The sequence below is a fragment of the Hetaerina americana genome, unplaced genomic scaffold, assembly GCF_022747635.1.
Source record: "Hetaerina americana unplaced genomic scaffold, ioHetAmer1.1.p SCAF_111, whole genome shotgun sequence".
In the NCBI taxonomy this organism is placed as follows: domain Eukaryota; kingdom Metazoa; phylum Arthropoda; class Insecta; order Odonata; family Calopterygidae; genus Hetaerina; species Hetaerina americana.
The window spans coordinates 407,249-468,196 of NW_027286193.1; the positions used below are offsets into that span (position 1 = coordinate 407,249).

The following is a 60,948-nucleotide window of genomic DNA, read 5'->3' on the forward strand; positions in this document are numbered from 1 at the left end:
TTCCGTGACCGGCCAGCTTACCCCTCTCAGGGTGTCTCTTCTTGGCAAGGAGGGGGTAGCTCCCAATGAGGGCGAACGCAGGATTCGAGCGAGGTAGAGGAGGGACATTTGGCCAGCGAGGTCAGCTCCAGGAGGAGGTTGAGTGGGGAGGCAGAGTGCAGGGGACAGAAAAAGGCTCCAGCCTGCATTTGTGACAAGAGGCTGGAGGCAGGGATGGCCCCTTCCATCTCCACATGCCAAGAAATAGACTCATTCTTCTCCACCAGGGTATGGACCTTCGGAGTAATAGGTATCATTTCGATGCTCAGTTTGCTGTTGTCTTCATCATATTTGTTCTTCCTCACCTCTCCTCATCTTTATCTCCTCCTTGTCTTCATCATCATCCATATATTCCTTTTCTTCGAGCTCAATTGTCCCGCTCACATCAGAAAATGGGGATTTTGGTGATAGTTGAGGTAAAAACATTGGAAACACAAAGTTGGGTGGTGAAACAGGGTTTCCTAGCAAAATTGCCTTGGTGGAAATACTACAACAATCACTGCTGGGACCGGAGAATGCCATCATAGAGCCAATCATAGGTGAAGACATGTCCGACTGCCCAGAGTAGGATGCAATAATCTTACTGCTCTGATTAATTTTCCACTTCAGCACTTCATTCTCCAGGACAAGCTATTCATTTTAATGGCATTCCCTTTCCTAATTCTCAGACTAATACTTCACTCTCTCTTGTGGTTTCCTTTCTGTGGCCACCTTCCTCAGGACTTGAGCCTCTAGGTCCTCCACTCGGGCATGCAAAGCTGCATTGCATGCAAAGGCATTGTTAAAAGCCTCCAATTTCTGTCGATATTCTTCCATTTTCTTCCAGTGGTCATGCAATTTCACCCTCCATTTCTAATAAAAGAAAAAATAGGTATTGATTTTGCGAATAGTTCTGTCAAGGGAATATAGTCTACCCCTAATGTTTATATTTCTTCTTCCTTAATTACATTTCTATGCCTTTGTACTTATACTTGGACCTAACCATGTTTGGCATTAGTCCTTCACCAAACAGTGCCCTTATATATTACTTCCATCTCCCTTTGATTTTTTCTGTTGCAACAGTTATGTTGCCTCTCCTAACTTATATCTAACCGTTTATGCAGATAATCCCTTTTCACTTCCCCATAGGGTTTCTACCTTACTGTGCAGTGTACCTATTTCACCCTTCTTCTGCAAACTTTTCATATCCTATCACTATATGTTCCACAATGCTTCTTTTGCTTTATTTATTGTCCTTCTCCATTGATTATTTAACTCTTTGTTCTTCATTTTGCCAAACTCTGTGATTTCATTCTTCCTCTCTTCCATTCTCCATCTTTTTAATCATCTCATCCCTGGTCCATTGTTTTTCTGTACTTTTTTCACACCAAAGGCTCCCATAGTATCTTTTTGCCTTTTGATATCCCTTTCATGATACATTGCCATTTTTCTTTGATATTAATCAGGTCATTATTGTATTCCATGATTTTTCTCTACAGCATGCCAGCTCCTCTGCTTGTAAATCCATGTAATACTTTTACATTCCATTTTTTAACCTACCCACTTACCTTATATTTTTGAAATGGATGCTACATTTCAAACTAAATTGTATGGTGAGTCCCATTAGCTCCCATGAAGGTATGTGCATTTATCACACTCTTCCTAAAGTTTTACCTAACCGGTATATTATTTTAATGATACATTTCTGAGTCAGTTGGCAATTTCTGTGCATATTTTTGTCTTTTGCTGAGGCTATACCAAGTGTAGGTGATAATAAACTCCATTTTTCAGTGGAATTCCCTTGTTTTCTCCCCACTGTCATGTGTTTCACCTAAATAATAGTCTGTCATCCACTATTCTTATTTTTCTATATTTATAGCCCATCTAAGTTTATTATTTAACTCCCTTTGTGCCTGCTTCTGGAAAACTTGATACAAACTTATATTCTGCAATTTTCTTCTATGATTTATTTTTCTTGTCATCTAATCTGCAATTCATTCTTTCGTTGTCATTTTCTGTACTAACAGATCCTGTATATTATATCTTTCAGCTGTCAATGTCACTTTTTTAGAAATCTATTGTCATCTATTTATTTCTTGATAATTCTTAGTGCCTATCTCTAATTCATATGATTTTCTCCACAGTCTTCTGATATTCCTTCATTTATATTCCATTTCTTAACCCAATGAACTCTGACTTATTTATTAGAATCAAATGCTATTGGCTTAATATTTACTAAACTGATCAGAGTAAGCAACCATTCCCAGTAAACTAAGTAAATTGATCACACTCTTCCTAAATTTATGCCTAAACAAAAATTGATATCTTGAACTTCCTAAATCTATGCCTAAACACATGTTCAATAGCCTCTAATTGATACCTTTCTATCAGTCACCTGGTATTTTCCTTACAGAACTACTTGTACTTTTTGGAGTTTAAACCAAGTATTGGTGATGAATAATCCCTTGCTTCTGTATAATTTAATTTTATTTTTCCCACTGTCATTCCTTTTATCAACACTGTAGTTCCTCACCTCATCACCATCTCTTCCTTAGCATTTCACTTCATTCCAATCCCCCATTACTATCAAATGTGCTATACATGCCTTATTATGTCCTCTTTTCAACTGACACTATACCCTTCCAATTTCTTTCTCCCAATAACTGCCTGTTGGCATATACACCTGAAAAAAGATCAATGAACCAAATTGATGTGCCAGAAATGGTTTCTATAGAGGACATGTGGTACCCCAGAACATTATAAACTAAGATGAAAGGCAGAGGCTGCCCAGAGCGGCATGCCAGGGAATCTAACATAGATCTCAAACCCTAAAAATATTTTAAATTATATATGAATACCATGCTCATTATGAGAACATATATGAGCACCAGGTCAGCATGGAAAATAATTAAGAAAATAAGAAAAAGCACCTCTCTGAACAGAACTATTTTTTATTGTGACCAGCTACCAGGAGGTTCATTTGACTGAATGACATACTCAGGCCTCCTATATATCTACTTGACTTCCAAATCCAAGGCCGAGTGGGCATAGGGAGGCAGGATGGTCCAAGAAGGACGGTTGGCTGGATTTTGGGAATGTATCTCCAGGTCACATTCCATGACCGTTCTTTTATTAAGCTCATATATAGAAACAAGATATAATGACGCATAAATATAACACCTTTTACCCTAGTAAGGGATGTAATTATAGCTTGATTATCACAATAATTTATTATATTTGTATCAGGGTCCAGAATGCTGATTGCATGATGGGCCACCATTAAGGCCGTCAATGCCTCTGTCTCTATAATTGGTCTCTGATGCTCTATGGCCCATATTTCAGTAGTTGAAAGCATCAGGATCACCCATGTCACCTGGAATGGGATGGCATCACTGAACACGTCTAAAATGTACTTATAATTGGAAAACACTCTGGTTCCCTGCTATTAATTGTCATCCAATAGGCGCTCTATCCACGTGATGTCATGCCTTGCCATGTCCTGGACTAAGAATAGGAGGAATATAAAGTGTAGGTTATCCAGGTTATATATCCTGCTGCCTTGGGTATATTCCTTTGTCATAATCTCTTGACCTCATCAATAATATATCTGATCCACTTTAATGTATACTTTGTCAAGCTGAGCTGCTTTAAAGCAGTGTTTATAAATACCCCTAGATCGTTTATTCTCACTGATGGAATTAATAAGCTCTATTCCAGATTGTGTGTTATTCCTAGGTCTATTTGTATGAACTGAACTATTTTTTACACCAACGTTGTTTGGTCACTATTCAACCGGAATAGCCAATCGTCCAGATATGCTATTATGACTACCTGGAATTTCTCCTACAGTTCACTACTAATTGCCTACACCTACCGTTGCATAATGGGGGGTGCCAATTTAAGGCCCATTAGGAGTCTCATCCAAATGTAATGGGTTCCCTGGTGATAAATCATAAAACCACCGCTGGCTAATAGGTATCTGCCAAAAGGTATCTTTTGGATCCAATTTTATGAATTGGGAATTAATGGGGATTGCCTCCAGCACCATTGTGTCTGAGCGGAGGGTGAACTTTGGAGTTCGGATATACTTGATGGACAGTGACAGGTCTTCTGTGATCTTCTTGCCGCCTCCCGCTTTCAAGACTGCTACAAAGGGAAAGGCGCAGGTCGCCTTTTCCATTATCAGGATCCACCTGTTATCAGCGTAGTCAAATATGCATCAATCACTAGTGTCGACTGTGTGGGATGACGATAAAGGGTTCTCCTTCTGGTCTTGGTCTGTCGTGGAATTTCTTTTTCCAACAAACCATCGCATCACATTTAGTTTTCATTCAATGAAAAATGATGCAAAGGTTGAAATTTCTTCACTGAAGTGATATAATTAGACATTTTTTGATACAATATTGCAATATGATGCTTAAACAATATTTTAATGATCATTCTGCTATCTTTGGTGGAGATGAATCTGAAATATCACTGAAATGGGTGATACGATATGATATTTTATGATTCAGTTTTACAATACCATAAATTGTTTTTTAATATTTTTTTGCTATTCTGGAATGAGTCGTATCAAAAAACCAAGCATCATGAAAATTGGTTCAGCCTTTTTCAGGTTATAGAGGTATAACCACAATTTATGACTTAAAGATATATATATATATATATATATATATATATATATATATATATATATATATATATATATATATATATATATCCATTCAGGGTTATGTACATGGTTTTTTTAATCTCTTCCCAAAGAGAGGTATCTAAAAACTGAGACTGTAAAAGGTGGTGAGGCCTTTTGCCCTCTCAACTGTTATGACAAAACAAATAGAAAGAAAGATATAGCCATAGTCCCAGAGAAATTAGATGAGGAGATCTTATGAATCAATTAAGATGAATGGTATGCATGAACAAAGTGTAACTGCAAAAACTAGCTTATTGCATTAGGAGATTTGATAGATTTATCTTCCTTATTGAGTGCCTTTTTAATTAGCCAAAACAACGATTCAGAAGACTCATTATATAAGAGGCAAAAGGTAACCTTTAATATTAAAAAAAATATGGTGCAGCAGAAAAATATTCTTAAACAAAAGTGCTGAAAGCGACATCTGGCATACAGTCATCCTAAAATGAAGCCCATCAACAGTACCATACCATGTACAGATAACCATACTAAGGGGTTACAAAGAACATGTAGTTAAAACGTTAAGAGATAGTTCAAGTGTATGATATGTTCTAAAATATTCATTTGCAAACACAGAAATTCCTCACTCATGTCCATCTCCAAAAAATGCTGATAAAACGTATATTTGAAGTGCATTAGAATTCCTTTAGAATGCTGAGGATACTGAGTTACTCAAAAAGCGTTCTTTCTAACAATTCCCCCACATGAAATGAAACCAAAAAAATTATTTGTTACATCTTTTTGTAAAAAACTTAAATTATTCACATTAATTATTATCCCATTTTTGTAATTTTTAAAAATAAAAACGTTTTTTGTGAAATATCTCAAAAGTTAAGTATATTATGATAAAATTAATTTCAACAGAAAATATTTCATCCCTTGAAATCAAAATTTGATAAAGAGTCAAGTGACAATATTTTAAATCTTAGACATTTGCTCTGGTGATTTTTTCTAGTAATGCTACCCTTTCTGGATATGTACATGTTTGAACTGTCAATTACTGGTTTACATTCACGTGATGTTATTAATAAACTCATGCTGCTGCTGGGAATTGCCATTTGGTAGGTAACTTGATGGAAATCAACTCACTTATGGAATGGTAATTCCTGGAAGCAGCATGAATACATCAATTAGGCATTCCAGAAACTAAAGGATTAATATTAATAATAAACTCAATACTATGATGTTAAATGAACATTGTTGCCTAGTTCGGTGTTGTCCATAGAGGTACATGACAGATATCTTTTTAATTATGTCATGTTAAAAATTTTCCTTAAAATACTTGTTAAGATTTCACCAAGGCAAGGCAAATTGAAAATATACATAAATTAAACAGCAATTTTTTATTACAAAATATGTAAAAACATTAAATTGCAAAATTTTAATGTAAACATAGGATATCACTTTATATTGATGAGTATGAAATTTATATTTGTGTCTATGTATTTAGCATTTTTGAACAATAAATTTTAGAAATAATTTCAGTTTCTGCAGTAACACTTAGGTGTAGGCTGGGAAAATGTTTCTCTAGCGTACACAACTACTACAAGGGGGATGTCAATTATTTCTCATCAAATATGACTTTCACTTCAAAACTGAGGAATGCACAAACAAAATTACCGGGAGAAATTTTTCTTCCTCTGTTTAAAACGACATATCTGGCATGAATAAGCCCTCAGGCAAACCATAAAATACCTTTAAAGTTAAATTAAACTGGAAAGATGTCTCATTGTTTGCTAACAAATCGTAATGGTATGGTGAGACTACCTGATCCCTACAAGGTTAGAGGACACCTTATTAGGAAGCTCTTTACGGGTAGGAAAGCTATGAAATTCTAATTAGGTTGTTTATGAGAATTTTCCAGGTTTTGCATTTTCCAAATCCCACCTGTATTCTGAAGGTCCAAGAAGATTTCTCTGAATAGGGCCTTATTCTAATCTTTATAAGCAGATGGATTACTATATTGAGGTTAGGTTATTCCTACTCAATTTATGCTGCTTAATTTTCCTCATGGGATATTTATTGCCATTATATACTTTTGATTTACTACCACCCCATTGGGTGAAGAAAAGTTTGTCCTACAAAATCCAGATTCAGAAAGCAACTCTGATAGAATAATCTATCATGTTGATCCAGAATAGGGTTTCTTAGAGTTTTTTATCCCGGGTGAAATTATTTAATTTGTCTAATTTCTGAAGATACGAGGCACTATGAACCAATATGATCATGATTCTCTGCATGTAAGGAGAAATGGCATTGAAGATATTGGAAGGAGATTCAAGGATTTACCTTGAATACCTTGGGATCATTGAATTTCTACATTACCTGCTGTAATGTTTTAATGTTTTTCTTCAGGCTATTTGTTTGCAACCATAGAATTTTAACTTAAAATAAATAATTAATGTAACTGAAGTTCCAAGTCTTAGGTAATGATTGGTACTGAACATTTTTGCAAAGAAATTATGATTATAATACCTATTGTCAAACTAAGCATTGTTTAGGGCAATTTAGATGAAGTAGGCATTTATTCTGCAAGAAACACCATGGTTCACTCTAAGTCAACGGGGGATCCAAAGCAAATAGGTTTATCATAGAATAACAAACAATACAAAACTCTCAAAACGGTTATCCACTTTTGGCATCTTACTCATTATTTACTTATTATTTACACCATATGCATTCCAGAAACAAATGATGGAATCCATTAAATAAAATTTTCGTGTAGTTCACTATAAACTAAATGCATTACTTTATGAGGAAAACTTGAACAAATATTTTGTATCAATATGGTATCAAGAAAATGGTATCAAGAAAATGGCCCCTTTTATTAACATCGTACCAATGTGTTGATTTATGCTTGCCATTGAGCTTAATACTAGGTCCTAATATTCTCTCTCACATAGTGTGAAACAGATCATCCTTTCTAAAGACATACCCTCAGCAATTAACTCTCCAAAACATCCTTATCCATTTGAATAATCTCTAAACTGAAATTCTTCATTCTCTACTTTATCTCACTATTTTCTTCAACTCTTGTTAGAATCAACAACTTACCCATTTCTTCAAATGAAGATATGAAGGAAGCATTAAAAAAATTCAATCTATAAATGCCGTAAGCATTTATAGATTGAAGCAAGTAAGTAGGTTGGCTAAGTAATTAAGGTTAGAGTTAAACCAATACCAAACCTTACACAGTGTGGAAGTGCTGGAAATTATTTTATTACAGGTAGTGCTAAGAAATACTAATAGAGCACATATAAAGAGTTTGGATGAACAGCAGATTTAATTGGAGTTCTTTGGATAAAAGACCAAAGTCAGCATGGTAAAATGCATCCTATGGGTGCAATGTGCACAAGAGGGATGAATGCTTAGCTGGGGTTGAGATGTGACTAGGTCCGTGTGGGTCAAAGTGCCTCCTCGTGGATTGGGCCTAGGGTGACACCTCGTGGCACACCAAAGAATTGCATAAACAAATGAACCACCACATCACCTCCCTTGGTAAATGCAAAGGATACTCTTAGGAAGGAGAAATTCTAATTTCCACTTCTCAAGGTAATTGTAAAACACACAAAAAAAAATTATTTAACAAATGTCAGGTACGTAATACCACACAAAAAAAAACAAAAACTGTTATGCAATAACACAGCAGTAACTACAAAGTAACATCAGATCACATACAGGAGAGGGAATGAAATTGAAATGCCTCTTAGTCTCAAAGTTAGCTAAATGCTTGGGAAAAGGCACTCTTATCTGTGATTGTCTAGGTTGTGGTAATACGGGATGCTGCTGTGGACTGATAGAATTGGTCGCCCTAGGTATGGTAACAGCAGGGCAATATGGCAGTAATCATGGAGTTGAATTAATCTGGGCACAAGAAACATCATCATTAAAGACATATTCTGGTTTGACATGGTCAATTGCTGCAGATACCTCTCTGCCCTGGATTTTCTGCTTGAATGTCTTGGGATCACGCTGGATTACTCAAGAAAGCCCATCATAAGGAGGAACCAACAATGGATGGAGCCTATCATTTCTCAAAAATACATGAGAAGCAGTTTTCATGTCTATACACCTGAAAATGTTATAGGCTCAATGCCAAGAGACTTGCTGTGGCTGGAGTTGGCGGAGGCCCTACCACAGGATGGTGACAAAATCTACAATAACAGTATTGGCACTATTTGGAAGGGGAAAAGAATTCTCCAGGAAGCCAAAGTGATTGGCTATAAATGACCTCTGCAGTCATTGCCTGAATATCTTCTTTAAATGTGGACCTCACACCCATGAGAATCACGGGTAGGACATTGGTCCATTGGTTACCCCCATGGCAATGGATAGCTGCCTACAACTTGTGGTGAAGGAATTCCATCATCTTATTGGCTGCAGGGTGATGTCTGCTGGTGCTTTGCTCCCATTAACTGAATCAGCTGCCAGAAAAAGTTACTCTGAAATTACTGCCCCTGGTTAGTGATGATGCAAATGGGAGATCTAAAACATAAAATCCTCTCCTGGAAAAGGGTCCTTATGGCAGTTTCTGCAGTGATGTCTTGAATTGGGAAAGCTTCAGGCGATTGGCTGAAGCGGTCAATACATGTCATTATGTAGCAAAAACCATGGCTACATGGAAGAGGCCCAACAAAATCCATGTGAATATGCATAAATTTGGCACTGGCAATGAGAAAAGCACCAATGGGGGATGAAACATGTCTGGTGATTTTAGTCCTCCAGAGCATTAGGGAGTAGCAGCCAACTGCATGGGCTCTAGTCCTGCAGACAATTTCAGGCCTTATCAGGGAATTATCAGTGTATAGGGGCTGGTTCCTTTCTCTGTTCTGGTTTCCTAGGAACACCTGGTACCAAAAAATCATTTTAGCTTTACTGGAGCTGCTGGTGTCCAGAGTGCCTTGCCTTGGAATTGAGCCAGGGACCCTCTAGTCAGCAATCCAATGCTCTACCCACTGGACTACAGCAACCCACATATGCATACATATGCATATATACACACACACACACACACACACACATATATATATATATACACACGAGGGTCATCCGGAAAGTAGTACCCGTTCGTGCCGCATGAAATGCTGACGACGCGAGTAGCCGCTGGACGAGGTCAGATAGCTTCAGTGGCTTGTCTGCCTTCTCTGAGCCAAGTTGCGTGACGCTAGCATTGCCTGTGTTGTTTCTGTGATTGTTTACAATGTTTAAAAAAATTGAGAACGCCGCCAGTTGTGAAGTGAGGGCAGTGATTAAATTCCTCAATGCAAGAAACGTTCGCCCATGTGATATTCATCGCCAATTAAAGGAGGTGTATGGAGACAATGTAATGGACGAGTCGTCTGTTCGGCGGTGGTGTCGCAACTTCAACATGGGGAGGGGGAACACACACGACGATGAGCGTTCGGGGAGACCATCTGTCATTACAGACCAACTGGTGAGCTCGGTTGACGAATTCGTGAGGATCGATCAGCGCGTCACAATTGATGACATCTGTGAGCATTTTCCCAATGTTTCTCGAACAATTGTTCATGAAATTGTTAAACACCATCTGCATTATGCAAAAATTTGTGCAAGATGGGTCCCTCGCGTATCTCAATGAGCTGGCGGCAAAAGACTATGCAGCAGGAATACAGAAACTTGTCACACGTTATGACAAATGCCTTAATTTGCTTGGAGATTATGTTGAGAAGTAGTTTAAAGTATCCTCTTTCAAATAAAATTTTTTATGTTTGTTAATATTTACTTTTGTCTTTTTATTTTACGAACGGGTACTACTTTCCGGATGATCCTCGTGTGTATATATATATATATATATATATATATATATATATATATATATATATATATATATATATATATATATATATATATATATATATATATATATGTATATAATAATGTGTATTTTCATATATATATACTTATATAATTATCTTTGAAACACAATGCTCTTTTACCATGCATAAATGTATAAAAATATGGATCAAGATATTACAAGATTAAAGAAAAGACACTTGTAAGTAGATTAGATGGTCACCATCACAAAGTAGTTATTGGGAGAAGAATGAAGACAGTTTGGGTAGAGACATGGTGAGGGTAGAAGATCTGTTTGTCAAATAGGAAATTGAGAAGGTGGTTGGGGGGGATTAATAAGTGGTGAATTTTGCACAAAACTTGTCAATTTCTATTAATTCAATTGAAAATTTTATGTAGGCTTTCTTTAAGGATCCTATCTACACTTACCTCATTTAATCAAGACTTCACTGTTAATGAGAATAAGTATCCTAAATTCATGCCTGGCTGGTATTACAGCTGATCTGAAACAATTACTTGCCAAAACAAACTTAAATCCATATTTTAATGACTAATGGTGTTGACATAACATAAATGGTAATATAATTAAAGTAAATTGAGCATATTAAATCACAATTGCCTTTTTTGAGAGTGAAATTGTGAACAAACTTCATCATTTTCCTATTTATATAACATCAAAATTTTAGGCATACTCCCTATAGGGCTCCTAAATCGCGGTTGCCATGTTTGATCAAGACCTCATTCTTAATAACCAGTATAATGGAAATTGGAGACCCCTATCATATAAATTTTATCAGTGTATGGTTATCAAAAGAAATTTCATTTAAAGCTGGTTACAATTGTCAACTCGAATCAATGCTATTAATCTATGAAAGCAGCAATGCATTTTGAATTATATTGCTCTCAAATATATAATTTGAACATTCCAAAAATATTTATGATATATTTCAAGTGCCCACTACTCCTGCAAAGATTTATTGTATCATAAGTTAGCCAAATTTAAAACTATTTAATGGGTCACATTTTTAAGTTTTTCTGCTCATTAGTTTCTGTTGAGATGTATGTGTAATTAGATAAAAAAGAGTAGGCTGATAACTAAGGTATATATACTTCTAGAACAAAAAAATTAATCTTCAAAAACACTCCAGGTGACATACCTCCTCATCATCCATTTGCAGGTTTGTGGACATTTAATTTATTCAGTATATTTTAAGAAATGGAAGTATGTGAGCCTGTTCAATTGCTTTAGCAACAGAAGTTAAAGAGGGTGCTGTTATGGAATTTAAGTGATGTATATGATTTCTTTATTAGGGCTGAGTTATTATTTCAATGAGGTTGTAGGAATACAGCTGCTTTAATGAGGAAAAACCTCATTATGAAAAAGAAATTCCTAAGAGTATTAAATGGAATGATATTAGTGGGTAAGGTGAAATGTTCTGTACCTGTCCAATAGTTAATATTCCTAAACAAGAAAAATTTAGGATTTCTGTCTGGATATATGTCCTTAGACAAGTTTCAACTTGATGTCTCAAGTAGTTTGTTTACACTTATTCTTGAATTACATGGGTTATGTTTCTTGTTGAATTGAATAAACATAAATTTCTTGCAGCCCTGGAATTCCTCAATATGGATGCATCATTCTCCGAGGAAATTAATCCAAAGTTAACTAAATGCACAGGGACTCTAATTCTTCAATATCAACTATTAAACATTAGGAAGCATAATTAAAACATTATTTTATATCCCTTGGAAATGATCCACCTGAATGATGGCCATAAAGTGAAGTACACATTACACATCAAATGGCCATGAGTTTATTATATGAAAAGGTGCAAAATGACTTCTACAAGGAATTCAAGATGGGCAATCTCTGGACAAGGTGAGTGCTGCATTTGCTGAAGGCCATTTACCAGCAAATGTCCGAACAAATTTTCAGCAATGTTTCAACCAATTCAAGAGGAAACTGACCCATTTTTTGCTATGAATTATCACAATATATGAGACATGGCTCCTAACACTACAAGCAAGAAACGAAACATCCATCAAAGCATTGCATGGAAGCCAGTTTTAGTGCCGAAGATACCAAAGTAGAAACATCTGGTTTGGCAGTGTCTTTATATCCAAACCCATCCAGAAACCAAGGTTTTAAATGTCTAGATAAGTGAACCTTCTAGGTAGTCCCCCCTATTGCCCCTTCTTCCATCAGGAGATGATACTCCTGACTGAAATTCTTCAATGCCACTTTATCCTGAAGGCAGCTTCCACCTTGTAACACAGTTCAAATACCTATTTTTGCGCAGAGCCTGATCCTTTTAACTGTTAACATCCCAAACCCATTTCTTTAAGATGAAGGCAGCAATACAATCCCCAGAGTTGTACAGAGAACCGAGGAATCGAATTGCAGTATTCTAAATGATTTGTCTGGAAAATAAGTGTACTGAGCTCAGGAAATAAATATATAGTACACTTTTATATATCTTAAGCTTATGTTCCTCAAAATAGGACCCTTGTGAGTCGATACACTTGTTCCAGCAGCGTTCTCATTCCTGTAACGCTCCCGCGAAGGCATCATCGGGAACCTCTCAAAGACAAGTTGTCACAGCCTCTTTGACGGCATCCAAAGTCCTGTATCGCGTTCCTTTCAAACTCCTCTCAAAGATCCACGTCTTTTCACCCGAAACAACGTTCTCTAAAAAATGTGGATCATTTTTGCAGTGATCCGCAAGTTGTGTCGCGATTTCCAAACAATTGAGTCTATGATCATCACTGAGCACTTTTGGCACGAACTATGCACAAATTTTTTGCATCTGTAATTGCTCCCTAATAATCTTGTGCACTATTGTTTTTGGCACATTACACTGCTCTGATATCATCCGAACACTAAGACAACTATCAGAGTTCAGTACATTGCGAACTTATTGCACATTTTCGTTGGTGAGTGTCGTTGATAGGCATCCAGGCCGTGGTTCGAAGTCGCCATCTTCTCTGCCACCAAAAGATCAGGTATCTGGACTTGGCTGACTCACTGTAAGCCTGGTTAATCATACTGACAGTTTTGGTAGACGATTTCACAAGCTTTACCACAAATTTGATGGAATAATGCTGCTTCAAAAACTTTGGCATCGCATTCCGTGACGTGGGTCGAGCGTGGAGGTACGCGTTAACAGAGCTCCTTACTACACCACAGCTCATAGCGAACTGCCTTTTTCAGCGTCACTTGCCAACCTACCCCCCTCCAATTGCAGCCCATCAGAGTGGTGCTGGGCACGCTTGAAGCGGCGGGAAAAAATCAGTACACTTATTTTCCGGAAAAAACCTGTATTCTTGACATACAAAATAACATGTGTATATACCTTAAGTTCTTCCAAACTAAATGCAGTGTGATTAAAGATGGATTCCAGCTAAGTGCAAAACATTTTTGCAGGAATATTTCAACTGATTCAAGAGGAAGCCAATCTATTTTGTGCTATAATTTAACATCATGAATGAGGTATTGGTCCACCACAAAATGCATTGAAACAGCAGATAAAGCAGGTTTTAGGAGCCTGTGATTCAGCTTCCAAGAAATCAGTCAAATGCTTCTAGCTTTGCAAAGGGACTTTATATCCCAACCCACTCATTCAAACCCTTATAATGAACAACTCTCATAATATTCTCCACTAAGCAACAAAAGTTTCAGTAGAAAAGTTACACTAGCTCAAAATGTCTACATTAGTAAAATTTTACCATAGCCCCCCCTTTTTCCAGGTCTTCCATAAACAGAGTGTGTTGCAGACTGAAATAGCTCAATGTCTCATTATCCTGAATGAAACTTCAGCAGAATGTTACAGAGTTCCAATCACTATTTTTGTGCATAACGACATGCTCCAAACTCTTAACATTCCAGTCCACTTTCCCAAAGATGACGTCTGCAATGTAATCCCCAGGATTATCCATCAAGAACCATAGAATACCTACTCAGCATTCCAGTATTAACATAGGGGCACCTATGTAAATATACCTTTACTTCTTCAAAACCAAATGCTGTGTGATATAGACAGATGCCTTGTTTTGTCTTACTTTCATAGGCATCATGCAACAATTCTTTCTTCATCAATTAACATTTGTCAACAAACTGCCAAACCATTTTTTTCTACAAACCATATTTTTTCTTCAGTAACATCCTTGGCATCAAAACCCTGCCCACCTTAAGCTTTCTACACTTACTGACAAGCCAAAGAGAAAACATACAGGATCTCACCTAAAAGTGGTAGGGCTGATTTTTTTGCAAGAATTTTATTGATACTTACATTGACTTAATAATCTTCAAAGTATGCTCCTTGAGCTGCTACACACTTAGTATAATGTTGCTCCCATTCCCCGTACACTTGCTGGAAATTTTCTTTAGGGATGCCATTGATGACCCTCGTCAAAGCCTTTCAATGTTTTTCCTTACCCAACTTCACAGAATAATGTTGCTCTAAATTCAGATTCATTTTGTTATCTGACGTGGACAAAAAACTTGCTTCACTAAAAACGGTGTCCTTACTCAATGACAGCCCACATGCGACTGAGGTTGGTGTCAGTCTGTTGCTAAAAACCCCCTCCACTTTACCCTGCCAGACAGACCCCCCTCCAGCACTCTGTTTGCACCAGAGAAAATCAGTCCTACCACTTTTAGGTACGACCCTGTACACTCCAAATATCCTGTGAACAAAACAGTTTATATCTTTGTCTTGCATAACCAACTTCGTATCACATCATCTTAATTCTCAAGGAATTTGAAAGCAGGCAAATTTCCAGGCAAAAGGCACAAGACATGAATGTTTTGCCTGGTACAAACTGAATTAGTAGATAGTACAGAAATGAACTTATTAATAACAATCCTAGCATGAATAATGGACAAATGGGTGAAATAGTTTACTCATGGCCATGGAAGCCTTATAATTGATTAATTTCTAGGATAAGCAAAATTTCAAAAATTATAATAATTAAAAAATATATAATAATATATTATAATATTATATAATAATAAATATAATTATTATATTTAAATAATAATAAAAAAAAGTGATCATTGTTTGAGTTAATGCTGTAATATTAATTCTAACGGGATGAAATATTTTATTTTGATTAATGTTATCATTATATACATAATTATGTAGAGATTTTACACTATCAATTATTTTTTATTTAAAGAAAATAAATAAAACAGGAAAATAATGTCACTTTGTTACAAAGTTGTAATTAATGTTTTACAATGGTTTCCTAAGAGTGTAAGGGAATATTTGGGAAGAGTTAAGGAATAACAAATAATCTTCATCATTCTAATGCACTTCAATGCAATTTTTGTTGCCTTTGCACTCTTCTGTTAATAATGCTCCAGGTAATAAATGATATATCTTACATTTTTATCATCATGTTGCAATGTCTTGTTATGTGCTTCTTTAATTGACCTCTCGTAGCAAATGCTTTCAAACAAAGGTCACACTTGTGTGGCTTTTCACCAGTGTGTGTCATTATGTGACTTTAGATTACTACTTTGATAGAATGCTTTTGAACAGATGTTGCACTTGTGCCGCTTTTCACCAGAGTGTGTCATCAAATGTGCCTTCATATAACAACTCAGGCTGAATGCTTTTGAACAGATGTTGCACTTGTGAGGCCTTTCATCAGTGTGTGTCACCAGGTGTGCGATTAGATGACTGTGCCGTTTGAATGCTTTTGAACATACCCGGCACTTGTATGGTGTTTCGTCAGTGTGGGCAATCATGTGTGACTTAAGATTACTACTTTGAGTAAATGATTTTGAACAGATGTTGCACTTGTATGGCTTTTCACCAGTGTGTCCTCAAATGTGACTTTAGATTACAACTAACAGTGAATGCCTTTGAACAGATGTTGCACTTGTGGGGCTTTTCACCAGAGTGCGTCATCAAATGTGCCTTCAGATTACAACTAAGAGTGAATGCTTTTGAACAGATGTCACACTTGTACAACCTTTCACTAGTGTGTGTCAACAAATGATCCTTTAGAACATTTTTATAAGCAAATGCTTTCAAACATAATGCGCATTGAAATGGCCTTTCCGCAGTATGTGTTGACATATGAATTTTGAGTTTACTTAAATGTAGAAAGTTTTTGGAGTAAAATTCACATTGGTGCTTCATTTTAAGAGCATGCATGAATTTGATATGGCTTGCAACATCATTTTTTCTCTTAAATACCTCCAAACAAACATCACATTTGAATTGCATCACCTTGTTAAGGTGGACATGCATTACATGATCCTTGAGAAGGTCCCTTTGTTCAAATACCTTGTAGCAAATTTCACACACATACTGTTGAGAGGCTGAAGCATCTTCCCTAACATCATCTTGTGTTTGGTGATTATCTGAAAAATTTGAAGAATAAGGTAAAGTAGATATTTATTAAAAAGTTAATACCTCTGATGAAAGAATTATTTTCACCAGTTTGGATTAACTCATTGATGTAAATAAATAATTTTATATTTGCATGTTCACATTCAATTATGTGTGTGCATGAATGTATACAATCACAAGGAACAAAGTATCTGTCATCACCTAATGCTGACCTGAATTAAGCCTTCTAGCAGTTTTTGTTTAACCTTTATCAATGTATAAGTGCTTTTCTCTCAAGTCTTTTTGAGTCTTAGAAATCTAAAGAAGTTACAGGGGGCTACATCCAGTGAGTGCAGGGGGGTGGAAAATTGATGTCATGCTGTTATTTTAAAAAAAACTACATCACAAGGAGAAGGGTATGAGCCTAATTTGGCCGCGATAAGGTATGCAAATCTTTCTTTTCATATGCAAATCTTCAGAAAAAATCCTCTGAAAAGAAACTCAAGAACACTCCTGACATCTCACAGAGTTGATCAATGGTTCTGTGATGATCTTCAACAATGAGTGCATCAATTTTGTCAAAAGCTGTTGATGTTGAAGGGTGGCCTGAATGGGGTTGGTCTTTAATTGAATTGGTATTCAAAAGTATAAACCACTCATAGACTCTGGTTTTCGTTAAAACAGCTTTAGCATAACAGGTCTTGAGCAATACAAATGTTTCCGCTGCAAATTCATCCAACAGGAAATAAAATTATACTGCAGTGTTTTTCTCTGAATAATCCACCATCATGTTTTGTTGCCAATATGAAAAAAATGATCCATTGAAACAGCTTTAATTGACTACTGCAGCCCAATTTCTGTTACTTTCGTGTCCTCCTTTGTGTATCTGCAAAATTTTACCCTTTTTGTTATTATGTCAATTGCTTATTTCACCCGTATGCTTAATCAATGAGCACCTTATCTTTTGTAAGTACATTAAGTATGTACCAAAAGTCACTCACAGCATCTTCAATATATGCCCAATAAACGAGGGATACAAAGTATTTTATTTTGCTAGGTTATATTCTATTGTTTGGAGTAAAACCGCTTTTGTTGTGCAAACAAAAAGGAATATAACATAGACTTGCAGTAAAATGAACTCAGTTTTTTATTGCAAATAAACAAACGATAAAGGAAATTATCTAAAAAAAGGGTTTATAATTGTCTTACATGACTGTTCCACATGGGTTTACTTAGTGTTACCCTAGCAATACAAGTATTTTTAAATAATGACTTCAAGAAGGAACAAGAACATTTCTTAAGCATTTAAAATAAAATTAGCATACAGGGAGGGATATATATCATTTAAGGAATGATATATTTTTTTCCACGAAAAGATTGTTAATCATCAGGGAAATTTTATACTGCTGCTTTTAACATAATGCGTAGGTTTGGGACTAGGAAAGTGAGAGTATACAGCAATAAACATTAAGTTGTGCAATTAATTTGTTATAATTTTTAGACATTTTTTTGGGTTTCCAGATGATTTTATTATTTCAATAATTGTGTTGATAACAAATTGTACATTTTTCTTGGCTAAATTATATGAATAACTGAATTATTTTATAGCAAATTATTTTTGCAGCTCATTTTAATGTATTATAATTTACTCTTTATGCATTTTTTAAAGAATTTTATAAATGAAAATTCTTTTTAGTTTCATTGAAGAAAATAATCAAATTTTAACACCAAATTTTTGCAGCATAAAAAGGTGCTGAATATGACTTAACTTATCTTGATAACTTATTGACAAGATCAATTGTGAGGCAGTGCTTTGAAATGACCTTGTTAAATTCAATTATTCCAAAAAATCCATTTTCTTAACTTTTGATTTGGTTACATTAAATGACTTTTTTACACTTTTAACGACTGAAAATAAAAAAAATATCAACTTTTTGCAAAATTTTATCAAGTTTACCAAGCCAATTAGGTATTTTGCCATACCAACATATCCCAGGAGAACCTTAGGGTAAATGTAAAATTAGAAGGCATTGACCTAACTCTCATCTTGGGACTAGGTTTTGGTCGCATTCAGATGGCAAACTTTCATTCTCAGGATGTCATCATGTACGTTATTTTTCTGACAACAGTTTTGTCCGTGTCAACAAGGGTCTTCAGGTCGAAGTTAACCAGTTCAGGGCACTTACCATGTAGATGCTTGTTGAAACACAGGCAAAACTGTTCTCAGAAAACCACCTACATATGGTATCCCCAGAATGAAGGATATAACTCTCATCTTAATGTTTCATTAAATCCATTGTGTAGATATCAAAATTAGTACATAATATTTGGCCTGTTAATTTGTCAAAAAGGTACATACATCTAACAAGTGCTTTGATAAGCAATTCGAGGTTTATTCCCACGGAAACTGAATGAATTAGTACAGCAGGAAACTAATATTAGGAACGAAAGTATGGGGAAATTAGAAAAAAACAAATAAATCCTTTCCTGTTGCTTCAAACAAAAGCAGTTAATACATAAATAAAAAATAATAAACATGGAAAATGAAAGAAAATAGTCTAACTGTAAATAATGGACATGTAAAAAAATAAATGAATGGCATTGATACTTTTCACATGATGTTTAGATCCTACTTTGGATAAAAAAAGATATTGAAAGGGAACATGGTTGTTTTTAGTAATTTCATTTATAGTTCGTCACTGATATAGCCTAAAATCAGCATAAAAAATCAGCATAATCGAGTAAAACAAAAGAAGAGACTTGAAAACACAGCATGATTAATATAAGATCTAGTCTGAGTAGCTAAATAAATAATATTAAATATATTAATAAATAATTGCAAAAAAGGATGATAATATTATCATATTTTTTGGCAATAAATCATACTATTTTAAATGGCCATTCAGTTATTTTTAAAACAATTTTAAAAAGTTAACTTAGTTTTTCAACAAAAAATTAGAAGTACTGCAAGGGTTAATCACCAATAGTTGTATTACACCAGAAAGTAGCAAAAGTGAAGTGTCAGCACAGCCATTAGCTGTCCTTACCTTGTTCCTGCAACACCTCCTCTTCCAGTCTTACTTGCATCTGAGGAATATCAGCATCACACTCTTCCTTAATGTCAACTTCTTCCTGACAGGGCATATTTATTTCTGCATCTTCCAAATTATCCTGCAAGATCAAAAAAAAAAACAGATTTTTAGGATACCCATGAAAAATGTTTTTAAAACATGTTATTTTTAAATAAAGATAAAAAATTGTTAACTTGTACGCATTATATCAATATAATAAATAATATTTTAGCTGATAGCTCTTGAAAAAAAAAATTTTTTTCTTCAAACAATTTACTTGCATTGGTTAGGATAAAAGGATTGATGTATGCAGAGAGTATGAAATACTTGTTGTGAAGTTGTCAGCCTGTTCAGTTGAGAAACACACTGCAAATGACTCTACACAGTGAAAAACACTACAAACCTCTAGCTTTAAAAAAAAAAAATGTGATGAACAGAAATGCCTCTTGAGACTTGGCCTCAGCCATATTGAAGAGATATTAAGAACCCATCAACTAAGGCTGTACACTTTGCGAACTAGTGCTAACTTCATATGCATTATAATTATGTTTAGGTAATTACCAGTTAAGGTAGGTTATGGATGGACATAACTACCAAAAAAATCTTTTGTGACTGCTAAGAAAAAAAAATCCACCGGCACACTTCACATTAAGTCCCCGTTCATCTCTGAGTACTTCTTCTCATTTACCCAATCCAAAATTCTTTTCTTGTTCATGCCCTATCCTAATTTAACTAACATTCTCTCCTCTATTCGTTTTTAGCCTCCCACTGCCAGACAATATGGTTTTCCTCCAATTTTTCCTGCCTTCATAGGATTTCTCGCACAAACCCATACCCTTGCCCAAAATGCCTAGCACTTCCTGATTCGTTTTCTTTCTGGTCAACTGCCTTTTCTCTATTCTTCTACATACCCTCATTTCAAAGCCACCAATACTTTTCTGTTAATGTCTCATATCAAATTTGAACAAGTCTTTTCTTTATATCTTTACTCCATGTCCCTGTCATCTAAACCTACCTTTTTAATGCTTCATTCCTTAGTGCAGGTTTTCTTCTTACCTCACTGCTGCATTGACAGTATTGTTGCTGAAAACCTCGATGTGAAATTGCTTTAGTTTTTGCCCTCCTTTTCCAATGCCTTGCATTTACCTTTCTTGAAAATTGCACAATATATTTCATTATTATTGATTCTTATTCCATATCTATCACATAATGGACAACCCAGCCTTACATCTCTTCTGAGCACTGCCCACCAGACCATCTGTCCTTAACTTACAACTTCCTAGTCTAAGATATGTACAGGTTAATGATTAGCCTCCTGTCCATCCTATCAATTCTTATATTCCGCATTTAACTCACTAGTTCAACCCAATTCATTATATCAAATGAGCTTTTGAAATCATCAAAACTGATAGGTACATAGTGATTGTAATCTAAATTCCTCTTGATTAATGTTCTGATTACTTCAGAAGCATTATGCATGCCTCTCCCATTCCTGAACCCAGACTAAAAATACCCTAAGTAATTATTTGCTCGACACTATCTTTTTATCGACAATACAAAGAACCACTTCAGATGTGCACTATTTCAAACTTATTGTTCTGTAGTTTTCACATAATGTGACCTTTACCTTATTTGGAAAGGAAATAAAACTTAATACATAACGTTTTCCTGCCAGATTCCTTCCGCAAAGCTTCTATGAATTAGTCCATATACTTTTCCTCCCATATTTTCCAAACCTTTTGGTAATTCTGCAAACATATTCTTTACCCATACTGCCTTATTAACTTAATCTGCTTTAAAGCCCTTTCTATGTCATCATCGGATATACCTGGACCTAACCTATATTCCTCACTGTAAGCTTACTTTTTTATGTATAAACTTGTTTACCTAAGTTCTTAACTGTTCAGTTTTTTGATATTCTCTCCATGTTTCTTGGATATTTTCTTTGTCCTAGCTTTCTTTATCTGAGTCAAGTTCTAACACTGTGTTACCATGTTGGCCTAAGTGCTTTAACAGACAGTTTTTCACATTATTTCTTTCAATTCTCTTGGATCTGTCCTATGTCAGTTATAAACTTACTCAACATATCTATAATTGTTATAATAGATCTTTTCTACTTACGTTCTGATAATGATTTAACCTTGCTAAATCATACTCTAATTTTGCCCTTCTTCTACAGACTTACCATATCCTTAATCCTGAGAACCCTAATTTTATATGCTAACAAAAATTTAGAGAACCAATAACATCCAAATATAATGGAAAGAGTCAACCCCAGCCGTACTCTTATTAATGGGCAAAGGATGGGTAAGGGAAATTGGGGAAGATATTTTTAACAGATAATATCATAAAAAATGAATTGTATTAGGTTACCATTTCATATATATATATATATATATATATATATATATGAAGTGAAAATATAAATCTCAGACATTCCACAATGACAGAATGAGAATTCTTCTTTAATATGGAATCATTCACAATTGTAGGTGTTGAACAATTAAAACCAATACTTTAAATAAATAAGAAAAGATGCTCGTCATTCTATGGATAAATTTGTTTCCAAAATGAATGGAAAAAATAACATAAGTTCAATGTTTACATGAATGTCAGCATACAAGTAAATCTTAAAAAACTAATACATTATAAAATCTGACAGAGTGGAAAATATGCCAAAATACAGCGGAATTACTTTGGCAAGGCATTGGAAATATTTGTGTACAAGGTACAAAATTGAATGCTAAGAGATAATGATGGAAAACACCATAATTATAATTTTGATTCTGGCCTTTAGTCATTTAAGAATACCTGTACGGATAACAATGCCACGTGATTGCTGATCATGATTCAATTATCATACATCAGTTACCTCGGTCCCAATTCTATTGAAAACAAAAGATATAACCTGAATTCATCATAATGCTTCCCAAAGATAAATGCGTCACTTCTGGCAATGAATGAGTGCTAACATTGTTTCAACCGGGAATGCTTCTTTCATGCAATTTGCTTGAAACTCTAGCATTGACCACTCCATGATTAGCCAAGTCATTATCGTTACTGAAGGCATGATTTGACTCCCTCCCTATATTTAACTTTCTATACCAAATATGAGCAAAGGACTGGAATTACAATAATAAAATATAACTAAAATTTGTTTTCTTTGGAGTAACTTTATGGAATTTGCATTATATAATGAAATTAAAAGTATTTATTCACTTAATCATTTAACACTTTATTTAAAGACACAATCCAGATTTCAAAAGTGAATGTCATCATCAGATGGTCCTAATAGAATCAAACTTGGTATTTATTCATTCTGATCAATGGCGGGGGTTTGGTCAGAGATGGATGGTGGCGGGATAAAATGGTTTGAAGCTTTCATGCATTGATCCATTATTTAATAGATATCCCAATGCCAAAATTCAATGCAAAGAAGGAACTTAATCTAATTAAAACGTTAGTAGTAAACAAAGGCTATTCAGAAGATAGCCAAGTCCCATTATATTAAGCCCTAATAATTTAAAATATGTCACTGCCAAATGGGACCAGGACTATATCTAGGGACCATATCTCAAAATGTAATTAAAATAGAACCAAAGAGGAAAAATGAAATGTCGTTTTAAAGTGGTTTATGCCTTAAGAACCTGATCACTTATACTAAAGACAAAGTCCCCAAAAATGAAAGGAGAGAAATGTGTGAGTTAAAGTGATTAGAATGTAACACAAAGTGTATTGCGTGAGCTGGATGGAAAATTTAAGGAAAGAATTAAAGAACATGAAACATGTGTTAAAAATAAGAGCTTAACATTCCTCTTAGCAAAGAAACTCATCAAAAGTGCCCACTAAAGTGATTTTTTCATCATAAAACCAGATAAATTGGGAAAATATAAGCTCTCCTCAATGCACCAACACCACATTTGATGAATAAATTATGAGCAGAATTGTCATAAATTGCCTAGTATGTAATATAAAATGTCTAGCCTATATATTAGCATGGGTAGATGACATTCATATCTTTGGAAAATTATTATCCAATGTAATTAGAAGCTTAAATTTTGTTGCAACAAAATTATTAAAAACCGTTTAAAAAATTAAAAACAACTGCCTTCCGACTATGTCATTAATTATTAGAGAAGATCTCAATGGGAAAATACTAACCAATATGAATAAATAAAACATAAAAAAAGGATTTATCATTTTTCCAACGTCCACTTTACACCTATTTGGAACCTGCATTAATTTTTAATCCTTGCGCAACTATGACTAGATACTATTAGGCTGCACAATTGGTTAAAATAATTATAGATGTAACTCAAATTCAAATTACAAATTCTGTTAATAGCACAGATTACAAACTACACACTTGCAAATTTTACTTAATAATTCTTGGAGTTTCTTCATGAGGAGGAAATTTCTTCAAGAATATGGCTTTGAACCAGAAGTCATTACTACAATATACTATTTTCACACGAGATTATATTTCACATAGGTACATACGTAAATTCATAATCTTTCCCACTTTTTTACAATTTATGAAGCGTAATTACCTTTTTTAATGAACTAATTTCACTAATTTTTGAAAAGAAGGCAGTCTAAGTACTCCCATGCATGCTCTTCTAATAAACATACAAGTATTCAATTTTTTCTCACGAAAATCGTTAATGCAAACAACATTCGCAATGTTTAAGTAAATGCCCGTATTTGCCATTTGGTTATTAGCCATTTAGGCATTTCTACACTTGGGAGGAAATCTTTTTAATATAAACACGTTAATTAAACAATATGCCTAAATTCGTAACGAATATTGTAACCACGGACATTATGACATAAAAACATAACTTGAAGACAACTCACCTTTTCGGGGCTAATATTTCCCTCGTCCTGTTTGTATTCCGTTTGCCTCTCCAACATAAGATTGTTTTCGTAACATTGCTGCTTGAACATATAGAAATCGGTCAGTATTTTAAAGCACTGATAGCAAATAAACCACGGATGGCTTCTATCCTCCACTACCTACGAAAAAAAGATTATTACGGTATTATACCCCACATATCATCTCTCAATGGAACTCTATGTATTAACAGAGTAATGCAAGGGCTTTTTATTGACCCAAAACAGGGAAATACCTAAAACTTTGTGGTAAAATTACGATAAAAGCGTCATGGTGAAAACGTAAACATTCAATGGATAGCTTACTTTCAATTCCAATAACTCTTCTATTGCTTCCCGTACCAACTGCTCAGCATCGTCGTTTTCACTAAAAATATTTGTCAACCGACCACCACGGCCAAGACATAATCTACATTTTAAACTTTCTTGTCGTGGCATCTTCGTAGCACTTAAAACTGTCAACATTAAAAACACGTAAGCAATGGTCCCAAAATGGCCGACTATGTATCGATGAGTCGTTCGTTCTGAATCGATTACGAAGCGCGAGGTGGAGAGTCGATCTTGTTATATTTTGGCTCCAAGTGATCACGAAATTCAAATAAATTTCCACTTTTTTAAATTATTTAAACTCTCACTTAATTGAGTGTAATCATTCCTTTGAACAAATAAAACTGTCGGAATAGCAAGATTTTAAAATAGCACTTGGTTCTCTAAAAATGACACAATAAACATAATATTACATTGTTCGAGGCAAAAGAGTACCTATACTTTATTTATTATTTCTACGTTGACCAACAAGTTTAATCCTTTTAAAGTGATGTTGTAATAAGACAGCTGGGTTTCCGGATAAAACATTTCCTTAAAAGTGTCATTATTCAGAGAGAAAAAATTATTCATGAATTCATTAATGGCAAATATTACCTTTTAATGTGTTGATGCCTTAAGCACAAATTACTTAATACGGCATATTTAATTGCAGTCAATGAATTTTAATAAATAAAGTTGAAACAAAACCATGGCATGGATTGTTAAACATACAACGACTGTTAGCCAAAGGTCAAATGATTTGAAATAATTATAAATAGCGAAGTTTGAATTGCTCTGTTTTTTATGATTTTAATCAGACCATTTAAATTGATAGTTCTTTTCCTCAAAACAAAGTATTTGGTATTATCCTTGTGCCCAGTAGTATACGAAATACATGACGTTTGTAATGTGAATTAATGAAATCCGGGTTTTCGTTAACTATAAAGAGGCAAATCCAAAGTCATGTGTGAATTAATTGTCATTCCTTATTAGTAACAGCTAAAAATTAATATTTAGATTTTTCTTAACCTGTTTACTCCAGTAAAAACTTGCTATAAATCCAAGTTTTAATGGCAGTTTTGTGTTAGTATAATAATTAATAATAAATTTTTATGCATGTGTTTTCATTGAATTAACAATTTCATGCTTCATAAAAACGCATTAATGATGCATTCTGTGGATTTCTCCAAAACCGAATGCAAAAACGGCACAGTAGGACTTATAATATACTTGCATTACTCTAGGATTACGTCGGCTGATAGATGCCTGTATTATTGGTTAATCTTGAATGTTTGCATCGTAAAAATCTTTGAAATGAAAGAACGGAACAGCATTGTTTTCATTCATTTATCATTTATTACATTTATACTACAAAAGCTCATAGATATCTTAAGAAAGGCCAATTCCGATTTTCCATGACTCAGCCTTGAATTAAATCTGAGTAATCGCGAGAAAGGTTTTCATGTGTGATGTGGAATAAGATCCTCTCCTTCCAAACCAATACATTCCTTTTCCATTCAAAACAACTTCGTAACAACTGAAGAACAAAATGCAAGTGGCCAGCTTAAGAGTCTCGTATTTTGTGTGTTATTCCTATACTGAAAACTTTAAATTCTTCGTGAAGTAATGTGTGAAAAACGCTTTGTACTTCTATAGTTAGTTTTTAGTTCAATTCTTCTGTATACTTGAAAACGATCAGAATTTCCGATTAAGCTGAGTTTTAACTTAATTTTAATTTAATTGTTTACACAACAATTGTTTAAACAATGTACAATTCATACTGGAAAAAAATAAAGGATTTAATAAATTTTACAGTGAGTTCAGAAGTGTATTTCGCTGACTATTTTAATTATATGTTTAAGAAATTTCCCAGATCTGTCGATTGAATGTAATCTGTCGATTGATTGATCCTAACATTTACGAAGTAATTAATTTTTTGTTTCCCACTTTAAATCAAAGAATGCCTGTCATTCTTCATCGCCTAATAAACATGTATAAAAGGGTAGATTATTTCCATTTACCTAATTAATAGATTACAATTAAATAGCCCCAAATGTTTGGGATCGGATTAAGATTATTTATTTCAATCCTTAACTTTCCTTCTCAAATGGGTGTAACAGATGAAATACGAAATGCAAATGCCCTGCTATAAAGTTGTATACTTAGTTTTTTCAGCGGTTTTAATAAATTTTAATTCAAGTTCAATAAATGTTGACATATTGCATTATTTTTCTAACGTTAGATTGTCCAGTAAATCATTCTGCGTACTCTAAAACCTTCATAATGTGCGATAAACACGCATTTGAAGTCTGCAGATTATGTTTTAACACTCGCGGTCTGTTGATCAATGTTTTCGGCGAGAATAGTAAATTACAAATCATGCTGGAAAACACTATAGAGGATAAAATAGATGCCTAAGTAAGTTCAGTTGTCTGCTTTAGGTGTTTCAAAAATTGTGTTTGTAAGATATCTTAAATGAATTGGTATTTGGTTAATATATTCTGTACATTGTTGTCTAAATGTATGTTGAAGTTTAGGCGAGAGGAGTTACGTGCATTCTATTGTTAATACATGGTTATGGCATATTCAATTAGGTTTTGGAGGATGAAAATTATCCCTGGTTGGTATGTTCTGCCTTCATGGAGAAGCTAACGGAATTCTCTAATCACATCCAAGAGGGGAAGCTATCTTTCTAGGAGTTATGTAATAACCAATCGAGAAGAGGTCAGTTGTATCTAATAATATGAACAATATTAAAAAGGAGGACAAATTTGGCTAAAAATTAATATTGCCTGTCATGTTCCTCGATTAAAATGAAAATATATCATTTTACCGTCTCTGCGATTTATAGCAGTCATTTGAATTTTATCGAAAATACCACTTTTTCAGGATAGAGTAATGTAAACATTGAAATTCGAATTTGATTTTATGTACAATTTATCTAGAAAGATGGTGTTGATTTTTTCAAAAGTGTTGAAAATTCAGTTTCATTGACTTTGGAACTTGAATGACAAAAAAACACTTGCACATTGAGCAAAAAATTGGCTTTTTGGGTGAAAAATAGTCAGCCCTTCTTAGTCTTTGAAGCAGTTTGCATCATTTATTTATTTAGTTCCATAATAGTATCAAGCCGATGACTTTGGACAAATAAAAAACATTGTGCCTTCCTGTATAGTGCACCAATGTCATCCCAACTCTTTAGACTTTTCATATCCTCACACCGTATCTTGTCAAAGGTTCCCTTTTCTAAAAGTGAATTACCTCTGTTTATTATTTAACTAATTACATATTCGGCTGTTGTATTTCTTTGGCAAGATTAATAAAATTGATATTTGAATAAATGAATAATGGCATTTTAATGCTTTGTAATGCATTCCTGGTGAAACTGAGAAGGAGTATTCTGACAGCTTGATTGGCAGTGATGCTATTGACAAGAGGGCTGTGGCATCCCAGATGACATGATCATTGTCAAAGAGGAGGTTGACATTGCCATTAGCTGATCTACTTCTCCAGTAGGGGATAATCATTCATCAATTTTTGCATCTATGCATGAGGATAGAAGTCATGGGTCAGACATGGTAACATTGCAACTGATCATACATATTCCAGTATTAAAATAATGTGCATTCTTGGGGAAAATAAATTTATAATTTAAATTACTTCATTCAATTCTTCGCCTACAAATTCATTCAATTCTTCACCTCCACTCCCTTCCTAGTTCTCTTCCCCTGAAAGTATGATAGGAGCAACAAGCCATTGACATTGGACAAATGACAATCAGTCTGCATTACTGTATAGTGCACCAATTCCTTCCTTAATTTTTAGACTTTCCATAGCATCAGACAGCAGTTTTACAATTCTTTTTACACTAGTTGTGTATACTTATTATTTAATGCTTAAATCTACTTAAATCTCAGTATTTATTATCTAACTTATACGTATCTGAGTCACCTGGCATTGTTCATGCATACCTATGTCTTTTAGTGTCATAATAAAGAGAAACTAATGGCTAATCTTCATCTTTAACCTGCAGAACTAAATTCCTTTCTTCATGCAATGATTTCTTGTGAATAAACTCTCGTCTCCGAACTAAACACCATCTCTTCTTTGCCATTTATCTTATTACAATTTTAAATCACTATCATAAGTTAGAAATACTGCCCTATTTTCCCGAATGTACTCATGATTTATTGTCCTATAAAGGTGGAAAATCCTATCAATTTTTTTCTCATTATAATTGCATGGTAAGTAGACCAGAATGATGATCAAGGGTGTCGATTCCATATGCACTTATACCAATAATAATTTATCAGTTGATAGGTCTATGATAACTTCACTTTTATCACCATTTTCATTTATTATTTTGTCCATCCTTAATATAATATCATGAATATCAGAGTTACAGGGCGCGTTAATTTGTAATGCCAGGGTCCATCCAAGACAAAGCCACACAGGTTTTGAAATAAATGATTAGAAGTTTAATGACATGTTATTTAGATGGAATATTTATTCACCTTATGCATGTGATTCAAAGGAAGAAAAAGTAGCAAAAATTCACCAAGAAAATAGGATTATTTACTGGGAAGCCTTGGTTTGAGGAAGGTAGAGGAAGGGGTGTGCGAAGATGATGGGATATACCTTGGGGAGGAAAATCACCCCCTCCATCTCTCTCTCCCCCTTGTCCTCTAAACACAATTTTGAAACTTCTTTGAATGGATCGTATGTCATTTTTTCTTCTCTTTGATATCAGCCCTATTGTTTTAAGAATCCAACTTACCTGCAAAGGGTAGGACATACTTCTGCCTGTCTCTTTCACACCTCTGACTCTGAAGGCATTAGTTCAAGCTCCTCAGATCAGCTAAGCTCCATTATGGAGAAGTTCATATGGGCCAAGTGCCTTCCCATATGGAATGATTTTGAATACATGTTACATTATTATATGTTATCATTTTGAAATGTGTGTTTTTTAACATAGTTAGACCTTAAATAACATATACGTGTGTATATATGTATGTGTGTGTATACATATATATGTGTATGCATATATGTATATATATATATATATATATATATATATATATATATATATATATATATATATATATATATATATATATATATATATATATATATATATATATAATGTAAGCATCTCATTTATGTGAATATTAATGTTGGTAAAGAAGGAACTAATTAAGTGTAGATTGAATAATTATCTCTTTTTTAAAAGAAATTTATATAACATAACAATTATTGATTATGAAGCTTTAACATTATCATTCTTAAAAATATATTTCACATATATATATATTGTCTGTCAACAGTATGTATAGAGGAATGATTTTGTATACATATTACATTATTATATGTTATATGTATGTTATTATTTTGAAGTGTGTCTTCATGTGTGACCTTAAATAACTACTCTTAATAAACCTTTTGGAACATATAATGCAATTGAATGGCTTTTCACTGGTGTATCAACTTGTGAGACTTAATCTGACTGTTGAAAGTGAATTCTGTATCACATATGTGATGCATATCTGGCTTTTCACCAGTATGTGTCAACATGTGAGTCTTTAAATTACACTTCTGGGTAAAAGTTTTTGGACATATCCTGCACTTGTGTGGCCTTTCACCAGTGTGTATTAACATGTGAGTCTTTAGACTACTACTCTGGGTAAAAGTTTTTTGACATATCCTGCACTTGTAAGGCTTTTCGCCAGTGTGTGTCAAGATGTGTGACTTTAGATTGCTCTTGACAGCAAATGCTTTTAGACACAACTGACACTTGTGTGGCTTGTCACCAGTGTGTGTCAACATGTGAGTCTTTAGAGTAGAATTCTTGGTAAAGGAATTGTGACATATCCTGCACTTGTAAGGCTTGTCACCAGTGTGTGTCAACATGTGAGTCTTTAAACTAGAATTTATGGTAAATGTTTTCTGACATATCCTACACTTGTATGGCCTATCACCTGTGTGTGTCAACATGTGCCTCTTTAAAGTACCAATACAAGTAAATACTTTAGAACAGATCTCACATATGTGTGCCCTTCCTTCAGTATGTGTCAACACGTGCATCTGTAAATGTATCTTTCCAGCAAAACCTTTAAAACACAATGCACATTGGAAATGTTTTTTCCGAGTATGTGTCAACATGTGAATTTTGAGTTTACTTAAATATAGAAAGTTTTTGGAGCAGAATTCACATTGGTGCTTCTTCTTAAGAGCATGCACCAATTTGATATGACTTGCAAGGTCAATTTTTCTCTTAAATACCTCCAAACAAACATCACATCTGAATTGCATCATTTTCTTAAGGTGCTTATGCATTACATGATCTTTGAGAAGGCCCTTTTGTTCAAATACCTTGTAGCAAATTTCACAAATATATCTTTGAGAGGCTGAAGCATCTTCCCCTGCATTAACTTGTTTTCGGTGTTCATCTGAAAGATTTGAAGGATAAGGTAAAGTATATACTCATTAAAAAATAAATACTTCTGATGAAAAAATTGTTTTCACCAGTTGGAATACACTAATTAATGCAAAATTATAATTATAGATATGCATGTTCACATTCAATCATATATGTGTACATGAATTTGCATACAATCGAATGTCTAGTCTTTTCCTGTAGAAATTCATCACTCTATGTATGCATTTTAGCAACATCAGCTGTGCTTAAATCCCAGGAACAAAGCATGTAATCAAATAATGCTGACCTGAATTGGGCTTTCTAGCAATTTTGATTTTACCTTCCTCATTGTCAAGTGCTTTCCTTTCAAGGCTCTTTTGAGCCAGAGAAACCCAAAGAAGTTACAGGGAGCTAAACTCAGCCTTTCACGCAATGTTTAGATCTTACTTGGGGAAAAACATAACATATTGAAAGTGAAAATGGTTGTTTTGGGTTATTTCATTTATAATTCCTAACTGATTATATTTAAAATCAGAATAATCAAGCAAACAAAGAAATGGCTTGAAAACACAGCAAGATTATTAAAAGATCTAGTCTGAGTAGCTTAATAAATAATATTAAATATGTTCGTAAATAATTGCAAATAAGAGATGACAATATTATCATCTTTTTGCAATTTATCATACTGTTTTAAATGGCCTTTAAGTTATTTTAAATAAAATTCTATAAAGTTAACTCAGTCTTTCCAAAATGCATTAATGGTACTGCAAGGGTTAATCAACAGTAGTTGTATTACACCAGAAAGTAGCAAAAGTGAAGTGACAGCAGAGTCCTTAGCTTTCCTTACCTTGTTCATGCAACACCTCCCCTTCCAGTCTTACTTCCATCTGAGGAATTTCAGTATCACAATCTTCCTTAATGTTTACTTCCTCCTCAGAGAGCATACTTATTTCTGCATCTTCCAAATTATCCTGCAAGATCAAAGAAAAAAAATTACAGATTTTCAGGATATCCATGAAAAATGTTTGAAAAACATGTTTTTTCTAAAATTAAGATGAAAAAAATGTTAACTCGCATACATTAAATTGTTAAAACAAATAATATTTTAGCTGATACCTCTTGAAAAAAATTTTTCTTCAAATAATTTACTTGCATTGGTTAGGATGATAGGATTAATGTATGCAGAGATAATCAGAGACTTGCTGTAAAGTTGTCACCCAGTTCTGTTGAGAAACACAAGACAAATAACTACATATGACTCTACAGGGTGAAAAACTCTTAAAACCCCTTGTTTTAAAAAAATTGATAAACAGAAATGCCCCTTGAGACTTAATTATTCTAAGGCCTCTGTTTAATGGAACAGATAATAAGAATCCATCAAACAAGGCTGTACACTTTGTAAACATGTAATAACTTCATATGCATTGTAATATTGTTTAGGTAATTACCAGTTAAGATGGATTATGGATGGACATAAATACCAAATAAATATTTTGGGACTGCTAACAAAACAAAATCCAGTGACATACTTTACATTAAGCCCCCCTTCATCTCTGAGTACTTTTACCTCTACTTGGTAAATGATTAGCCTTCTGTTTATCCTATCCATTCCTATTTTCTGCATTTTACTCTAGTTCATCCCAATTCAACCTAACAAACGAGCTTTTGAAATCAAGTAGTAGTATTCAGGGAAGGCAACCAACAGCCAAGGTTATTTGCACCATAGGGGATGGATGGGAAAGGTTGAAGGGTGGAGAGAAACTCAGCATTGGCATTAGCCAACTCATTATGAAAGGTGCCAAGGGGTATGCAGCTTAACGTCCCATCTGACGGATGCATACTCACTCAATTGCCCTCCACAAATCTCCTCAAGCTGGGATTGAGATACCTCTAAAAATATTCTACACTGCCAGGATTTGAACGCGGGCCCTCTGGGTAGGAAGCCAGTACATTAGTCCCCAAACCATCTCGATCCTCTTTTGAAATCAACAAAACAGATAAGTACATACTGATTTTAATATAAATTCTTCTCAATTAATGTTCGCATTAGTTGTTACTAAACTAGACTAAAAATCCTCTACATATTTTTTCCTTGACTATCCTTTTATCGACAAATCCAAAGAACCACTTTAGATGTGCAGTATTTCAAATTTATTGTTCCGTAGTCCTGATATGACCTTTACCTTGTTTGGAAAGGAATTAAAACTTATCATACAAACTTTTCTGGCCAGATTCCTTCCTCTACACTATTACAAATCAGTCCATATACTCTTCCTCCAAAATTTCCCAAAACCTTTTAGTAATTCTGCAAACATATTGTGTACCCCTACTGCCTTATTTAACTTAATCTGCTTTATAACCCTTCTATGTCCTCATTGAGTATGGCTAGACCTAGGCTATCTTCTTCACAGTCATCTTACCTTTCTGTGTATAAACTTTTTTTAAACAGTTTTACACAATATTCCTTTCAATTCTCTTAGATATTTTCTATGTCAGCTATAATCTTAGTCAACTCATCTCTAATTGCTAGCATACATCTTTCCTTCTTACTATCTGGTAGCGATTTAAACCTTGCTGAATAATACCCTAATTTTGTCCAGAATTATATATATCATATCCTTGTATAATCCTGAGAACCCTCATTCTATATGCTACCAAAAATTACCAGGAATTAATAGGCCACCACATTTAACCCATAGCCAATTCAAACCCTTCTTTGATGCAAAATTTGTACAACTTTCTGGAACATTGACACTCAATCCGAATTCCTTAGAGCATGACAATTCTCAAAGCCACAGTATACATTGCATTCCCTAAAGAATGAAAGCTTAGAAGCCATGAACTTTAAGCCTACAAACCACAACAAACCTCATCCATTTATTTCCTCTTCCAACTGACCCAACCAGTCTTCATCCAAAATTCTTTCAAATTTAAGGACAAATTATGTCTGCAAAACAAGGGAGATTCGAAAAGTAGGGTCCCTTATTTTTTTTCATGAAAAATGAAATTTATTCTCAATGTTGCAAACATCTTTGGAAAGGTTGAGCATTTAGCTATTTTTCTACATTGTCGTCTTGATAATCAATCACTTTTTGCATCCTTTTGGGCAGCTCTTAATACCAGAATCATACCTTTCTCCTGCTGCATCAGGAAGCCAACTGCTGACCGCTTCCCCAATATAAATTCATTGCCATTTAGTGAAAGAGTATGTTGAGAGTTGTAAAGACATCAAAAACATGCTAAAAAGTGCAGGTTGTTGTTAGATGCTAGGAAAATTTCCTAGATTAGAAGCCATCAGGGTGGCTGAAGTTGCCAGAATCAACGGTGGCCTTAACTGACAAGTTTGCCAACAATAGCCTGGAAATTATTCTTTATGCGATTGAAAAGGCCTTAATGAATACTTAATGAAAACTTTTCTGTGCAGAATATTGTGTCAAAGGTTCTTGGTTGCATCAACTTGTCTCATCAAAGGAGTGTGTTTACATCATGACAATACATATGAACATGGCTTCACATCAAATGACCAGCCTACTTCAACTGGTCATTTGATGTGAAGATAGATGAATGAAGGTTTCATGAATGAATTTGGCAGGAATATCATCAAATAACCTCTTTAAAGCCTGGACATTGCCCCCAGTGATAACCTCTTGTTTTCTGTTTTCCAAACATGCCTTTGAGGACAGAAGTTCAAGGTAGACGAGGAAGTGCAAGAAGCAGATGTCAGTTAACTAAATGTTGCGGAATGAGAAAGGTATGACTCAAGTATTTAAAAGTGGCTTACATAGATGAAAAATATGAGTGATTGTCAAGGTAACTCTAAATGCTTAGGCTTTCCTATGACATACAGAAATTTGAGAATAAATATGATATTCATTATAAAAAAATATAATATCTTACCTTCAAAATTTCCCTTGTAAAATGTGGTACAATAGACCCTTACAATAGAATTTTAACCCTTCAGTCTGAATGAAACAGACCAACAATCACCAGTAAATTTATTTCAACTGGGGCCACCTATCACAAACAAAATTCTTCATCCCTTTCTCATTCAGTCTGTGGCTTCTGTTCCTACAAGAACATTACCCTCCAATAAAAATAATGGGACCAGCTACTTGATTGTCTCAGAAAAAATGGGTACCCTGAAAAACTGCTGAATAATTAAATTCTCAAACCTTAACCTAATAAACTCCTCTCCTTCATCCAAACTGCCTGAAAAGTCCCAACCTGATAAACAGTTCTTTATCCAAAAACCATAAAATTAAATAACCTATGAACTTTTCTCAATTACTCATAAGATTCAGTGCACTAAAGTTTTATTGCTACATTGTCCCTCTATTTTAAATGCCCATAAAACTGGTGGGACATTTGCATCTTCAAGTCCACCTGCAAGTAGCCCCATCACTTCTAAGCACAGTCAGCAAATGCAACTGCACGTACTGCATTTTTTCAGACCCTATAACTTGCATCCTATCAAATTGCAACCCAACACCACCTGCAGCACAAAAAACATTATATTTGAATCTACAGTAACTTCTGTCTAGCCTATTACATAAGTCAATGAAACATAACCCTTTCCCTTTTCATCATATCCAATACTATTGGTTATGATTGGTTACAATGACCTTCCCAAATCCACCAACCAGGGCCCCTTTGAATAGTAGAATATCTACTTAGATGTTTTTTCCATCCCATATTAATTGTATCAGAACATTGCATCCAGCCCTATTAGCTGCAGAATAACAGAACACCTAAACAGCATCTCTACAAATCTGATTCACCCTTATAGTCTTTACATGGCACAAACTGCATTTCCTACTTTAAAACTGACAAATCACTACATTAACCTTTTTGAATACACCCCACCTTATTTGAATCACCTCCATGATCCTGACATCTCATTAAAGTCCTTACTTTGCAAAAGCTATGTATTTCCTGTTGTTGAAATTAAATCCTGCTTAAAAGGACACCATTAGAGGGATCTTTAAGTTTTATCAAAGAATTGTTCATTCAAATTCCTAATGACCTCCCCAAATCCACCTACCAGGGCACCTTCGAACCGTAGAACATCTGCTTAGAAGTTTTTTTCACCCCAAATAGAATTAAATCTATTTCAAGGCATTTTATCATGTATTACAAAAATTTAATTTTAAAAATTTAATTTTTAAAATTAATCCCAAGAATTTTTTCACAAACCTTGTACCTGCCATGCTACACAATAGTCATTACCTATCCTAACAGTTTACTTTGCTTCATAATCCTGGGCTCATCTCATCTCATCCTAAGAAATAAATCTCTACATTCAGCTAATTGAATACATGATTCATATCATAAGTGGCATTTTCATGCTTTTGCCATTTTATTTTAAAGGAGTTACATATATGGACCATCGCAAAAATGCTATAAGGCTAAAAATATGTCTTGCTCATAAAGACCTATACCATTAACTTGGATAAATACCGTTACATTTATGGCATGACAAATAAACATCTGTTCTTCTCAAGGTAGTCATGATTTGAAAAATTAAGCTTTAGTCAATATGGCATAAATGCTTCAATTTACCCCACCTCAAGTAAAGTCCCTTCCTGAATATGAACATTGTGGTCCACTTCCTCCTTGCTCGCTGGAATTACAATAATCTCTGGTTCTTCAACATCCATCTTTTCCCTTTTCACTGTGATCTGTACATAATTGTTAAAAAGGTTGAAAAATATCAAAAAAATTAGACTAGCAGTGTATAAATTGAAATTGAGTGCATGATCAACAATTTCTATTAAATGATAATGATTGCGATGCATGCAATTTTAAATTAAACAGCAAGGCTTTCATGCTAATACATTATGATTATGACATAACAGATTTCCAATTAAACATGTGGGCAGACACATACATACACATAGCTAGAAGAGCATCACAGCAAAAACAAATTAATAAGATAAATAATTGTAAAATCCAAAAACAGATGACCTGTTTGCCAATTTTAATATATAGGGAGTAGAATTATTTTAAGATGTGGATGAATAAAAATGAATTATATAATGTTATAATTGGACATACATGAAGAGAAACTTAAAATCTAAGACATTCCACAATGACTAAATGCAAATTCTTCTTTAATCAGGAATATTCAAAATTGTATGTTTTGACCATATGACCCTATAACTTATACGTTTTAAAAATTAAATGCTAGTCATTTTCTTGGCAAATTGTTTCCAAGGTTAAATAAAAAACTAACATTGAGTATATGTTTACATAAATGAAATATTTCTGCATATAAGTACATCTGTTAAAAACTAATACATTAATGAATCTGACAGAGTGGTAAACATACCAAAAACATAGGAATAACTTTGGCAATGCATTGTAAAAAACTGTATCGAAAATTAATTATTTTTAAAATGTATACAAAATGAATGTTAAGATATGATGATGAAAACCACGAAAATTGTAATCAGAATAAAGCGTGTAATGGAAAGTCAGACAAAGTAATCTTACCCATGCTCTTATAATAAAGTATAAGTGTAAGTATACAATTTTTTACCTTTCTGCATATCTAATGCATACAATATACGCAATTTTTAAGTCAATGCCCGTATTTGTCATTTTGTCATTAGACATTTGTACTTTAGAGCGGAAATTCATTTAATAGAAACACGTTTATTAATGAATATACCTTACTTTCCCTAATGCATATTGTTATAACGAACATTGCTCAGATTATTATACAATAAAAACATACGTTGAACAAAACTCACCTTGGAAGAACTAATATTTCTCTCTTCGTGTTTGTTTTCCGCTTGCCTCTCCAACATAAGACTGTTTTCATAGCATTGCTGCTTAAACATATAGAAATCGGTCAGTATTTTAAAGCACTGATAGCAAATAAACCACGGGTGGCTTCCATCCCTCACTACCTACGAAAACAAGATTATCAAGCTTATAAACCCCAAACATCTTCTCTCCAAAGAACTCTAATTATTAACATGGTAATGCAAAGGCATTTTTTGACATAAAACCGGGAACAACCAAAAACTTTGCGGTAAAATTGCGATAAAAGCGTCATGGTGAAAACGTAAACATGTAATTGATTGGCCTACTTTCAATTCCAATAACTCTTCTATTGCTTCCCGCACCAACTGCTCAGCATCGTCGTTTTCACTAAAAATATTTGTCAACCGACCACCACGGCCAAGACATAATCTACACCTTAAACTTTCTTGTCGAGCCATCTTCGTAGCACTTAAGACTATCAATATTAAAAACTCGTTAGCAATAGATTCCAAAATGGCCGACTATATATCGCTGGGTCGTTCGTTCTGAATCGATAACTAAGCGCGAGGCGGAGAGTCGATCTGGTTATATTTTGGCTCCAAGTGATGACAAAATTCAAATTAATTTCCGCATCTTAAAATTATTTAAACTCTTAGTTAATTGAGTACTTTACTTTCTTACATTCATCAACCGACCGCGAATTTTTAATTGTAATCTGCAGAGTTTAATTCCGGCTTTATCGCCCATCTTTATCGTTTGCAAGTTCTACCAATGATTTACGGAAGAACCTAACGCTAATTATATGACAACAACGTTCACAATTTACTTGAATTAGCCTAAAAAATTACTAAAACAACTCTATTTAACAACATAACTTCCCAACATGAAACTTGCGTTTCGCTCTCAATCTGTTCATTTTATTTACGTTGTGTAGTGAAAATTGCATAAGCTTATTTTGAGATCTTAATTATCCGACTAACCATAACAAACAACGTTTACTATTAACTTGACAACAATTCACATCATGAGAAAAAGATTCAGTTGGTCAAAGTCCCGTTCCCACGGGTCGATGAATTATTTGGATGTTTATTCACGAAGCAACTGAATGAGAAATCGGGTACATGGAACTTGTAATATTTTGAATACACTCTATGTCTATTGCGCCCAATAACTTTCGCTTATATGGATGGTTATTCTTACATTTGGTAATCGCATGCAAAACCTATATGAATCTATTGATCCGGATCTTCAAAATGAATGATCGGAACTTATTAGAACTTTTTGGTTTTTTCGAATTGTATACGATATCAAAGAATGCCCGTCATCCCTCATCAACTAATAAAATTATATAAAATGGAATTATTTTTCCTCCCTGTAAATACTAGATTACATTGAAATACACCGACATGTTTGCGATCGGATTAAGATCCTTTATTTCCATAAAAATTAATACCATTGTAATTCAAGTGAACCTCTCAAATGAGAATGACAGATGAGGAACGGAATGCAAGGGTCCAGCTGTCGAGTTGTTTACCTTGATGTTTCGGCAGTTTTATTAAATTTTAAGTCTTTTTCAAGGTAACTGTGCCATATTGCATTATTGATGTAAGTGAGATTGTTCAGTATATCATTCAGAGTAGTCTAAAACTTTCATAATGTGCGATAAAGCCGAATTTGAAGTGTGCAGATTGTGTTTAAACAGTCCTGGACTGTAAATCAAAATTTTCGGCGAGAATAGTGAATTACAAATCATGCTGGAAAAGACTATAGAATATTTATAGATTTCAAAGTAAGTTAAGTTGTCTGTGTTTAGTGCTTAGATTATTATGTGTGCAAAAAATCTTATATGAGATAGAATGTCGTTTGTATGTCCCGTACACTGTTGTGTAAAAGAAAGAAGGTGATATTAAGGCCAGAGGATTTAGTGCGTTCTTTGGTGAATATCTGTTTATGAAATTTTATTGAAATCCAATCTGTGATATATTCCCTAGATACTATTTCCACCCACCTTCGTATAAACAAAGGTAGGTGTTCGTTATTATGGCAGTTCGATTAGATTTTTCCATAAGATCAAGATAATAATAGTATAATGGCTCTACGTAATAATCTTAAGATATTCTACCTCCCAGATTTTCCTATGCCCCTAGTTGATAACTATTACAGCAGTTCATCAAGTGAGACTGATTTCATGAATATGACAAAATGATATTCGCCTACGAACGCACGTATATTACATAAATATGTATGATCATAACCGAATATATTTAAATAAATTTACCTCAGGTTAATGAAATGAATAATATTAGCATGAAGTCATTAATCTATGTTGGAATATAGGTCAACATTTATCGAATTTCAGAAACGGGGACGTCAAATATCGAATAATTAATTTGACGTGCACTCAGAAAGAAACCGAATGAAAAAACGGCACAGTAGAATTTATAATATATTTGCATTACCCTAGGAATACGACGGCTGATAGATGCCTATATTATTGCTTAATCCATGAATGTTTTCTTCGTAGACAATGCTTATTGTAAATCTGTTGACACGGATCTTTGAAATGAAACAACGGAACAGCAATGTTTTCATTCATTTATTTCAATGCCTATTCAAATGATTTCATTGATACTACAAAAGGTCATAAATATCTTATGAAAGGCCGGTTCCGATTATCCCTGACTCAGCCTTGAATTAAATCTGAGTAATCGCGAGGAAGGTTTTCATATGTGTGATCTGGATTAAGATCCTCTCTTTTTGCACCAACCCATTCCTTTTCCATTCGAAACAAATGAAGAATTAAATGCAAGTGACCAGCAGACGTGTGACGTATTCTGTGTGTTATTGCTATATTTAAAACTTTAAATGCTCTGTGAAGTAATGTGTGAAAAATGGCCGCGTACTTCTATAGTTGGTTTTTAGTTCAACTCTTCTGTAGACTTGAAAACGATCAGACTCTCCGATATAGCGGTACTTAAAGTTTGCAGACTGTGTTGTAGTTGTCGTGACGTGTTTATCGATGTTTTGGCGAGAAGACTAATTTACAATTCATGCTTGAAAAGAAAAAAGAGAATTTAGTAGATTATAAAGTAAGTTCAGAAGTCTATTTCGCTAGCTCTTTTAATTGTGTGTTTGAGCAATTTCCCAGATCTTTCGAATGAATGAACGGAACATTTACGAAGAAATTAATTTTTGTTGTTTTACACTTTATATCAAAGAATGCCTGTCATACTTCATCGCCTAATAAACATGTATAAAAGGGTTGAATTTTTTCATTTAACTAATTACTAGATTACATTGAAATAGCCCCAAATATTTGGGATCGGACTAAGATCAATTATTTCAATCCATAATATCACTTTTCAAATGAGTGTAACAAATGAAAACGAAATGCAAATGCCCTGCTATAATGTTGTTTACTAGGTTTTTTTCGGCTGTGTTAATAACTTTTAATACTAGTTCAATACATTTTGACAGATTGCTTTTTTCTCTGAAGTTAGATTGTCCAGTAAATCATTCGGCGTATCATTGATCAACTGATCCGGTCTGTTGATCAATGTTTTCGGCTAGAATAGTAAATTCCAAATAAATTTAGAAAATACGATAGAGGATTTAATAGATGCCAAAGTAGGTTGTCTTGCTAAGTGGTTTAAAAATTTTGTTTGTTAGATATCTTAATGAATTGGTATTAGTTTTTTATGTATTCCGTACATTGTTGTCTAAATGTATATATAAGTTTAGGCGAGAGGAGTTACGTGCAATCTGGTGTTAATACATGTTAATGGCATAGTCTATTAGGTTGTGGAGGATGCATATTATCCCTGGTTGGTGTGCTCTGCCAGCATGGAGAAGCTTACGGGACTCCGGCTGCCTAAGCGTCGATGTGCCAAGTGTTTTGTGTTTTTCTATAATGGTATCCAAGAGGGGAAGCTATCCTTCAAGGAAATACGTAATAACCAATCGAGAAGAGGTCAGTTTTATCTAATAATATGAGCAATATCAATGACGAAGACAAATTTGGCTAAAAATTAATATTTCCTTACATGTTCCTTGATTAAATGTAGAAAAACCATTTTATCTTCTCTCCGATCGAAGGCAGTCATTTGAAATGTCATCGAAAATATCACTTTTTCCAGATGAAATAATGTTAAAATTGAAATTTGAATTTTAGTTTATCAAGATAGATGGTTTTGTTTTTTTCAAAAGTGTAGATGATGCAGTTTCATTGACTTTGCAACTGCAATGACATAAAAACACATGCACATAGCAAAAAAGAGAAAAAATTGCCTTTTTCGGTGAATAATATCGTCAGCCCTTCTTACTCTTTGAAGGAGTTTTAATCATATTGTTTCTTCATTGTTTATTGTTTTCATATTTATTAAGTCAAATAATAATATCAAGCCGATGACATTGGACAAATAAAAATCAGTCTGTCTTCCTTTTTAGGGCACCAATGTCACCCATATACTCTTTATACTTTCCATATTCTCACACCATATCTTCACAATGGTTCTTTTTTCTAAAAATGATTTACCTCCTTTTTATTTAACTAATTACATAGGCTGCTGTTGTGTTTCTTTGTCAAGATTAATAAAATGCAACAGATTTCTTTTTTGGTGTCCTTACCAAAACTTACATTGAAATTATAGTCCACCATGCAATGATTTGTAATATCATTTATGAATAGTTGATGTCAGCAATTTAATTGCCTTGTTAAAATTGCCTTGGTAAAATTTTTACTTTTTTTGCAAGATGAGTTAGTCCCACATGATTCTCATTAGAAATATATGAAAGAGTATTGAAATAAGGATTTATTGCCCTGATACTCTTATTTTCAAATTTGGACCATAGGATTTTAATGAATTATGGCATTTTAATGCTTTGCTATACATTCCTGTTGAAACCCAAATATTTGGGATCGGACTAAGATCATTTATTTCAATCCATAAAATCACTTCTCTAATGAGTGTAACAGATAACAAATGAAAGGCGAATGCCCTGCGTTTACTTAGTTTTTTCGCCTGTGTTCATAACTATTAATACTAGTTCAATAAATGCTAACATATTGTATTATTCCTCTAAGGTTAGATTATCACATAAATCATTCGGCATACTCTAAAACCTTCATAACATGCGATAAACACGAATATGAAGTATTCAGATTGTGCTTAAACAGTCGTGGTCTGTTGATCAATGTTTTCGGCGACAATATTAAATTACAAATCGTGCTGGAACATACGTTAGAGGATCTAATAGATGCCAAAGTAGGTTCAGTTGTCTGGTTTTGGTGTTTCAAAAATTTTGTTTATAAGATATATTAAATGAATTGGTATTAGTTTTATATTCTCTGAACACTGTTGTCTAAACGTAAATCGAAGTTTAGGTGAGAGGAGTAACGTGCATTCTATTGTTAATACATGGTTGTGGCACATTCTATTTGGCTGTGTAGGGTGCAAATTATCCCTTTAACTATTTAATGATTTCAACAGTAGATAAGCCAAAGTTATCCAAACAGACATGAGCCAAAGTATCAGTCAACCATCTGCATTCTAATGTCTTCCATAAGTCTTCTCCCAGGCACTGTTTGTCCCGGAAGAAATTGAATGTTCAATGGTGGCCATGTGTTCATGAATAGGTATTCACTTAATATCTATTTACAATTACATGTGCCTTCCAAAGTTGCATTAATTTATTCCCCAGATAGAAGTTGAACAGAAGTTAAGATTGAGTTAATTAATAACTAATATAAACACCTGGGTATTTGAAGAATCAATTAGTCATTATATGTTTAAATTGAGGGTATAAGGATGAGAGAGATATTAAAATGGAGATATTGTAGTATTTATCAAAGGAACTGGGGCTTTTTTTTAGGATTGGAAGTATCCCAATCGGAAGAATTTTAAGAGTGAGTCTTGAGGTAATTATTGATTCTAATATTAAGGGTTGTGGTAAGTTGTACAATATAGAAGGTAGGGAATTGTTGGCACTTCAGACAGTGAACCTCATCATATAACAAGCCTTTAATAATTTTAGTGACTGGATCATTCAGCTTTGATTTCATGTCGATCAGAGACATAATCTTTGAAATGTGGGTTTTGAGAAGGTAAAGTGGACAGAAAGGAAAACAAATGAGTAATTTGTACTGGTAGATTGAGATGAAACTGCTGCCAAACATCTTAAGGAGGAAGAAATGATGAAGTCAGAGTTTTGGTCTATCTGATGGTTCAGCCCAAAGCGCCTATAAAATGGCATGGTTTTCACACTAAACTCTAACAAAGAAACTGCCTTAATACCAAAATGAACAATCAAAAAAGTGATTAAAATTTTATTCAAAGGAATTGAAATGGCATTTATAAATTGCCAACTGAAACACAATATTTGCATTTTGATTTTACATATACTTGATACATATCAACTGATGGTTCATAATTACTCAAAAGGAAACACTGAGGGCAGTGAAAAGGCTTTGCTGATGAAAAAGTATACCCACAACAGTGATGAGACCATCTTATCTTGTTCCAGCAACTGATCCTTTCCTGGGCATCCTTCATCCCATCCGAAATTTAGTTATACACTTATCCTTAATTTCCAATTCTTAATTTAAAGACAAGCAGAATCCTCCATTATTCGAAGGGTCCTGCAAGATCAAAGAAAAGCATTACATCTGCAAAGATGGTTTCATAACTCCATAGTTATAACGACTGATAGAATTGTTTACGTTCTCCTAATCACTAATGCAAACTGAGGTATATAAACTGCAGTCATTAATGGTCACAATAACTCAAGTGAGGTGATAGGATAACAAAATAGAAAGTGCAAATACATTTTAAGAGGGAAGATAATAAAAATTCAAATGGCTAAGTTCAACTGTGAACAATACCAATTTCAAAGCACAGAGTGCTAACTATGCAAACAACATGAATATGAACACTCACCAAATTCTCTGCTTCATCATTGCTGGACCAGTCACCTTGAATTGATTTGAGCATTGGCAATTCTTCATCCTTTACAGGAGCAACAGAGCAACCACTAGAAGTGTGAACCTCCTCTTTGACCAGGATCACATCATCTCAGACATTCACAGTCTTATTCTTTACAGCATCACTGGCAATTGCATCATCAGCTATCTATTTTCAATCTCACCAGACAACTGAGACAGCATAAAAATGGCAGACATTATGCACTTTAATAATGGCAGATGATAAAAATTTCAAAAAAAAATTATCACATTGACATATCTTTTGAGCTTGAGAAAACTGAGCAGCTGTAGAAAACCTAATTAATATCAGAGACTTCAATAATTAACTTTGGGAAACAATATTTTTTTAAAACTTCAATTCATTGTTGCTGAATTCTTTGAACTAAATCTGGACTTATTGTCACTAATAGCGACCATGAAATTTCTTCATGTGGCCACTTTATAACTGTCATTTATCCCACATGCTTTTATTTGATGCATATGATTAACAGATGCCACAGGGTGTGGACCTCATTGTTGTCCTCTGGTGGGGTGATCCATGTGGCCGGGCTTGCCGAGCAGTGCCAATAACTTCTTCTTTAGTGCCATCATTGGTGCTGTTGGTAGTGGTGTTACCAGTCTTGCTGACTTACCGGGCTGGATTTGCGATTGCCTAATGATCTGCATCTCTTGAGATAAGGCCTGAAATTGTGTCTGCAGGGCTAGAGCCAATGCAGGTGGATCCTGCTCCCCCATGCTCAGCTTTGGTGACTTGTTCCTTGGTTCAGGAGATGGCAGAGACATGCTTGGCTGTGGATGGGATATGTGTCCAACTTCTGGATCCTTTGCTTGTTGCCAGATGTGTCTCGGACTGAAGATGGGTGAGGTCAATTGGTTTGACATGTGCATGGTGGGGTAACACCAACTAACAATAGAGAGATCTGAAGGCACTCTTCCTTTGTGAACCTTTTTGACTGACAAACCAACTCAGGCCTTGTCTCACCTATATATCCACCTGGCTCCCAAATCTGAAGCTAAGTATACCAGATTCAGTATCCCCCATTATAATCACTGAGCATCAGGGAGCAGGAGCCACCCGCATGGGCTCTAGCCCTGCAGACACTATTTCAGGCCTTATCTGGATATTTGGAGGCTATTGGGGGCCAGTTCCTTTCTCTGCTCCGGTTACGGTTTCCAATGAAGACCTGGTACCCAAAAATCACTTTAGCTTTAATGGAAATGCAGGTGTACAGAACACCTTGCCTGGGACTCGAACCCAGGACCCTCTGGTGAGCAGTTCAATGCTCTACCAACTGGACTACAGCAACCCACACATACATACATAAATATATATATATATATTTATGTGTATTTTCATATATATATTTATAAGAAAGTAGTTATTGGGGAAAGAATGAAGAGTTTGGGTAGGGGAGTTGTGAGGGGAGAAGATCTATGTGTGGAATAGGAAATTGACAAGGTGGTAGGAGGATATTTAAGTGATGACTTAAAATGGGCATGATAAAATCTTGGAGGTTTAAATGACTGGAGCACCCAATTATGTGGCATCTCATGCTTGTAAGTTTATGCATGTGTTAGTATGTCTGCATGAGTGTGCATTATTGTTTGTGTGTGCTAGTATTACGGTAAGTGTGTTTTTCTCCGCATAGGTGAATGTTTTCGATAGGGTTTTGTTGTGCATATACTACCTTGATCAAAAAGTTCCCGGAATAACCACCGTGTGGCGCTCCCATCGTTCCGATTTGAGTTCTGTTTTTTTTGTTAAATAGGTACATCTGTTGTTGATATTCCCTTTAAATCTTAGTGTCATAACTTGACATTTGCAAAAGTTACGGTCGGTTTTCGGTATGTCCATCAGTGCTTCCTGCGATTTTTCCATTACTTCCTCTCGGCTGCTAAAACGCGTTCCTCGTAATGGTTTTTTAACTCGATTGAACAGAAAGAAGTCACAGGGAGCCAAATCAGGTGAATTCGGTGGCTGTTGGATGGTATTTGTTGCATTTTTCGTCAAAAAATTACGAATAATGATAGCACTGTGCGACGGTGCGTTATCATGGTGCAAAATCCACGAGTTTTCTGCCCACATTTCTGGTCTCTTTCGGCGAATTGCTTCACGCAAACGTCTCATAACGCCCAAATAATACTCTTTGTTTACTGTCTGGCCTTCTGGCAAAAATTCATGATGCACTACACCGTTGTAATCCATGAAAACCGTCAGCATTGCCTTCTTTTTTGACTGAAAACGACGTGGTTTTTTGGTCTCGGCTCATTTGGTGAACGCCATTCACTTGCCTGATGTCTGGATTGCGTGTCGTACTCATAAACCCACGTCTCGTCTCCAGTAATGATCCTTTTGATGAATGTGGGATCGGATTCAGCCTCGCAAATCATGTCTTTTGCGACGTCAACACGGTCTCTTTTTTGCATGAAATTGAGGTCTTTTGGAACCAACTTTGCTGCTACACGACGGATACCCAAATCATTAACCGCAATGTCTTGGGCGGATCCATAGGCAATGTTCAAGTCCTCCGCTATTTCTCTGATGGTTAATTTGCGGTTATTGACCAACATTTCTTTTACTTTATCAATTTTTTCACGAACTTTCGATGTCGATGGTCTGCCACTGCGTTCATCATCTTCGATTGACTCACGACCACTTCTGAACCGCTCGTGCCACTGGTAAACGACCGTTTTTTTAGAGAATCGTTGCCGAAACACTTTTCCAACATTTCCAACGTCCGTGCGCCACTAAATCCGTTTTTTACGCAAAATTTAATACAAGTTCGTTGTTGCAAATTTAAATCCATTTCTGAAATTGTAAAAAATCGCCAACACACACAGAGATAGATGTACTCTTGGCTACGTAACTTTTGCAAATGTCAAGTTATGACACTAAGATTTTAAGGGAATATCAACAACAGATGTACCAATTTAACAAAAAAAAACAGAACTCAAATCGGAACGATGGGAGCGCCACACGGTAGTTATTCCGGGAACTTTTTGATCAAGGTAGTATACTGTGCATATATAGTATGTATATAATCGCATTTGTTACTGTATTTTTGATAATAATTATATGTGTTAGTATTTCCCATCTACCCTGAAATTTTTAAGTATATCACTCTGTTTGAAATGTTGTTAACTTGGAGAGGGCAATTTTGCACAAAACTTTTCAATTACTATTTCTTCAATTTTAAAATAGTATGTACGATATCTCTAAGGATTCTCTTTTACACCTACTTCATTTAGTCAAGACTTCACTCTAGATGAGAATGATTATATTAAATGCTGTCCAGGCTGGCAATACAACTGATCTGAAACAATTGCTTGCCGAAACCGACTCAAGTCCATATTTTAATGACTGGTGGTGTTGACATAACATAAAAGGTAACACAATTCATGTAAAATGAGGATATAAAATCACTATTGCCATTTTTTAAGGGAGAAATTGTACACAAAACTCTAATTGCTATTTATATTACATCAAAATTGTATGTATACTGTCAGTAAGGCTCTTAAATCACAGTTACCTTGTTTGATGAACACTTCTATCTTAAAAAGAATTAAAATGGTAATTGAAGACCCCTATCATATGATTTTTCCCAGTTGTATTATTTTCAAAAGATATTTGTTTAAAGCTGGTTACACCTATCAACTCAAATTAATTTTATTAATCTATGAAGGCAGCAATGCATTTTCAATGAGATGGCCCCCAAGTGTATAATTTGAACATTCCGAAAATATTTATGATATATTTGCATTACCCACAACCCCTGTAAAGAGTTATTCTATCATAAGTTTGCGAACTTTAAAATTATTTCATTGGTCACATTTTTAAAAGTTTTTTTGCTCCTCAGTTTTTTCTAGGAAGCTATTTGAATCTGTTGAGATGTATGTTTAATTCAATAAAAAAGAGTAGGCTGATAACTAATGCAGATATGCTAGTAGAACACAAAAAATATTAATCATCCGAAACATTTCTGGTGATATATCTCCTCATCACCCATTTGCAGGTAAAAGACAATTCATTCATTCGGCATATTTTAAGAAATGGAAGTATTTGGACCAGTTTTAATGCATTAGAAACACAAGTTCAACAAGGCGCTGTTATGGAATTTAAGTGATGTATATAATTTCTTCATTAGGGATGATCTGTTATTTCAATGGGATTGCAGGAATACGGCTGCTTTAATGAGGAAAAACCTCATTAAGATAAAGAATTTCCTAAGAATATGTAATGGAATGATACAATTGGGTAAGGTGAAATGTTCTGTACCTGGCCCATAGTTGGTATTCCAAACCAAGAAAAATTTAGGGTTTCTGTCTGGACACATATGTCCTTAGATCGGTTTCAACTAAATCTCACAAGTAGTTTCTTTAAACATATTGTTGCAGTACATGGATAATATATTTCCTGTTGAAATGAATAAACTTAAATTTCTTACAGCCCTAGAATTCTTTAATATGGATGCATTGCTACCTGAGGAAATTAATCTAAAGGTAACTGAATGTAAAGGGCTCTACTCCTTCAATATGAAGCATTAAAAAGTAGGAAGCATGATTGGAAGAATTAAAACATGATCTTATACCCCTTGGAAATAATCCACTCGAAGGATGGCCATAAGGTGAAGCAATACATAAAACATCAAATGGCCATGTTTTTATTATAAGAAAAGGTGCAAAATGACTTTTACAAGGAATTAGGGATTGGTTATCTCTGGGCAAGGAGAGTGCTGCATTTGCCGAAAGCCATTTACAAGAAAATGTCCAAACAAATTTAGCAGCAATGTTTCAACAATTCAAGAGGAAATTGACCCATTTTTTGCTACGAATTTTCGCAAAATAAGGGATATGGCTCCCAAGTCTACCACTAGTAAGAAACAAAACATTCATCAAAGCATTGAATGAAAACCAGTTTTAGTGCCAAAGATACCCAAGTAGTAAAATCTGGTTTGGCAAAGCACATTTATATCCAATCCCAATTTGGAACCCAAAATTTTGAATGTCTAGATATGTGAACCTTCTACGTAGTCCCCCTATTTCCATCAAGAGATGGTACTCACGACAGAAATACTACAATGTCACTTTATCCTGAAGGCAACTTCCACAGAAGGTAACAGTGTTCCAATGCCTATTTTTGTGCAGAGCCAGATCCTTCAAAGTCCTAACATCCCAACCCACTTTCATTATGATGAAGTCAGTTATACAATCCCCAGAGTTGCACAGAAAACTGGGGAATGCAATTGCAGTGTTCTATTCTGGACATACAATAGAACTTACGTAGCCTTAATACACCTTAATTTCTTCCAAACTAAATGCTGTGTGATTAAAGATGGATATCAGCTAAGTGCAAAACATTTTTGTTGCAATATTTCAACTGAATCAAGACGAAGCAAATCTATTTTGTGCTACAATTTAATGAAATTAATGAGGCATTGGTCCAGCACAAAATGCATCAAAACAGCAGATAAAGCATGTTTTGGAAGCCTGTGGTTTAGCAGTAAAGAAACCAAAGTCAAATGCTCCTAGTTTGGCAAAGGGAATTTATATCAAAACCCAGTTATTCAAACCCTTATTATGAATAACTTCTATAATATTCTCCACAAGCCACTTTTCTCCACTAAGCAGCAGAAGTTTCAGGAGAAATATAGGGTAATCTAGCTCAAAATTTCTGGATAGGTGAAATTTCCCATAGAGCCCCGCTATTTCCAGCTCTTCCATAAATACAGGGTGTTCCAGACTGAAATACCTCAACTTCTCATTACTCTGAATGAAACTTCAGCAGAATGTAACTGGGTTTTAATCACTATTTTTGTGCATTACCAGGTACTCCAAACTCTCAAACTCAAAACATGATGTCTGCAATGCAATCCCCAAGATCATCCACCAGGGAATACCTTCACAGCATTCCAGTATTAACATAGGGGCATTTATGTAAATATACCTTTACTTCTTCCTAACCAAATGCTGTGTGATATAGACTGATGCCTTGTTTTATCTTACTTTCATAGGCATCATGGAAAAATTCATTCTTCACCAATAAACATTTGTCAACAAACCATGCCCAACTTTGCATATTTTTTCTTCAGCAACAGTCTAAACATCTAAACCCTGCCCACCTTAGGCTTTCCACACTTACTGATAAAGCCAAAGAGAAACATATACACTCCAATGTCCTGTGAACAATACAATTTCTTTTTTCTCTTGCACAACCAACTTTGCATTATATTCATCTTATCATCTTATTCTTCAAGAAAATTGAAACCAGGTATATATCCAAGGAAAAAGGCATGATGCAAGTGTTTTGCCTTTTAATACAAACTGAACAGATTAGATTGCACAGAAATTAACTTATTAACAATAATCGTAGCATGATTGATGGACAAATGGGTGAAATAGTTTACACATGTCCATGGAAGCCTTATAATTGATTCATGTTTAGCAGATCAAAAAATTTAAAAATTGATAGGAATCATTGTTTGAGTTAATGATGAATTAGAAGATTAACATGTAAAAAATTATGAAATTTTAATTCTTACAGGTTGAAAATTTTTCTGTTTAAATTTGTTATCAAGATGTACATAATCATCCAGAGATTTTCAGCTTAATCAGAAATTATTTTTTATTTAAAAAATTACATAAAACATGACAATGTCACTGTTAAAGAGTTTATGTTTTACAATTGGTTTCTTCAGAGTGTAAGGGAATATTTGGGAAGAGTTAAGGAATAACAAATAATCCTCAGCAGTCTAATGCACTTCAATTTTATGTAGCCTAAGCACTCTTTTGTTCACAATGCTCCAGGTAGTAAATGATTATTGACATAACTTACATTTTTATGATCATTTTGCAGAGTGTGTCATCATGTGCGATATAAGATGACCACGCTGAACGAATGCCTTTGAACACATGTTGCACATGTGTGTCTTTTCCCCAGTGTGTGTCAACATGTGCCTCTTTAGTTGACTACTCTGAATGAATGCTTTTAAACACAGGCTGCACGTGTGTGGCTTTTCACCAGTATGTGTCTTTATGTGTGACTTAAGGTCACTACTCCAGATGAATGCTTTTGAACAGATGTTGCACTTGTGTGGCCTTTCACCAGTGTGTGTCAGTATGTGCCTCTGTTCATTACTTCTACAAGCAAAGGCTTTTGAACAAAAGTCACAATTGTATGGCTTTTCACCAGTGTGTGTAACTTTAGATTACCTCTGTAAGTGAATGCTTTTGCACAGACTTTGCATTGGTGTGGTTTTTCACCAGTGTGTATCATCATGTGTGACTTAGATGACTATGCCTTTTGAATGATTTTGAACACACCCGGCACTTGTGTGGCTCTTCGCCAGTATGTATCATCATGTGTGACTTTAGATGACTCTTCTGAGTGAATGATTTTGAACAGATGTTGCATGTGTGGCTTTTCACCAGTATGTGTCAACATATGATGCTTTAGACAACTACTCGTAGCAAATGGTTTAGAACACATATTACACTTGTGTTGTTTTTCAGCAGTGTGTGTCAACATGTGCCTCTGTAAAAGTATATTTTTAGCAAAACCTTTTAAACACAATGCACATTGGAATGGTTTTTCCCCAGTGTGCGTTGACATGTGAATTTTGAGTTTACTGAAATTCAGAAAGTTTTTAGAGCAGAAATCACATTGGTGCTTCTTCTTAAGAGCATGCACTAAATGGATATGACTTGCAAGGTCATCTTTTCTCTTAAATACTTCTACACAAACATCACATCTGAATAGCATCACCTTGCTAAGGTGCACATGCATTACATGATCTTTGAGAAGGTCCCTTTGTTCAAATACCTTGGAGCAAATTTCACACACATGGAGTTGAGTGGATGAAGCATCTTCTCCTGCATCATCCTGTTTTTGGTGTTTATCTGAAAGATTTGAAGTATAAGTAGATATTCATTAAAAAGGTGAATACATTTATACAATCATACATCTACTCTTGCCTGTACATACTCATCAGTCTAAATATGTATGTTAGCAATGTCAGTTGCAATAAAATCTCAGAAACAAGGGATCTGTCATCACCTACTGCTGACATGAATTAGGCCTTCTAGCACTTTTTGTTTTACCTTCATCAGAGTCAAAGTGCTTCTCTTTTGAGCCTGGGAAACGTAAAGAAGTTGCAGGAAGCTAAATCCTGTGAGTGAAGATGGCGTGAACATATGATGTCATGCTCTTATTTTTCAAAAACTGCATCACAAAGAGGGCAGTATGACAATTTGGCAGTGATCAGGTATGCAAATCTTTTTTTTCATATGCAAATCTTCTGAAGAAATCCATAACTTTGCATATCATGTCTTGAGCAATACAAATGTTTCGGCTGCTAATTTATCCAACAGGAAATAAAAATTTATTGTAGTGTTTTGGTCTGGAAATTTTACCATCATGTTTCATTGCCAAAATGAAAAATTAATTGTTCCATTGACACGGCTGGTTTTGACTATTGCAGCCATTTTTTTTCTGTTACTTTTGTGTCCTTTGGGTATCTGCAAAATTTTACTCTTTTTGTTAATATGTCAATTGCTTATTTCACCAAGTATGCTTAACCAATGAGCACCTAATCCTTTATAAGTACATAAAGTATGTATTAAAGGTCACTCACAGCATCTTCAAATTCTGACCAATAAATGAGAGATAAAAATTATGTCATTTTTCTTAATTATGTTTTTTTGCTTATTTTGTAAGATAAAGTCTACATTTTCCTTGGCTAAATTATATGAATCACTGAATTATTTTGTAGCAAATTATTTTTGCAACTAATTTTAACATAATATAATTAACTCTTCATGCATTTTTCAGAAGAAATTTAATGAAAATTTATTTTAATTTCTTTAATTGATCACAAGGACTGATCCTTGAGGAACTCCATAGACTAATTTCAGGGGTGTGGAAAGATTGTTATTAGTGCAAACACATTGGGATCGATCAGTGAGATAGGACTCAAAAAATTGTAATTCAAGATCATTGAAACCATAATAATGAAGTTTTTCCAGAAGAATTGGATGAGCAACACAGTCAAATGCTTTAGAAAGGTCACATGCAGTTATAACAATGGAGGATTTACTTAGAAAAGCATTTAGAATTTGATTAATTGCGGACTCGACAGCTGAAGTAGTGGAGTAGCCTTTACGAAAGCCAAATTGCGAAGGAGAGAATAAATTGTTAACTTGAAAGTGCTCATAAACCTGAACCTTAATAGCCTTTTCAAAAATTTTTCCAAATACCGGTATTAAAGAAATAGGCCTATAGTTGGACGATAACGTTTTGTCTCCTTTTTTATGAATAGGTATCGTTTTTGATATTTTCAAAGCATCAGGAAAGATGCCCGATTGAAAGCAAGAATTTAGAATTAGCGCCAGGGGTACCTCTATGAAACCCACAAGATCTTTAATTAAGTTGACCGATAGCCCATAGACATCAGTACATCTAGAGTATTTTAAGGTTTTGATAATTTGACGGATTTCGTCTTCCGTAATCCAATTCCATTTGAAGGGAGATAATGTTGCTGGTGAATTATTAAGAAGAGGCAAGGCAGTGCTTGGAGTTGAATCAAAATTTGACACGAGGTCAGCAATTGATTCTATGAAAAACTTATTCAGGTCATCAGGCTTAAATGGAAGGTCCAGGTCGCCCCTCGAATGACCAATCTCCTTATTTATGACCTGCCAGGCTGCTTTTAAATGGTTAGTAGCATTACCTATATGACCGGAGTTAAAGCTACGTTTAGAATGTATTATTTGATTGTTATAAAAGGATTTAAGTTGTCTCCATGTCCTTTTATCCTCATCATTGCCAGTGCGAGTGTACTTTTGACGCAGCTGGATTACATGCAATCGTAATTAAGAAAGCTCGGGAGTGAACCATTTCAGGGACTTTTTGGAACTATATGAATGATTCACAAGGAAGTGCAAGACGAAGTAGCCAGTTGGCTTTAATGCAGCATGAAAAAGGTATGACTCCAGTATTATAAAGGTGCTTACAAGGATAAAAAAACATGATTCATTGTCAAGGCAACTTGAAATCCTCAGGCTTTCCTAAGGTTTTTACAAAGTTGAGAATAAATTTGCTTTTCCATTAAAAATAATGCAAGACCTTACTTTTTGAAGGGACTATGTAAAATGCAGTTAATGTGCATGACTATAGCTTCTGCATATGCCAATCTATTAATGGATAAACTTGAAAATAAGTTCTCTCATCAAAGAAACACTCAAACGGTACTGACATGTCTTTTTCTTCATCCTTTCCACAGTATCTTTCAATTAATCTACATCTGACTTGAATATAACTTTCCAAGCTATCCACATATACACCTAATAAAATAATTTTAACAGTCTGAATGAAACTTACTATAAACAATAAATTTACTTCAACTGCAGCCACGCATGCCACACAAAATCCTTCTTCCCCTTCTCACTCTGTGGCTTCTGTTTCTACAAGAACACTCACCCGTAGTAAAAATACACCGACCAGTTACGTGATTGTCTCAGAAAAAGTGGGCAACCTGAAAAACTGCTGAGTAGTAAAATTCTCAAACCTTCAACCTTACACATTCCTTTTCCTAAACCAAACTGCCTGAAAAGCCCTAACCTTATCATAATTTCTTTATCCAAAAACCATAAAATGAAACAATCTGCGAACTTTTCTCCATTATAAATAATATTCAGTGCACATATGTTTTATTACCACATTTTCCTTCTATTTTAAATGCCCACGATATTTGCTGGACATTAGCATCTTCAAGTCCACATACAAGCAGTTTCTCCCAAGCCCCTGTTGGCAAATCTAACAACAGATGCTGCAAATGCTGCCACTTTTTCACACCCATTGACTTCACTGCTACCAAATTGCAACCTGACATCACCTGCAGCACAAAAACATTAAATTTGACTCTTCTGTAACTTCTGTCTACCCTAGTACATCACTCAATGAAACACCACCCTTTCCCTTTCATTATAACCAATACTATTCTACCAAAACCATTACAATCCTTAAATATCTCATCCTTAATCAACCTGCATCACACAACCAATCTTTTGATGACCACTTCTCCATAAAAGTGATTGAAAACCTTTTAAAACCAGCAGATACTAGACAGGTAAGAACTGAGAGATGGTGCATATCTTAGTGCTCCAGTCATTAAAGGCATCCAAGCCTCACAAAGCCCACTGAATGTATGTAGCAAATATAATATGCCAATAGGTGACTACAAATAATACATTTGTGTGTCAGGGAAAGAACAAATAAAATGGTTTGGTCATAGGGGTGCTAAAAAGAATAAAGAGAAGGATACTAAGACATCCCAGTAAACACCAGGAATTTGAAATTGTATCAGAACATTGCATCCAAGTCAATCAGCTGCAGATTAACAGAACACCTAAACAGCATCTTCACAATTCTGATTCACTCTTACAGTCTTCACCGGGCACAAACTGTCTATTTACTGTTCTTAAAATTAAATACCGCCACAATTTTCACACAAACCTAATACATGTCATGCTTCATAATGGCCATTATCTATCCTAACACTTTAATTTGATATTAGAATCCTGGACATACCTTATATCCTCTTCAAAACTGACAAATCACTACATTCACCTGTTTGAATGCACCACCTATATCATGAGCAGTAATTCAATGCTATTGTCTTTTTCATTGGTGAGGAATTACAATGAAGCTATACAACCAAAAACATAAGTCTGGTTCAGAGACACTAATATAGTTTAATTAAATATATAGCATTACATTTACAGCATTAAAAATAAACATTTGTTCCTCTCATGGTTATCATGATTTGAAAAATTAAGCATAAGTCATTATAGCAGAAAAGCTCTAATTTTTCTCTTACCTCAAGAGAAGTCCTTTCCTGAATTTCAATATGGTGGTCCACTTCCTCCTTGCTAGCTGGAATTTCAATGACCTCCGACTCTTCGACATCAATCTCCTCCTTTTTCACTGTGATCTACAAATATTTGTTAAAAAAGTTGAACAGTAATAAAAAATTATGACTAGACTGTTGCTAGTTTCAACATTTAGGTACAAGAATTTTGGAAAGATATTGTGTAACAATGATAATTTATATTAGGTTATCATTGGTCATACATGAAGTGAAAATGTAAATCTCAGACATTCCACAATGACTAAATGCACATTGTTCTGCTATCAGGAATCATTCAAAATATTATGTTTGGAACAAATGACCCTATAACTTTAACTATATAAGCATTAGATGCTAGTAATTTTCTTGGCAATTTGTATGTTTACCGAAGATTAAATAAAAAAACTACCATTGGGACAATGTTTACGTAAATGAAATATTTCCGTATAAAAGTACACCTTTTAAAAACTAATACATTAATGAAACTGAGAGAGGGATAAACATACCCAAATACAGAGGAATTACTTTGGCAATGCATTGGAAATGATTGAATTTATATCTAATTATGTATACAAAGCATAAAAAATGAATGCTTAGATATAGCCAGTACTCTTACGCATGCTCTTTGATAAAAAAAACAGTATTCAATTTTTTCCTACGTACATATCTTATGTATACAATGTTCGCAATTTATAAGTCATTTCCCGTATTGGCCATTTGGTCATTAAACCTTTAGGCATTTCTACATTAGGGAAGAAATACATTTAATATGAACACTTTTCAATCAATCAATTTACCTTACTTTCCCTATCGCATACTACAAAAGCTCATAAATATCATAAGGAAGGCGGATTCCGAATTTCCATGACTCAATCTTGAATTAAATCTCTAAATCCGCGAGAAAGGTTTTCATATGTTTGATCTGGAATAAGATCATCTCCTCTAACACCAACCCATTCCCTTTCCATTCAAAACAACTTCGTAACAAATGAAGTACGAAATGCAAGTGGCCAGCAGACGAGTTTTGTGTGTTATTGCTATGTTGAAGACTTGAAATGCTGTGTGAAGTAATCTTTGGTTTGTTTTTAGGTCAATTTTTCTGCATACATTAAAACGATCAGCATTTCCGATAAAGCCGAATTTTAACTATGCAGAGAGCGTTTGAACAGTCGTGAAGTGTTCATTAATGATTCGGCGAGAAGACTAATTTACAACTCATGCTGGAAATGAAAATAGAGGATTTAATAGATGTTAAAGTAAGTTCATAAGTCTATTTCGCTAGCTCTTTAAATTATGTGTTTAAGAAATTTCCCAGATATGTCGATTGAATGAACGGAACATTTACGACGTAATTATTTTTTTTGTTTTCCACTTTATATCAAAGAATACCTGTCATGCTTCATCGCCTAATAAACATGTATAAAAGGGTTGATTTTTCGTTTACCCAATTACTAGATTGCATTGAAATAGCCCAAAATATTTGGGATCGGATTAAGATAATTTATTTCCATATCAATGAATAACCTCACTTCTCAAATTAGTGTAACAGTTGACAAACGAAATGCGAATTCCCTGCTATAACGTTGTTTACTTCGTTTCATCCGTTGTTTTAATAAATTTTAATACTAGTTCAACAAATGTTGACATATTGCATTATTTTTCTAACGTTAGATTGTCTGGTAAATCATTCGGCGTACTCTAAAACCTTCATAACGTGCGATAAACACGCATATAAAATATTCAGATTGTGCTTAAACAGTCGCGGTCTGTTGGTCAATGTTTTCGGCAAGAATAGTAAATTACAAATCATGCTGGAACATACGATAGAGGATCTAATAGATGCCAAAGTAAGTTCAGTTGTCTGCTTTTGGTGTTTCAAAAATTTTGTTTGTGAGATATCTTCAGTGAATTGGCGTTAGGTTTATATACTCCGAACACTGTTAAATGAACACTGTCTAAATATAAATTGAAGTTTAGGCAAGAGTAGTTACGTGCATTCTATTGTTAATACATGGTTATAGCATATTCTATTAGTTTGTGGAGGATGCGAATTATCCCTCTCCCTGCATGGAGAAGCTTACGGAATTCCGGCTGCTTTAGCGTCAATGTGCCGAGTGATTTGTTTGTCTTTCATAATCGCATCAAGGAGGGGAAGCTTTCCTTCAAGGAATTACGTAATAACCAATCGAGAAGAGTTTAGTTGTATCTAATAATATGAACGATATTAATAACGAAGACAAATTTGGCTAAAAATTAATAATTCCCGAGATGTTCGTTGAATAATATGTGGAAAACCATTTTACCGTTTCAAACGGAGTCATTTAAATATTATCAAAAACACCACTTTTTCAAGTTGGAATGATATTAATGTGGGAGTGCTGGAAATCATTTTAGCGCAGGCGGTGCTAGGAAATACTAATAAAGTACATATAAAGCGTTTGAATAAACAGCAGATTTATTCGGAGTGCTGTAGATAACAGACCAAGGTCAACACGGTGAGATATATGCCATAGGCGCAACGTGCACAAGAGGGATGAACGCTCGGCTGAGGTTGAGTAGTGACTGGTCCCGCGTGGGTCAAAATGCTTCCTCCCGGGAGCAGTCCTAGGGTGACACCTCAAGGCACACCCCTGAATCGCACAAACAAATGAACTGCTAAATCAACAAATGAACCGCCACATTAACATTGAAATTGGAATTTAATTTTATGGAAAATTTATCAAGATAGATGATTTAGATTTTTTGCAAAGTGTTGAAAATTCAGTGTTGCATTGAGTTTTCAACCTGAATGACAAAAAACACTTGCACAGTTAGCAAAAAATTGGCCTTTTGAGTGAGAAATATAGTCAGCTCTTCTTACTCTTTGAATGAGTTTTCATCGTAAATCTATCTAGTCCAATAATAGGATAAACGAGAAGCGAGACTTTGGCAAATAAAAATCAATCTGCCTTCCTGTTATCTCTTTTATGAATAGTTGATATCAGCCATTTAATTGCCTTAAGGTACAAGAGTTATTGTTTTGCAAAATGTGTGAGTCCCACATAATTCTCTTTAGAAATATTTTAAAATAAATTCATGAATAAATCCCCAGTAGTAGATATTCATTCATCAATTGTTGCATCAACACAGGAAGCTAACAGTCATTGGTCAGACAATGAAGAGGCAGGTAATATGGTGACTCATCATACATATTCCAGCATAAAATAATGCACTTTCTTGTGGAAAATAAATTTATAATTTAAATCACTTGTACAAATTCATTCAATTCTTCACCCCCTCTTCCTTCCGAGTCCTCTCTCCCTGAAATATAATAGAAGCAGCAAACCAAAGACATTAGACAAATGACAATCAGTCGTCATAACTGTATAGTATACCATTTCCACCCTTACTCTGTAGACTTTCCACAGCCTCAGTCAGCATTTATACAATTCTTTTTATACTAGTTTCATTTTTGTTAATTTATTATTTAATTTTTAATGCTTAATTCTACTTAAATCTCAGTATTTATTATCTAACTAATACCTATCTGAGTCATTTGGCAATTTTCATGCATACCTATTTCTTTTAGTGTCATACCAAGGAGAAACTAATCGCTAATCTTCATCTTTAATCCGCAGAACTTTCTTCGTGTGATGATTTCTTGTGCACAAACTGTGGTCTCTGACCAAATCACTGTGTCTACTTTGCCTTAATTCTTATTCCAATCTTATAACACTATCCTATGCTACAAATGCTGTCCTATTTACC

At 34.5% G+C, this 60,948-nt stretch overlaps 1 protein-coding gene across 1 annotated transcript; it reads right to left on the minus strand.

Moving 5' to 3' along the window:
* Positions 1–30,460: 30,460 nt before the first annotated feature.
* On the minus strand, positions 30,461–60,621 carry LOC139701278 (zinc finger protein 726-like). The gene is made up of 6 exons (XM_071599755.1): positions 60,576–60,621; positions 56,077–56,187; positions 52,192–52,364; positions 41,260–41,355; positions 37,116–37,229; positions 30,461–31,403 (listed from the first exon to the last, which is right to left on the minus strand). The coding sequence occupies exons 1-6, from the start codon at positions 60,619–60,621 to the stop codon at positions 30,606–30,608; spliced, it is 1,338 nt and encodes a 445-aa protein (XP_071455856.1). The 3' UTR covers positions 30,461–30,605.
* Positions 60,622–60,948: the final 327 nt, after the last annotated feature.

Coding starts and splice junctions, on each gene's coding strand:
- LOC139701278 (XM_071599755.1), bottom strand. CDS start 60,621: ATGCTGACTGAGGCTGTGGAAAGTCTACAGAGTAAGGGTGGAAATG. Junction 52,365..56,076: donor GGGCTTGGGAGAAACTGCTT/GTATGTGGACTT, acceptor TCTGTTCAAAAG/CATTCATCTGGAGTAGTGAC. Junction 31,404..37,115: donor AGGAAGGGACTTTACTTGAG/GTGGGGTAAATT, acceptor GTATTTAAGAGA/AAAATTGACCTTGCAAGTCA.